Raw genomic sequence first — 72,089 nt, 5'->3', positions numbered from 1 at the left:
ACATTCGGACAAATGGAGCGAAGAAAGCCTTAGTATCCGCAAACGAGAAGCCTCGTCGATCCACCCGTGAAAAGTGTTAATTATCCGGTCACTATTTTGTTTTGTTTTTTTTTAATAACATTTATTATTATTATTATTAGATAGTAATATGAAACAAAACAAAAGTTTTGTTTCTTTAGTAATTATTACCCTTACTTTATCCTTTAAAAGGGTAAATGTAAGTTACATTTTTTAGTGAGTAAAGAAAGAAAATAATAATAGTAATAATAATAATAAAGAGTAAAACAAAACAAAACGACCGTTTTTGTTTTGAGAGAGACAAAGAGAAGGTGGAAAGAAGATATATATATATGGGAAGAGATGAGAACAAGGTATGAGAGCGTGAAGGAGAGTGAAGCATTGTGAAGCATAGAGAAGCTTAGTGAAGCTTGGTGAAGCTTGGTGAAGCTGAGCTTGGTGGAGCTTGGTGGAGCTTGGTGAAGCTTGGTGGAGCTTGGTGAAGCTTGGTGCTCGACTCATCTACTCTTAATCTTCTTTCCATCTCCGCTACTCAACGTGAGATCTACACGGCTACTACTTCGACTTGTGGACATTCTTATCCGGGTTTTCTTCTCTCTTCTTTTCTACTATATGCTTGAGAGATAGTCTTATCCCTTTGGATTATTGTACCATTTTTGTCGGTAGTATTATGCTACATATCTCTACATATTTCTAGTATATCTAGAAGTAGAACTTGTACTTTGTGTTGTATCTCTTTCTTGATAGTGGATTGGTTTTGGACTTTTGTCCCGTGGTTGTTTCCCTCATTGAGGGTTTTTCCACGTTAAATCTTGTGTAATCTTTGTTGTGCCATTGTGTGTGTTTCTTGTGTTTCTTTTTTCATTATAATCGAGCATAAAACGTGACGCGTGTTACACTCTTACGTGTCTATACCTCATCAAAAAGAACCCTGTGAGCTGATTTAGCTACATCGATTATATGGCATACCATTACGCCATTATGATGAAGGTAGCGACAATACGGGAGATGGAAACCTTTTCCAAAGCCATGAAGGACCCGCAATGGGTCAAAGCAATGAACGTGGAGATGCGGGCACTTTGCAAGAACAAAACATGGGATCTTGTTCCCCACACACAATACAAGAAGGTGATTGGTTGCAGATGGATCTACTTGGTGAAGTATAACGTCGACGGCTCCGTAAACCGCTACAAAGCTTTACTCATATCGAAAGGATACGCACAAACACATGGAGTCGACTACGAAGAGACATTTGCCCCGGTGGCAAAGATGACAATTGTGCGGACCGTAACTGCACTCGCAGCGGCGAAAGGGTGGCACCTCCATCAGATGGACGTAAAGAACGCCTTTCTTCAAGGAGAATTAGAAGAGGAAATGTACATGGTACAACCACCCGGCATCGAATCGCGTACTCATCCGAAAGTCGTGTGCCGACTCAAGAAGCCACTCTATGGCCTCAAGCAAGCACCGCGTGCTTGGCATTCGAAGATTTCGGATTTCGAATGTTGAAATCTGACAACTCCCTCTACGTACGAAACGACTCTAGAAGCTCAACTGTGATAATCCTATACGTGGATGATCTGGGCATTGGAGGTGAAAGTTTAGTCGACATCAACAAGGTGAAGTCCCTCCTCTCCAACAAATTCGAGATGACAGACATGAAGGAGCTTCATTACTTCCTAGGCATCAAAGTAATTCGGATTCTGGCCGGCATTATGATCTCTCAACAGCACTACATTCTCAACTTATTATACAAGTTCAGGATGACAGAGTGCAAATCTGTGGTAACCCCTCTCAATCAAAACCTCAAACTAGATGCCGACTCCGGCACAGACGAGTGCGAGCCGACTCAATATCGACAACTGATCGGGAGCCTCACCTATCTCACGATCACGCTGTCGTGAAGATTTTCGGCAATAGTGTGAAGATCCCATAAAACGTACGAAATCGAGTATAAATCACGTAGTACAATAATTGTGAAGATAACATTTTAAATAGATTTAATATCTAAGTACAAAATGATAGAGGTTTCGAATGCACTTTATTACACGAGAAACGGACAACTAAATGTCAAGATATGAGGGTATAAAGTTTGTAAAAGGAAAGGAGAAAATTGTAAGATATCCCACATAGGCACGACAAATACAACTCTCATCATATATAAGGTGGAGCAAAAGATATTATCTTTGTGTCTATGTGTGGAGCATTATGTGTGGAGCATAGAGAGTTCAAGGTAGCTTGAACTAAGAGTGGAGGTGGGCTAGCTACTCGTAAAGGGTTTTGGCCAACCAAAACCGGACCGGCGATGGAGCCGGTGATCCGGCGGCAAACCGGCGACGGTATCTGGCGAACCGGCGTCCGGCGACTAGATAAATAAATATATATACATATTTACATATACAAGGAGGGCAAGTAAGGATTCGAACCTTGCACCTCCAAGTTAGGAGTCAATTGGCTTACCATTAAGCCATGCTATTTAGTTGAAATTTTATTTCTATCATTGTACTTTTACATGTAAATTCTCATACATGAGAACTAAACTGAGTGACATGGTTATCATGCACCACATGTAATACATAAGCGCCAAATGGCAAACATGCAATTTATGCATGTCTTGTACCCTCACATGCATCATATGCATGAGAGCATCTATAAAAGAGGGAAGGGGGAGGAGAAAAAACACGGTTTTTTTTATGAAAATTAAGAGGAAGAAATTCGTTATCAAATTGATCGTGTAACTTGTTTCTTAAATCTAAAGTTAAAACTTCAATCAATCTCTCTCAATCGTGTGATCTCAACTTCTCTCTTTCCCAATCTATCTTAAGTACTTTCTCACTAAAGCTTACGCCAAAGCTTGTATCGACTTTGAATCCTTCCGGTCCAGAACCCCGGCGGTTCCGCCTCACGATCCACGCATAGTGACGGATTTTCACGACAACGCGACCCGACCTCAACTATCCTATCAGCGTCCTTAGCCAATTCATGCAAACTCTGCGAGATATCCATTTCGATTGCACTAAGCGAGTATTACAAAACGTGAGCGGCACAATGGATTACAACATCCTTTACGCATCGGCCATACCAATTCGACTCGAAGGGTACACGGATGCAGACTAGGCCGGCTACAAAGCCGATAAACGATCAACCTCTGGTTTTGTCTTCTCCCTTGGTAGGGAGCAATTTCGTGGAGTAGCAAGAAAGCAACCAACTGTAGCTCTTTCGAGTACGGAGGCCAAATACAAGGGCGCAGCCGTAGCTGCATGTGAAGCCGTATGGCTCAAGAGGATTTTGAAGGATCTGGGCGTCCCCATCAAGGATCTGACTCACATTTACTGCAACAACATGAGCAGTATATATCTGGCTAGGAACCCGGTGTTCCACGCACACACAAAGTGTTGACGACAGGTCCCTCCGGATGGGAAGGGAGAAGAACAGTGCCGACGAACAAACTCGGCTGAGGCCAACAGGCCAAGGCCGAAACAGTATGAACCGGATGGGGAGAACCCGACTTCGGAGAGTCGGATGGTGTAGGCCCGGTATGAACCGGATGGGGAGAACCCGACTTCGGAGAGTCGGATGGTGTAGGCCCGGTATGAACCGGATGAGGAGTACCCGACTGCGGAGAGCCGGATGGAGCCCATCGAGGCTACATTTGTAAATAGCCGAAAAGTCATATTAGTATAAATATGACTTAGGGAAAACTTTTAGTTACGGTTGTCATTCTCGTTGTTATTCTTTCTTGTTGGTGCAAGTAGAAATTAGAGCGCGTAACGAGAAAGAGAGTGTGAGAGAGAAAGACAGAGAGAGAGACGAGGTCGTTGCCTCTATTGTAACCGCCGCCTGTGGCGAAGATCTGAGAACACGAGGTCGTTGCCTCAGTGATCTCACTGTTGTATATTTCTGCATAGTGACAGTTTGCAGCTTGTGGGCTGCCGTGGTTTTTCCCCCCATTTTGGGGTTTTCCACGTATACCTCCTGTGCACCATTTCTCCTCTTTTGTGTCGCGTTTTCATTACCTGTTTTTCTGTGTATGTAAAGAATCTCAGTTGTGGCCGAGCGTCGGACATAAGGAACGTCGAGTTCTCAACACAAAGCATATCAAAGTGCACTACCACTTCATTCGGAACCGACAAGCTTCGGCAATTCATGTCAGACCTCGGATTGACGATCCCTGACTTGCCAAGCTTGAGGGGGAGTACAAGCGAGAACCGGATACCGTCCGAACCGGGTATGAGCCAAAGCGGACACCGGAGATCATCTAAACCGGATACCAGCCAAAGCGGACATCAATCAAAAGGAACCGACCCGAGTTGAGCTTGAGGGGATGTGATGAGAATCAAGCTCAACATAGTGCAACGTGTGAACACACCTTTTGAGAATCTATGTGTTGAGATTACGGTCCCTTCGGATGGGATGGTCGGATGTCAGAGATGAATGCCGACGAGCCCGGTTTCGGTTTCGGATCCGGATGACGAAGACCCCGGCTTCGGTGCCGGATGACGAATGTACCCGGAGAGCGATCCGGATGCAGGGACATATCCGTGAATATGTTCGCTATGGGCCCCTGAGGCTATAGTTGTAAATAGCCCAAAGTCATATAAGTATAAATATGACTTAGGGCAAACTGTTTAGTAGTTGCTACTCATTTTTCTGTTTTTCCACTCAAGAGGTGTGAAGAGTGAGCAGCCGTGAGAGAGAGAGAGAGAGAGATAGAGCGTGAGAGACGAGGAGGTCGAAGCCTCTGTGAAATACCGCCGCCTGTGGCGAGGAATGCGAGCTCAAGGTCGTCGCCTTGCAGCTCGCCATTGTATACTTCTCCTTGTATAGTGTTGGTTTGGAGTCTTGTACTCCCGTGGTTTTTCCCGTATAGGGTTTTCCACGTTAAATCCCTGTGCATTCGTGTGTTTCTCTCTGTGGTTCCTATTTTCTGTTGCATTGATTCGAGCTTGCTTGGTTGTGACCGAGTGGTGAAGGTGAATAGAAGCGTCTATTCTCAACAAACTGGTATCAGAGCGAACTGCTGCAGAAAATGGAAGGCGGCGGCAGCGGGCAGCCGGGGATGATGGTGCTGACTGCGCAGAACTACGCCGACTGGAAGATCAAGATGGAAGATCTTCTGATTGTTCGGGACCTGTACGAACCGATTGACAGGTCGGAAATACCGAAAGGGGTACTTGAGTCGGAATGGAGGCTTCTGAACCGGAAAGCCGTTGCAACCATTCGGCAATACGTCGACGTGAGCGTCCTACAACATGTGGCAAACGACACCAACGCATATGAAATGTGGAAGAAGCTGTCGGGCCTCTACGAGAGGAAGAATGCGTTGAATCGGACCTCCCTGATGAGGAAGATAGTGAATCTCAAGTACCGGGACGGCGAGAGTATGGTGGAACACGTAAGCACGTTCATGGGATTCGTGAATCAGCTTGCGGCGATCAAGTTCCCGTTGGAGGATGCAATGCAAGCCATCATCCTGATGTGTACATTGCCGGAAAGCTGGGAGAACTTGGTGGTGACTCTCAGCACCTCCTGCACCGAAGATAACTTGTCCCTACAAACGGTAAAGACAAGTATTTTGAACGAAGAAGCGCGTCGGAGAGATAAAGAACCGGCCTCCGACTCGAAGGCGCTGCTTACCGAATCGGATCGGGGAAGACAATGGAACCGGAGTCCGCAAAGACGGGAGAAGTCGGGGACCCAGTCGCAGTCAAGAGGAAGGCCCACATGCTTCCACTGTGGGAAGCCGGGGCACTTCCGAAAGAATTGTCGGCATTACCGAAAAGACAACGGAGCCGACGACACCGATTCGAAGAAGTCACCGGAGAGAAACGGTGCATACCGGGGAGCCACGGACCGGAGAGGTTCGGATCGGCGAGGGCAGGACCGGAAAGGAACGACGGCACTCGCGGCAAGTGAGGAAGAAATCATGCTCATCACCGAAGAAGGTGAGCTAAACATTGCCGGCGATGAGACGACCTGGGTGGTCGATTCCGGAGCATCGTTCCACCTGACCCCGGAGAGAAGATACTTCTCATCCTACACAGCCGGTGAGCATGGCTGTGTTCGGATGGGAAATGAAGGTACGTGCCGGATTGCCGGCATCGGAGACGTGTGGTTGACAACCCCGACCGGATGCAAACTGCTGCTGAAGGATGTCCGACACGTTCCGGAGGTTCGATTGAACCTGATTTCGGCCGGAAGGCTAGACGACGAAGGCTACACAGGTAGCATCCGGAACGGCGTAATGAAGTTCAGCAAGGGGAGCCTGATAGTGGCTCGGGCCCGGAAAGTCAACACACTGTACCTGATGAATGCCCGGTTATGTCCGGAAGAGCTGAATGTGGCAGCCGACACTGCCGGTGAGCTGTGGCACAAAAGACTGTGCCACATGAGTGAGAAGGGGATGAAGAGGCTTGCAGAAGACAACCTTATTCCGGTGAAGCATGTGCACCTGGAGAAGTGCACCGATTGCCTGGCCGGTAAGCAGAACCGAACCTCCTTCCACTCAAGGCCACCGACGAGACGTAGCGCACCATTGGAGTTGGTGCACACCGACGTGTGTCAGGTAGAAACGAAGTCACATGGCGGAGCCCAGTACTTCGTAACATTCATAGATGATCACAGCCGAAGACTGTGGACGGCACCGTTGAAGACAAAGGACCAAGTGTTGTGCGTCTTCAAAGAACTCCACGCGAGAGTGGAAAGGGAATCCGGCAAGAAGCTGAAAGCGATACGAGCGGATAACGGAGGGGAATACCGGGGGCAGTTCGCGGAGTACTGTCGCTCGAAGGGAATCCGGCTCGAGTTTACTGTGCCGAAGACGCCGGAACTGAACGGGCTGGCCGAGAGGATGAACCGGACCATAATGGAGAGGGTCCGGAGTATGCTGGCGCATGCGAAATTACCCAAGGGGTTTTGGGCTGAGGCAATGTCGACGGCGACATATATGATAAACCGATCACCCTCAGTACCTTTGGACGGAGACACGCCGCAGAGAGTGTGGACCGGTAGGGAAATATCTTACCGGCATCTGAAGGTGTTCAGGTGTCTCGCATACGTGCATGTGGCAAAGGACCGGAGAGGAAAGCTAGATCCGAAGACCCGGCCATGCATATTCCTCGGTTACGGCGACGACGAGTTCGGCTACCGAGTATGGGACCCGGTCGACAAGAAGATATTCCGGAGTCGTGATATCATCTTCATGGAGAACAAGACACTCGCCGACTGGGAGTCGGAGAAGAAGATGAAGAGCTCCAAGTCGACCGGTGAGGATCAACTCTACGAGGAGCAGTCCCGACCGGCAAGGGACCGGTTAGCACTCGAGGACCCGGCCGAAGACGGTGAAGAAACAGAACCGGCCGAAGAAGATGAAAATGATACCGGAACCGGCCCCGATCCCGAAATGGATTCGGATGAAGAAGAAGAATCGGAAGAACCGGTTACCGAAGCTCCCAAACGGAGATATCCTCTAAGAGAGAGGAGGGCCCCCCGGAGATTTCCGGAACCAGAGCACGTGCTGCTAACCGACGAGGGGGAACCGGAGAGCTTTGAAGAAGCAAAGCATGACACCCAGAGCCGCAGGTGGTTGAGTGCCATGCAGGACGAGATGGATTCCCTGCATGAGAACCACACATATGAACTTGTTGAGTTGCCGAAAGGAAAGCGGGCACTTCGAAACAAGTGGGTGTTCAAGCTGAAACCGGGAGATGCCGGAAACCCCCCGAGATACAAAGCCAGGATCGTGGTGAAGGGGTTTCAGCAGAAGAAGGGCGTCGACTTCGACGAGATATTTGCCCCGGTAGTGAAGATGACCTCCATCCGGACGGTGCTGAGCATAGCGGCAAGCATGGACCTCGAGGTAGAACAGATGGACGTGAAGACGGCATTCCTTCATGGTGACCTCGATGAAGAGATCTACATGCAGCAACCGGAAGGATTCGAGAAGAAAGGGAAGGAGCACCTGGTATGCCGGTTGAAGAAGAGCCTTTACGGACTGAAGCAGGCTCCCCGGCAATGGTACCGGAAGTTCGACTCTTTCATGACCGACGAAGGGTACCTAAAAACGCAGTCCGACCACTGCGTGTTTGTGAAGAAGTTCGAAGGAGGAGACTTTCTAATACTCCTCCTGTACGTGGACGACATGTTGATCGTCGGACGGGACCAGGTCAAGATACGGATGCTGAAGAAGGCTCTTCACCGAACCTTCTCAATGAAGGACTTGGGTCCGGCGAGACAAATACTAGGGATGCACATCATCCGGGACCGGAGCAAGAAGCAGTTGTGGCTGTCACAGGAGAAGTACGTGACAAAGGTGCTTCACCGGTTCAACATGTCGGAAGCAAGACCGGTCGGATCGACCCTCCCGGCAAACTGCAAGTTGTCCAGCAAGCAAAGCCCCAAGACAAAGGCTGAGAAGGAGGACATGATGAAAGTACCATATGCCTCTGCCGTCGGGAGCTTGATGTACGCAATGGTGTGTACCCGACCGGACATCGGATATGCAGTCGGAGCGGTAAGTCGGTACATGAGCAATCCCGGCAAAGAGCATTGGAACGCGGCCAAGTGGATACTCCGATACCTGAAGGGCACGGCAAACGTGTGCCTCCGATTCGGCTCCGGGAAGCCCGAACTCGACGGCTTCACCGATTCGGATATGTCGGCTGATGCAGATACCAGCCGGTCCACATCAGGGTATGTGATGACGTATGCAGGGGGGGCTGTTTCATGGCAGTCGAGGCTGCAGAAGACGGTTGCGTTGTCAACCACAGAGGCGGAGTACATGGCGGCTGTTGAAGCCGGCAAGGAAATAATATGGATGAAGGACTTCATTAGAGAGCTCGGTATCCGACAGGAGGAGTACCGACTCTACTGCGACAGTCAGAGTGCAATCCACCTTGCGAAGAACGCGGCCTATCACTCCCGGACGAAGCACATCCAGCGAAGATATCACTGGATCCGGGAAAGGATAGAAGACAAGGAGTTCGTGCTGACAAAGATCCACACGGACGAGAACGGGTCGGATATGCTGACCAAGGTCCTCACACCCGACAAGCTGGAAGCATGCCGGAAGAGGATCGGATTGGAGAGACATCCCATGCCGAAGTGAAGGGGGAGTTTGTTGAGATTACGGTCCCTTCGGATGGGATGGTCGGATGTCGGAGATGAATGCCGACGAGCCCGGTTTCGGTTTCGGATCCGGATGACGAAGACCCCGGCTTCGGTGCCGGATGACGAATGTACCCGGAGAGCGATCCGGATGCAGGGACATATCCGTGAATATGTTCGCTATGGGCCCCTGAGGCTATAGTTGTAAATAGCCCAAAGTCATATAAGTATAAATATGACTTAGGGCAAACTGTTTAGTAGTTGCTACTCATTTTTCTGTTTTTCCACTCAAGAGGTGTGAAGAGTGAGCAGCCGTGAGAGAGAGAGAGAGAGAGAGATAGAGCGTGAGAGACGAGGAGGTCGAAGCCTCTGTGAAATACCGCCGCCTGTGGCGAGGAATGCGAGCTCAAGGTCGTCGCCTTGCAGCTCGCCATTGTATACTTCTCCTTGTATAGTGTTGGTTTGGAGTCTTGTACTCCCGTGGTTTTTCCCGTATAGGGTTTTCCACGTTAAATCCCTGTGCATTCGTGTGTTTCTCTCTGTGGTTCCTATTTTCTGTTGCATTGATTCGAGCTTGCTTGGTTGTGACCGAGTGGTGAAGGTGAATAGAAGCGTCTATTCTCAACACTATGATTACTCAAAGGTCAAGAGTCACACCACTACTCTCTACACATTAACTATGTGTCATAGAATCATATTCTATGACACATAACTAATGAGTTACATATTCCCCATGACTATGAGTCTTCACATTCCCCAAGAGAGAGAGTGGTTGTTGTAGTTAGTTAATGAAGAGAGAGGGTGACTATATATAAAGCACCCTCCTCGCACTTCATACCAAGTCGGTTGTGACTCCTTGTAATGCTACATTTTTGTATCTCTTACTTTACTTGCGAATATACATCTTCTTCTTGAGTATTCCTTTTTTGAATCTATCTTGTGTTCTCTCTTCTCTCCTCTAATTCCTCTCACACATACACATAATACACATCTCTTCCACTACACAAGAATCATACCCAATTCTTTACAAGTTGTAATTTAAGCTTACAGGGGAGATAACCCCATATCATTGTATGTAGATAGAGTAGTCCTTTTAAGGGGGAGTTTGTTGGGATAAAAGTCTCACTCTGCCCACCTTGTATCTCTAGTGTGAACACACAGTTAACCTAACTATATAAGTGGGTAACTGACCTTGTAAAGGTAAACCAGTGACTAATGTAAGATAGTCTCTTTGAGCTAAAACCTCTCTCTCTCTCTCTCTCTCTCTCTAGAACCTCACGTCGACATACTACTAGAGGGTTTGGAGGGGTTGCAATACTATTTCGGAGAGAGATACATAATAGGATAGAAATACTAAAGAAAGACCTAGAAGCCTGTTTTATGTGGGTGAAAGTCCTCACTAGCAAGGATCAAGCGATATTTATCACCATTTGTTACGTCTCCCTGAAAGGATCCCGGTATAATATGGCTAGAGAGGCGAGTATAGTTGATGAAGGAGCGCCACATGGGTCTTCTCCATATGAACCTTTATCAGATGACATAATCCGATATTCTTCTCAAGGGGAAATCTTCCTTGTAGGAGATTTCAATGCGAGAACCCAATCCCGACAATGCACAATATTTCAAATGGATAGAAACCTAGAAATGGTGAATGTCAACCCTTTAGACTTAGACATAATGCGTACATCAAAGGATCAAGGTGCGGATGTCACAATCTTTGGCCATCATCTGCTTGAACTCGGAAGCCAACACCAGATGATCATATATAATGGCTTAGCCAAGTGGTCGAGCTCGGAAGCGCTCACATGTTTCCCATATGGAGGAGGGGAAAGCATAGTTGATTACCTAATAGGACGCCCTGAAGCTACCCACATGGTTAACTCCTTCCAGGTGGCCCCATGTCCCATTGGTGCAGACCATAGCTTCCTATACTTTGAGCTCAAATGGGACACCTCCCATGCCACCAACTCTAGGCAACCAAACCATCACACCATAATACATTTCACGCATGAGCTCACTGACATCTACTCCCGACATGTTCAAGCCCATCTCTCCTCTTTTCATTCTTCCTTGCCTTTAGAGAACCTCACTACAGAACTCGCACACATCCTTCACTCAGCAACAATTAGTAGCTTCCCATACACGAAACACTCCAATCATAGTAGAATAGGATCTATGCAACAGAACAAGTGGTATGACGAGGATTGTAGAGAGTTGTATAGACAACTTAATGTGTCGTGACTTAGTGGTACTATTTCCTCAATACATGCTCGAAAAGAGATGCGCAAGATGACACGTCTTAAAAGACGAGCTTGGGAAGCATCTCAATAATGGGAACTCTACCATATGCTCATGAGTAAGGATTGCGCCCTTGCATGGAAGAGACTACGGGAACCGCGACCACAAACACCCATCGAGGATCCCAATATTTGGCACACATATATTGAGAGACTCTACCATGTCCCGAACCAACCACCCATTCCAATGCCTTCCACACCTCGACCTACCATGGGGACACTTCTCACGACCTCTAGGGTCACGAAGGTCATAAAAAATTACAACATAGGAAATCCATGGACCACACAAGATTGCGAGCAGAGCACAACATATATGCTCGAGAGTGCCTAGCCCCCTTTCTCACTCTAATCTTCAACCACGCCCTCGCCGAGGGTTTTCCACCACAATGGACCATGAACACAGTGGCCCCTATACATAAAGGAGGGGACCCAATGGACCCAAATACATATAGGACCATTATGATAGGTCATACGCTCGCTAAACTATATGGTGCGGTAATGGAAACGGAACTAAGCGATTATATGGAAACATTAAATCTTTGAGCACCGGAGCAAGTTGGCTTTAGACAAGCCTTCTCCGCTATTGACCATATCTTCACACTTAGGTGCTTAATTGACCAAACGAAGGCTTGTAAGAAGAAACTATATTGTTGCTTTGTGGACTTCCGCAAAACCTTTGACACAGTTCCTAGGGAGAAGTTGTTTGATAGACATAAAAGGTTGGAGATACCAAATGACATGATCTAGGCCATTTATGCCCTATATGAGCAAGTCTCTAGGTGCATAAGATGCCCAGGTGGCCTATCTGATTGTTTCACTAGCACCATTGGTGTAAAACAGGGTTTCCCCCTATCACCAACTCTTTTTGGGATCTACATTGATGAGATCACTGATTTTATTGCTCGTAAGGGAGGCAAGGGAGTAGCTATTGGGGATACGCAAGTTAGTCTCTTACTCTACGCAGACGACATTGTCTTGCTCTCGGAGTCGGAACACGACCTACAAAAGCATCTTAATGCCCTAGATGACTTTTGTACACAACGAGGATTGGTAGTGAATCTAGCGAAAACTAAAGTCGTTATCTTTCATACATCATCCCGAGTTAGGAGTAAATGTCACCTAATCCTCTCTCATAAACTAGTTGAGTGACGGGAACTGCACGCTCCCTATATGCAACGCTCAGCCACAACCGAGCTTAGAATCATACACAGAAAACGGGAAATAATGAACGACACGAAGAGGAGACGAGTACGCAAGATGTTTACGTGGAAAACCCAAACTAAGGGAAAAAACCACGGCAGCCCACAGGCTGCAAACTATCACTATGTTAGAATGTACAACAGTGAGTTCACAGAGGCGACGACCTTGTGCTCACGATTCTCGCCACAGGCAGCAGCTACAACAGAGGCAACGACCTCTTTCTCTCTCTCTCTCTGTACACAGTTACGTGCTCTCTCTCACCTTGCACCAACAAGAATGAAAACAACATTCAAAAGTTTGCCCTAAGTCATATTTATACTATTATGACTTTTCGGCTATTTACAAATATAGCCACGATGGACTCTCAGAAACATATTTACGAATATGTCACTTCATCCGGAGAGCGCTTCTCACCGGGTCTCCACCATCCGGCTCTCCGTAGCCGGATACTCCTCATCCGGTTCTCACCGGGTCTACACCATTTGACTCTCCGTAGCCGGGTGGGTACTCCTCATCCGGTTCTCACCGGGTCTGCACCATCCGGCTCTCCGTAGCCGGGTACTCCTTATCCATCCGGAGGGACCTGTCTCCCAACAAACTCCCCCTTCACTCCGGCATGGAGTGTCTTACCAGTTTGATTCTCTTCCGGCATGCATCCAGCTTGTCGGGTATCAACCCTTTGGTTAGCATATCTGAACCGTTCTCGGCCGTGTGGATCTTCATCAGCGCGAACTCCTGGTCATCTACTCTTTCCCGGATCCAGTGATATCTTCGCTAGATATGCTTCGTCCGGGAATGGTAGGCCGCATTCTTAGCAAGATGGATGGCACTTTGACTATCGCAATAGAGCTCTCCGATGAAGTCCTTCATCCATAATATTTCCTTGCCGGCTCCCACAGCTGCCATGTACTCCGCCTCCGTGGTTGACAATGCAACCGTCTTCTGCAGCCTCGACTGCCACGAAACAACTCCCCTTGCATATGTCATTACATACCCGGATGTAGACCGGCTGGTATCCACATCAGCCGACATGTCTGAATCGGTGAAACCGTCGAGTTGAGGTTTTCCGGAGCCGAATCGGAGACACATATTTGAAGTGCCCTTCAAATACCGGAGTATCCATTTGACCGCGTTCCAGTGCTCCTTTCCGAGATTGCTCATAAACCGGCTCACCACTCCGACTGCGTATCCTATATCCGGTCGGGTACAAACCATTGTGTACATTAAGCTCCCGACGGCAGAGGCATATGGAATCTTCATCATATCCGCCTTCTCTGCTTTCGTCTTCGGGCTTTGCTTACCAGATAACCTGCAGTTTGCCGGAAGTGTCGATCCGACCGGTTTCGCATCTGACATGTTGAACCGGTGAAGCACCTTTGTCACGTACTTCTCCTATGACAGCCATAATTGCTTCACTTGTTGGAAGCGAGGTCGTCTGTGCGGAAGATCAAGGAGCAATGGATTCTTTTCTGTACCTGCGTATAACAGATTGTAGGTCGTTGATCAGAGAGAGAGAGAGAGAGAGACACACACAAAAGACTTCTTATTCATAAAGCAATAATACAACATCCAACCTTACAAAAAGGTTACAAGGTCACTATATATAGTGACCGACTTAGGGCAACTACCCTTTATGCTAATTACATAAATGGCCAAAACGGGATAATGTGAATACGTCCATTATACACATGTATTCGACACTCCCCCGTAATGGGCGTATACATGGGTTATCTAAGATTACAGGTATAGACTTAGGTTCTCGGACATATCAGCTTTGTTCGGGTCGGCAGGGTCCGAAGGCAGAAGACCGAACTGGTCGGGTCGGAACAGTTGAAGCCGATCATTAAGGAACTGATGTCGGTTGTCGGGAACCATCCTGCTCTGTGTCCGGCTCTAACCGGACTGGTTTGTCGTTACGCCCATCTGATGCCGAAGAGACCGAAAACGGTCTGCCGAAAGACATTTGGTCATTCCATCTGCGACATTGTCGGTTGTGGATATTTTCTCTAGACCGATTTTCCCTGAAATGACGCAGTCCCGAACGAAGTGATATCGAACGTCGATATGTTTGGAGGCGTTGTGGTGAACCGGATTTTTCGACAAGGCAACAGCACCTTGACTGTCGTTGTAGACAACTGGAGCCGAGTCATGGTCGACTTGTCGAAACGTGTGCGCCAGCCGACCGAGCCACAAAGCTTCTTTTGCCGCGTCGGACGCAGCTACATATTCTGCTTCGGTCGTTGAGGTCGCTGTGCACTCCTGAAGTTTCGACTTCCACGAGATTGCTCCATTGCCGAATTTGAAGCAGTATCCGGTTGTTGATTTCCGACTGTCTATACAGCCGGCGAAATCCGAGTCGGTGTAACCGACTACGCCTGAGGTTCGGTTCGGACCGAAAAGAATGCCATGGTCTTTTGTGCCAGCCAGATATCTGAACACATGCTTGACTGCGTTCCAATGCGATCGGCCAGGATTGTGCATAAATCTGCTAACGACTCCTACGGCATGAGAGATATCAGGCCGTGTCGCGACCATCAGGTACATAAGGGAGCCGACTGCCGGTGCATACGGTACCGACTTCATATATCCCCCTCCGGACCGGATGTCGGGCAGTCTCGCTGAGAGAGCCGAAGATTCATGGGGAGCGGGGTTGAAGCAGATTTGGCTGATTGCATGTTGAAGCGTTCCAAGACACGTCCGATATAGTCGGTCTGAGACAAAAAAAGATGTCGTTTATCGCGATGCCGACTAATCTTCATGCCGAGTATGTGTCGTGCCGGACCGAGGTCCTTCATGGCAAACTTCAACCGCAGTTGCCGAATGAGATCGGCAAGTTCGCCCGCATGGCGTCCAGAAATTAGCATGTCGTCCACGTAAATGATGAGGAAGATGGGTGATCCATCTTGAGCTGGTTTGGTGAAGAGACAATGGTCCTCATCGCTTTTGGAGAAGCCGATCGATTGGATGAAGTCGTCGAACTTCTTGTACCATTGTCGTGGTGCCTGTTTGAGGCCGTATAGACTCTTCCTGAGTCGGCAGACTAGATGTTCTTGGCCAGTTGCCACGAAGCCTTTTGGCTGCTCCATATAAATTTCCTCGTCAAGATCACCATGGAGGAAGGCTGTTTTGACATCTAGCTAAATCAGCTCCAAGTTGTCGGCTGCCACTACGCCGAGTAGGAAACGAAGGGTTGTCATTTTCACCACTGGTGAAAAAATCTCGTCGAAGTCGACGCCGTATTCTTGTCGGAAGCCCTTCGCAACTAGTCTGGCCTTGTACTTTGGGGTGGTCGAATCAGACGTCTCTTTTAGTCGATAGACCCACTTGCAAGGAAGAGCACGTCGGTTCCTAGGTAATTCGACCAGATCCCAAGTCTTGTTTGCCCGAATGGAGTGCATTTCCGACTCCATCGCCAGATGCCAGGTGGCTGAATCGACAGATGTCGATGCTTCTTCGTAAGACGTCGGTTCGCCGGCGTCGGTGAAGAAAATTCCAGGAGAGTACCTCTCCGGAGGTTGCGACAGTCTCTCGGATCGTCGAGGCATGATTGGACTGGTCGCATCGGGTATCGTGGTCGGATGGTCCGAAAGCGAATCATTCGGCTGTGCCGAGTCGGAGTTGTCCGAGTCGGTAGTGTAAGGTTCAGCTACCCGTGAAGCTGACCGTGTGTTGAGAGCGGGGCCTTCTTGAAGGGTCGGCACATCGGAGAATGTTACCCTTTGGACTTCGATCGGTTTTTCGACTGATGGATTCATAGCCGACTCGTTGAACACAACGTCCGAACTTCGAACGATTTGTCTGCGTTCGGGGTCCCAGAGTCGGTATCCCATTTCGCCGTCGGATCCATATCCAAGGAAAATGCATTTCCTGGACCGAGGTGCAAGTTTTCGGCGATCATCTTTCGGAATAAGGGCGTACGCCTCGCATCCGAAGATCCTCAACTTGTCGTAATTCGGCTTACTGCCGATCCATAGTTCCTGAGGAATTTGAAGTCCTAGAGGTCTACTTGGCGACATATTGATTATGTGTACTGCCGTGAGTAGAGCCTCTGCCCAGAAGCCATCCGACAGTCCGGAGTGTTGGAGCATGGAAACTATCCTTTCTTGGATTGTCCGATTCATTCGTTCTGCAATCCCGTTTTGCTCCGGACTGTGTGGTGCCGTAAATTCACGTCGGATGCCGCGTTGTCGGCAGAATTTGACGAATTCATCGGATTTGAACTCTCCCCCATTGTCGGTCCGAAAGCATTTCAGTTTTCGGTCGGTTTGATTTTCTACCATAGCGAGCCAATCTGAGAAGATCGAGAAGACCCGATCTTTGGTGCGAATCGGATAAGCCCACACCTTTCGAGTCGAATCGTCAATAAAAGTGACGAAGTAAGAGGCACCGCCTAGAGACTGATGCGGCATTGGGCCACAGACGTCCGAATGGACTAAATCGAGAGGTCTCGTTTCTCTTGGTGCTGATGTCGGGTGTGATGCGGCTGCTTGTTTGCCATACTGGCAATGCTCGCAGAATTGATGGTCCGAGAAGGAGAGTTTGGGGATGTATCCGGCTCTAGATAGGTGCGTGATGCCGGCCTTGCTGAGGTGTCCTAATCTTCTGTGCCATAGTGATGACACAGGAATATCCACCAAAAACAGGTTACCCTCTCTGAGCGTAACATGTAACGGATACAGTGAGTGTATCTTGGGTCCTCTAGCAAGCAGGAGGTTCCCCCTGTGGAGTGTCCACCCTCCCGAAGAAAAACCGGCACGAATGTCGTCTTCATCTAGTTGTCTGACTGAGATCAATGGCCTTGAGAGCTCGGGTACATGTCGGACATTGTGGAGTACAAGTGTAGAGCCACCTGCAAGGTTGAGCTCTACTGTGCCAATTCCGATGATGTCACAGTGTTGTGAGTTGCCGACCCGAACTGAGTCGGAGTGACGGATCGTATATTGCCGAAATTGGGATCGATGAGGAGTCACGTGAAATGACGCACCCGAATCTAAGAGCCATGTGCTCGATTCTTCAGTCGTGAGTAGAACTTCTGATCCGACTGGATTTTCGATTGATAGTATATTCGGGTCGTCTGGTAGCACATCAGCTGAGAAGCTGACGTAATTGATCTCCTCATGCCGGCCACTCTTCTTGTTGTTCTTGTTCTTGAGTGCGCGGCAGTCGGCTTTGATGTGTCCGGGTTTCTTGCAGTAGTTGCAGATTCGGTTATCCCGTGACTGGCTCCGTCTTCGCTGATTGTTCGGCGGCCGTGAGGAATCTCTTCCTCGTATGTTCGATCGGTCTGTCGAACCTTGTACTACGTAAGCGTCGTCTGTTGAGTCTTTGGCGAAAGACTTTCTCCGAGCTGCTTCGGTCAGGATTGCGCTCGTGACTTCGGAGTATTTAACAGCCGTGGTTGACGCGTTGCACACGGTTGTGACGAAAGTTTCCCATGATGAGGGAAGGCTGCTCATGAGTATCATTGCTCTGAGTTCATCCTCGATTGCCGTCCCCTGTGACGAGATTTGGGAGCTTATGCTTTCGTACTCATTGAGGTGTGCTTGAACCGAATCGGATTCTTTCATCCGCAAGTTGTAGAGGCGCCGGATCAGAAACATCTTTGTTGCGGCGACCTTCTTTTCGTAAGTGTCCGACAGTGTTTTCCACAGTTCGAATGCTGTCGTACACGATTGCACCGTAAAGTATACCGATTCCGATAGGTGCATCCGAATCGTGGCGCGGACGATTCTGTCCAGCTTCTGCCACTCAATTGGTTTGTATCCTTCTGGAGGTTCTTCATTTTCGATGGGATCGATTTGCCCCTTGACTATGAGATAGTCCTGCATTTGCTCCTTCCAGAAGTTAAAGTTTGATCCATCGAACTTTCGTAGACTCATTTCTGACGAGCCGGATGTTGATGCCATCAAGTTCGGTTTTGGTTGACGAAGCTCGGTTCGGAGTTGACTACGAACCTTGTTGGAGTGCAGCCGGTTGGCTCACCCGATATCGTTCTAGTCGGATTTGAACCCGAGTCGGTTCGGCTTCGGATATATGTATTGTTGAACTTGCTCGAATTGACTCCGGTAACTTGAGGGACAGAACCGACTGGTCTTCCCGAATGTCGCCGAGTCGGAGTGAGCCCGGTTCGCTTCGGATATATATGCCGAATACCGATTATTGAAACCGATTATCTGGACCGATTCGGCTTCGGGTGACTGCAGCGACGAGAGAGACGGATCCGACTGATCCTCCCGAATGTCGATCAGCCAGATGAAGCACGAATTTGGGTTGTTGTCAAAGTTGCACAAGGGGATTTCACCTCGAGCGGTTACGATCACAAGGGACAGAGTACAACCTGCTGGCTTACTCCAAGCAAGGGGATCTAACGCGATGAGGTGCAAACCTCGTTTTTGTTCTTCTTCTCTCTTTCTTCGAATGACGCGAATACTGTGCAGGCCGTGATGAAGTGAAGAACCGAATGCTGTGCAGGCGGTGATGTCGGCCGAACCTCTGCTCTGATACCAGATGTTGAAAGCGAGGTCGTCTGTGCGGAAGATCAAGGAGCAATGGATTCTTTTCTGTACCTGCGTATAACAGATTGTAGGTCGTTGATCAGAGAGAGAGAGAGAGAGAGAGACACACAAAAGACTTCTTATTCATAAAGCAATAATACAACATCCAACCTTACAAAAAGGTTACAAGGTCACTATATATAGTGACCGACTTAGGGCAACTACCCTTTATGCTAATTACATAAATGGCCAAAACGGGATAATGTGAATACGTCCATTATACACATGTATTCGACATCACTGACCGGTTCCGGATAATATGCATCCCCAGCATCTGTCTTGCCGGACCCAAGTCTTTCATTGAGAAGGTCCGGTTGAGAGCCTTCTTCAGCATCCGTATTTTGACTTGGTCTCGTCCGACGATCAACATGTCATCCACGTACAGAAGGAGTATCAGGAAGTCGCCTCCTTCGAACTTCTTCAAAAACACACAGTGATCGGCCTGCGTCTTGTGGTACCCTTGATCGGTCATGAAGGAGTCGAACTTCCGGTACCATTGTCGGGGAGCCTGCTTCAGTCCGTACGGGCTCTTCTTCAACCAGCATACCAGGTGCTCCTTCCCTTTCTCCACGAATCCTTCCGGTTGCTGCATGTAGATCTCCTCTTCGAGGTCGCCGTGAAGGAATGTCGTCTTCACGTCTAGCTGCTCTACCTCAAGGTCCATGCTTGCCGCTATACTCATCATCGTCCGGATGGAGGTCATCTTTACTACCCAGGCAAATATCTCATCGAAGTCCACGCCCTTCTTCTGTTGGAACCCCTTCACCACGATCCTGGCTTTGTATCTCGGGGGGTTGCCGGCATCTCTCGGTTTCAACTTGTACACCCACTTGTTTCGGAGTGCCCGCTTTCCTTTCGGCAACTCCACCAATTCGTACATATGGTTCTCATGCAGGGAATCCATCTCATCCTGCATGGCACTTAACCATTTGTGGCTGTGGGTGTCATCCTTCGCTTCTTCGAAGCTTTCCGGCTCCCCCTCATCGGTCAGCAGAACATGCTCTGCATCCGGAAATCTTCGGGGGGGCCTCCTATCTCTGAGAGGATATCTCCGTCTTCGAGCTTCGGTAACCGTCTCCTCCATTTGCTCTTCATCCGAATCCGATTCAGGGTCTTGGCCGGTTTCGGTTTCAGCTTCCTCTACTTCTTCTTCAGCCTGTTCGGTATCCTCACCGTAATCGGCTGGTCCCTCGAGTGCTAACCGGTCTCTTGCCGGTAGGGTCTGCTCATCGTAGAGTCGATCCTTACCGGTCGACTCGGAGTTCATTATCTTCTTCTCCGACTCCCAGTCGGCGAGCGTCTTGTCCTCCATGAAGATAATTGACGGGAACCCGACGTTCCTTATGCGCGACGCTCAGCCACAACCGAGCGTAGAAAGATACACAGAAAACGGGAAATAAAACACGACACAAAAGGAGAGGAAGATACACAGGAGGTTTACGTGGAAAAACCCCAAACTAGGGGAAAAACCACGGCAGCCCACAGGCTGCAAACTGTCACTATGTAAGAATGTACAAAACAGTGAGTTCACGGAGGCAACGACCTCGGACTCACGATCTTCGCCACAGGCGGCGGTTACAACAGAGGCATCGACCTCTTTCTCTCTCTCTCTCTCTGTACAACGTTACGTACTGTCTCTGCTTCTTGCACCAACAAGAAAATGACAACAACAGTTACTAAAAGTTTTGCCCTAAGTCATATTTATACTAATATGACTTTTCGGCTATTTACAAATGTAGCCTCAATAGGCTCTCAGAAACATATTTACGAATATGTCTCCTCATCCGGTTCATATCGGGCCTGCACCATCCGGCTCTCCGTAGCCGAGTACTCCTCATCCGGTTCACACCGGGTCTGTATCATCCGGCTCTCCGTAGCCAGGTACTCCTTATCCGGTCCACACCGGGTCTGTATCATCCGGCTCTCCGTAGCCAGGTACTCCTCATCCGGTCTTCACCGGGTCTGCATCATCCGGCTCTCCGTAGCCAGGTACTCCTCATCCGGTCTTCGGCCTCGGCTGAGTTTGTTCATCGGCACTAATCTTCTCCCTTCCCATCCGGAGGGACCTGTCTCCCAACAATAATATCTCGACTCTGGAATACCTTCTTGTCGACCAGGTCCCACACTCGGTAGCCGAATTCATCGTCACCGTAACCGAGGAATATGCATGGACGGGTCTTTGGATCTAACTTTCCTCTCCGGTCCTTAGCTACATGCACGTACGCGAGACACCCGAACACCTTCAGATGCCGGTAGGATACTTCCTTGCCGGTCCACACTCTCTGTGGCGTGTCTCCGTCCAAGGGTACTGAGGGTGATCTATTTATCACATATGTCGCCGTCGACAGTGCCTCAGCCCAAAACTTCTTGGGTAGTTTTGCATGCGCTAGCATACTCCGGACCCTCTCCATTATGGTCTGGTTCATCCTCTCGGCCAGTCCGTTTAGTTCCGGTGTCTTCGGCACGGTAAATTCGAGCCGAATTCCCTTCGAGCGGCAGTACTCCTCGAACTGCCCCCGGTATTCTCCTCTGTTATCTGCTCGAACCGCATTCAGCTTCCAGCCGGTTTCTCTTTCCACTCTCGCGTGGAGCTCTTTGAAGACGGATAGCACCTGATCCTTCGTCTTCAACGGTGTGGCCCACAGCTTCCGGCTGTGGTCATCTATGAAACTCACGAAGTACTGCGCTCCGACATGTGACTTCGTGTCTACTTGACACACATCTGTATGCACCAACTCCAGTGGTGCATTACGTCTCATCGGTGGCCTTGGTCGGAAGGAGGTCCGGTTTTGCTTGCCGGCCAGACAATCAATGCACTTCTCCAAGTGCACGTTCTTCACTGGAATGAGGTTGTCGTCTACAAGCCTCTTCATCCCCTTCTCGCTCATATGACACAGCCTCTTGTGCCACAGCTCACCGGCAGTATCGGATGCCATGTTCACTTCTTCCGGACATAACCGGGCATTCATCAGGTACAGTGTGTTGACCTTCCGGGCCCGAGCCACAATCAGGCTCCCTTTGCTGAACTTCATGACACCGTTCCGGATGCTACCCGTGTAGCCTTCATCATCTAGCCGACCGGCTGATATCAGGTTCAGACGAACCTTCGGAACGTGTCGGACATCCTTCAGCAGCAACTTGCATCCGGTTGGTGTTGTCAGCCACACGTCTCCTATGCCGACAATTCGGCATGTACCTTCATTCCCCATCCGGACAAAGCCGTGATCACCGGCTGCGTAAAATGAGAAGCATTTCCGGTCCGGGGTAAGATGGAACGATGCTCCGGAGTCTACCACCTAGGTCATCTCGTCGCCGGCAAGGTTTATCTCACTCTCCTCGGTAATGAGCATCAACTCCTCTTCACTTGCCGCGATTGCCGCCGTTCCCTTCCGGTCCGGCCCCCTCCGGTCTTTACCGTTCCGGTCCGGGGTCCGCTTCGAATCGGTACCGTCGGTCTCCTTATCTTTTCGGAAATGCCGACAGTTCTTTTGGAAGTGTCCCGGCTTGCCGCAATAGAAGCAAGTAGGCCTCCCTCTTGACTTTGACCGTGTCCCCGACTTTTCCCGGTTCTGGGGACTACGGTTTCTGTGTCTTCCGCATTCCGATTCGGTAAGGAGCGCTTTGGAGTCGGAGCTTGTATCTTTATCTTTCCGATGTGCCTCCTCAACTAGCAAGCTCAACTTTACTCTTGCTAGGGATAATCGTTTCCCTTCCGGCCCGGCATTGCCCAAGGTGACAACCAACGTCTCCCAGCTATTTGGGAGGGAATCGAGCAGGAGTAGTGCTAGTACCTCATCGGCGAGAGGTACCTCCAATGATGTTGCCTGGTGGATCAACCCCTAGAAGGCATTCATGTGCTCCGCCATGCTGGAGCCATCTTGGTACCGAAGTCTTACTAGCTTCCGGAATACTGAAACCTGATTAATAGCATTTTTGCTTTGAAACATTATGCCGATCTTCTCCCAGAGCTCATGAGCCTTGCTCTCTTCATTGAAGTTGTTGTATAAGCTCATGTCGATGAAGCACCGTATGTACGCCGTTGTCTTCATGTGCATCACCTCCCATATCGTGGCGTCGATTTTGTCCGGTCTCTTGTCCCCAAACTGAACCGGCAGCCAAAGATCTTTAACCACGAGCATGTCCCTCATCTTCGACTTCCATACCGAATAGTTGGAGCCGGTGAGCTTGAACATGCCTCCCAACGAATCGTCCATTTTTTGTGTCGTTTCACTCTGATACCACTTGACGGGAACTGCACGCTCCCTATACGCAACGCTCGGCCACAACCGAGCTTAGAATCATACACAGAAAACGGGAAATAATGAACGACACGAAGAGGAGACGAGTACGCAGGATGTTTACGTGGAAAACCCAAACTAAGGGAAAAAACCACAGCAGCCCACAGGCTGCAAACTATCACTATGTTAGAATGTACAACAGTGAGTTCACGGAGGCGACGACCTCGTGCTCACGATTCTCGCCACAGGCAGCGGTTACAACAGAGGCAACGACCTCTTTCTCTCTCTCTCTCTCTCTGTACACAGTTACACGCTCTCTCTCACCTTGCACCAACAAGAATGACAACAACATTCAAAAGTTTGCCCTAAGTCATATTTATACTAATATGACTTTTTGGCTATTTACAAATATAGCCACGATGGACTCTCAGAAACATATTTACGAATATGTCTCTTCATCCGGAGAGCGCTTCTCACCGGGTCTCCACCATCCGGCTCTCCGTAGCCGGATACTCCTCATCCGATTCTCACCGGGTCTGCACCATTCGGCTCTCCGTAGCCGGGTACTCCTCATCCGGTTCTCACCGGGTCTGCACCATCTGGCTCTCCGTAGCCGGGTACTCCTCATCCGGTTCTCACCGGGTCTGCACCATCCGGCTCTCCGTAGCCGGGTACTCCTCATCCGATTTCTACCGAGTATGCACCATCCGGCTCTCCATAGCCGGGTACTCCTTATCCATCCAGAGGGACCTGTCTCCCAATATTGAGGTAGTTGGATGATATGTATACTTGGGAGTCACTTTTAGTGCTCGCTCAGGTAAATTCTCGATGACCCATGAAGGCAAATATAGGCTAACAAGAGGGTATGCATCCCTCTCACTCTTTGAGAGACAATGCCACCAGGCATACTTTCAAGAGCCACAGACTAAGGGATGCCTCTTCGACTCATTAGTGACCCCTTCCCTCATGTATGCATTAGTAGAATGGGCTCCAAGTCTACCATCTTTCATGTGGACGCAATTAGAGAGACCTTTGGAGACAATGTTATCACATCAACTCCGAAGCAAATCGGCAATACCACGAGACATTATTAGAGCAGAGTTCAGTCTGCCCCCAATGTGGTAGTTTTTATTCATCGGATACATAGCCAACCACAAGATAGGATATCCCATCGAGCCTTTGAGGCATCCCGATCCCTACATGCGTCTGGAGACACTAGCTCTTGGTATAGCACTGTGGTGAGTTGGTTACTTGCAAACGACATAGATATTAATAACCTACCTCCCCTTAAGTACAACCATGGGACTGATCAAACTCTAATAGCTCATGAAGACCGTAATAAAGTGATACGCCAAGAAATATGGCAAATTTACACTCGATATAAATGGATCACCCCACGAGAGCCACTCCCATCTAAAATGTTGTACTATAAGGAACACTTCTTGCACTTCTCTCAGTTAGGTTTTATTACACGACCAATATATCTAGATACATTCTTATCAAATGCACTAAGGGTGGCCATTGGACAACTTAGGATATTATCTCACCAACTTGAGGTTGAGAATGGTCGGGCTAATAGAGTTCCTAGAGAGGAAAGGCTATGTAGGTTGTGTCACATAGAGATAGAGGATGAGTATCACTTCACATGCAAGTGCCCAACTTATGCCGAGATACAGGCAGAATACCAAGACATATTAGGACCCTCTCCGACCCTCTCCAAACTATTAGACACCCCAGATGTAAAGAGACTAGGTAGGTATATCTTAGAGCTAAAACAACATAAGGAGAATAAATTACAAAGTTTTAACCATAATCCTTTTACTGTTCATCAACTTGTAACTAGTGTAATTTTTCAGGAACAAGGAGAGACGATGAATGTGGATACACTTACGGCACTCGGCCTCTCTCTTGAGGAAGCCGAAATGTAAAGCAAACGCCCTCGGATGTTGGGCTTCAAAACAAGTCGACACGGAGTAGAAAAGATTAAGAAGATAAGGGAATGTGAGCTACGTCGACTAGAAGCTATGGTTGGGGTACCTTTTACATTGGGACCTTGGACCACATCCACATCGAAACCCTTTGACCTCCTACTTCTCTTCGAGAAACTTGGATGGAAATGAAATTAGGCCTAGTATAACATCATTTTCATTGTAGAACATGTTTTTTATATAGAACATGTTTGTTATTTTATTAGAACTATTTAGTTTAAAACTCTATTTTTATTTTTATTTTTTACTTTCGATGAATGGGTAAATATCCCATTTTTTGTTGTAAACCATTTGTCTCATGGGCCAATTTTGGCCTTAGAAGACGTTAATATATCCCGACAATGCATAGTATTTCAAATGGATAGAAACCTAGAAATGGTAAATGTAGATCCTTTAGACATAGGCACCACACGTAGATCAAAGGACCAAGGTGCGGATGCCACGAATTTTGGCCATCATTTGCTTGAACTTGGCAGTAGGCACCAGATGGTCATATATAATGGTTTAGCCAGGTGGCCAGGCTCGGAAGAGCTCACATGTTTCCCACATCGAGGAGGGGAAAGCACAGTTGATTATCTAATAGGACGCCCTGAAGCTACCCATATGATTAACTCCTTCCAAGTGGCCCCATGCCCTATTGGCACGGACCATAGTTTCTTATACTTCGAGGTAAAATGCGATATCTCTAACGTCACCAACTCTAGTCAACCACGACATCACACCACAATACATTTCACACATGAGCTCTCTCACATATACGTTCGACATGTTCAAGCCCATCTCTCCTGCCTTGATCCCTCCCTACCTTTACAGAGCCTTAGTACGAAACTCACACACATCCTTCACTCCGTAGCAGTTAATAGTTTCCCATAACGAAACACTCCAATCAAGGTAGATTAGGATCTATGCCACAAAATAGATGGTATGATGAGGACTATAGGTACTTACATAGACAACTTACAATATCGCAACTCAGTGGTAGCATTACCTCAATACAAGCTCGCAAAGAAATGCGCAAGATGACACGTCGTAAGAGACGAGCATGGGAGGCATCCCAATATTGGGAACTCTACCATATGCTCATGAGTAGCGATTGTGCCATTGCATGGAAGAGATTACGGTGTCGTGACGATTTTCGACTACGGTGTGAAACCGAGTGTGACGAATAAACCAAGGATGTGCAACATTGCACATGCACTTAGCAAATAAGCCTAAGGCCTAGTAGCACTTGAGTTCATACAGAGGGGTGCAAGCAAGGTTTGAACCTTGCACCTCTAAGATACAAGATGGTTGCCTTACCACTAGGACAACCATCATATAGTGTAGATTTTATGTATTTCCTTTTCATATACGAATTATAGACGAAACAACCATAGAAAACTATGTGCACAAAACCATGGTTCTAAACCCATGGATTGTGCATGTCATAAGCAAAACCGTGTCCCCAAAACCATGGTTCTAAACCCATGGTTTTGTGCATGAAGAGAGCTATAAAAACCCTACTGAAGCTTGTGTAAAGGGGAGCTCAATATGTGATATCACCAACACCACTATCATCAATATAATTATATTCGTCTTTATCTTCTTCATCTTTTTTCTACTTCTCAAGTGTACAATCTTTCTTCTTCTCAAGTGAACAAACTTCATCCAATCTTACATTGATCGTTATCTCTTCGATAATTCCGCGAACGTCCTCCCCAGTCCAAGACCCCGGTGGTCGCTCGAGTAGCACACGTACGAGCGAATCTTCGCGACAACGGGAACCAAGACATATGTCTATCTTGAAGTCACTTTCAGTGCCCACTCAGGTAAATTTTCGATGACACAAGTAGCGAAGGATAGACGTACGAGAGGACATGCATCCCTCTCACTCCTCAAGAGACAATGCCATCAAGCATACTTCCAAGAGCCACGGACTAAAGGGTGGCTCTTTGACTCATTAGTGACTCCCTCCCTCATGTATGCATTAGCGGTTTGGGCTCTAGGACCACCATCTTTCATGTGGACGCAATTAGAGAGACCATTGGTGATGATGTTATCACGCCAACTCCGAAGCAAATCGACAGTCTCACATGACATTATTAGGGTTGAGTTCACTCTACCCCCGATGTTAGTAGAAGCACTTTTTCAACTTGTAGTCTTTATCCACAAGATACATAGCCAACCACATGATAGAATATCCCATCAAGCCTTTAAGGCCTCTCGATCACTGTATGAGTCCGGCTATACTAGCTCATGGTATGGCATGATGGTGAGTTGGTTTCTTGCAAATGTTCTAGACATTAATAACCTCCCCCCCCTTAAGTACGACCACACGATTAATAAAACTTTAATCTCTCATGAGGACCGAAATAAAGTAATACGCCAAGAAATATGGCAAATTTACACTTGGTATAAATGGATCACCCCACTAGAGCCACTCCCATCTAAAATGTTGTACTATAAGGAACACTTCATGCACTTCTCTAAGTTAGGTTTTATTACACGTCCAAAATACCTAGATGTATTCTTACCACATGCACTAAGGGGTTGCCATTGGTCAACTTAGAATATCATCTCACCAACTTGAGATTGAGCATGGACGTATTAATGGAGTCCCTAGGGAGGAAAGGATATGTAGGTTATGCCATGTAGAGATAGAGGATGAGTACCACTTTGCATGCAAATGTCCCACCTATGCCGAGATAAGGGCCAAATACCAAGACATACTTGGTTCCTCTCCCACCCTCCCTAAACTTTTAGATACACTAGATATAAAGAAATTAGGTAGATACATCCTAGAATTAAAACAACACAGAGAGAATAACTTACAAAATGTTGACAATAAGGTTGTTAATGTTCACCAACATGTAACAAATGAAGTCTTTCAGGAATAGGGGGAGACAACGAATGTCGACACACCTGCACCACTCGGGCTTTTCCTTGATGAAGCAGAAAATCAAAGAAGAACCAAATGCCCTCGGATGTCGGGTTTCAAAGCAACTCAACGTGATGTAGAAGCAATAAAGAAAATAAGGGAATGTGAGCTACACAGCCTAGAAGCCATGGTTGGGGCACTCTATACACCGGGACCATGGGTCACACCCACACCAAAACCCTTTGACCTCCCACTTCTTTTCGAGAGGCTTGGGTGGAAATGAAATTAGTCTTAGTGCAAAGTCACTTCTTTTTTATCAAATATACTATGTTTTGTATACGACTAGAACTCTTTTAGCTTAAGCTATTTTTACTTTACTTTTATTTTAGTTTTGATGATTGGATAAATACCCATTCTTGTTGTAAACCAACTGTCTCATGGGCCAATTTTGGCCTTAGAAGACGTTAATATAACTTTCTTTCTTTCTCTCTCTATCTCTCTCTCTTTGCAATTGTCTGTCTTTCATCTTCGTGAATCTTGTCACAGTGCATAACTCCATCTTGTTTGCTAATTGTATTGTTTGCCAGACTCACTAATAGGTCCTCAATCTTCCGCAAAATCAACTTTAATATCCAGCAAGCACATCGACATTCAATATCACTTCATTTGGGATGGCGTAACTATAGGTAAGCTCGGTCTCGAGAATATCTCTACGACTGACAACGTAGCAGATGGAATGATCAAGTGTCTTTCGGGTGACCGATTCCAGTCATTAAGGCACCATATGGGCTTAAGGAGAAATCAATCTAATTGAGTCGGACACAGAGATGGCCTCAAACAATCGGCTCTGAACACTTTGGACAATTGTCCTCAATCTGGCTTCAGTCTTTTAGACTAGCCGATTCGGCGTTCATTATTTAGCCTTTGCCAATTCGGCAACCAGCCGAATTGTCTCAAATATCTCTTTGTAAAAATCTTTAATTTGTTTAATATTCTTTTATTATAGATTTTTGTTGTATATGCCCATTATTGGGGAGTGTTGAATACGGGTGTATAATAGCCATATTCAAATTGTCCCATTTGGACACACTAGGTTATGACATATTTACAATAAAACCAAAGGGCAGTTGCCCTAGTTCAATTCTTATATAACTAACCTTGTTCATAGTGCCGCTATTCTTTGTATTGTAGCTTTGAATAATACAATAACAACAGTTTGTGCCTCTACATCTCTCTCTCTCACTCTATCTTGAGCTTATAGTCTAGGTAAGTTGTCTTCTAACTCTTGGCTTTAATTTGTTCATCTTGTTAATCTATCATCAACATCTTGTTCTTCAACACCTAAGTGTAGTTTCTATTTCCGCACTGACAGCCTCACCTCCAACAAATTGTTTTGGCTAACTAGCTCCAATGTTTTCACAACTCCAAAATGTCCAACTAATGGTGAATCATGGCAATGCTTCAAGACTTCGAGTCAAGAAGGTCCATTGGGAATATAAATACGGTTGTTTCCATACAGCATGGTGTTTACCTTAGTTGTATGAAGGATAAACATGTGACCTTCTCTTCTTGCATCAACAATAAGTTGGCCCTTATACTCAATGAATCAATCCTTCTCTTGAAGTTACTCGCATGCATGTAAAATGTGAGCAAGTCCACAAGAGCCATGAACCAAGGAAGATGGGTTTGGTTGTCGAGTTCATGACTTTAGAACCCTTGTAATTGCTAGTTATAGTGGCTCCTTGCTTCCTTCGGATGTTTTGGACCTATCTTCCCAAAGTACCTCTGTGTGTGTGTGTGTGTGTGTGTGTGTGTGTGTGTGTGTGTGTGTGTGCATTTTTTTATGTTCCAAATCTTGTATCTATATGCTTAATTATGTAACGTATGAGTATATTTAAAAAGTACTATGTACATATAGATTTGTCTGAGTATGTTAATTTTAATGTGCAAAAATATGTATATTGGCTATTCATGTACACATGATTAAGTTTAACTATATATTCATGTAAGTGTAAATGGTATGTGTATTGTATGTAAAAGTTTAAATATGTATATATATAAAGAGTTTGCAAGTTTGTGAATGTCATGTACGTGTAATGTATGTATGTATGTACATATGTAGGTATATTTGTTTATTGTTTGTATGTACATATGTAGGTTTGTTTGTTTATTTTCTATATTAATATATATGATGGAGTGGAGCATATGTGTGTTGTATGTGATGATCAACAACACAAAGGTATTATAAGTGTTCTTCATTTAACCCTTTGATAACAAAACCCAGCTTTCCCATTATTTTCTGAGAGGTTCATCGATTAATTACCATGCATCTGAATAATTGCATATATATTTAACTTTTGTATTTGAGGAGTAATATACTAATTGTATCATCTAAACATCCAAACATTTGAAGACATCTCAAGACATCATATACGAGTGAGTCCTAGATGAGTCACACAAAAAAATGTCATGCAACATTAATTGAATTGTCTCAATACATTCATCTACGTTTATTCACACACTTTTGGCAAATCTAATTTGAAACTACAAAGCTCCCTAAAATGTTACGGACATGACCATATAATATCCCGTGGTGAGAATTTACCGTAGTATTCTATACACGTGGATAAGTGTGAATACTACGTAAATTCTCACCACGGGATATTATATGGTCATGCCCGTAACATAAAACCTCTACCTTTATGCCCCAAGTGAGAGCAAGCAAATTGGATGACTTTAGTCTTAAATGGGCTCCATTGAGTTTTGTAGTGGTTTGAGATTATTTAAGGTGTGACCTTTTGCTCTTAAATGTCTATTACGATGATGTTTTATTTTGTCATTTCCTCATGCAATCACAATGCCACAAGAGTCCACATCAACATGGTCCTTTTTTTATGTTTATTGTAACTAGAAGTAATCGTTTCATAACACAATTTTATTATTGGAAAAGACAATAATTTATTTCTAAATGCTTCTCATAGGTGATCAAAATCTGAGCACATCCCAATTCTAAGTAACCATTTCATAACAAAAAATATTTATTAGGAAATGACAACCTTACATTTCAAAATACTTTTTGTCGGTGATCAATCTCTTAATACATAAAAAAATCAAGAAATGAAAGAGAACTTAAAAAGAAAACGCATCATAAATTAAAGTGGTCATTCTGTCATTATGGGCTCATTCATCATGCCTTACGTAAACAATTATCATTGTGAATAAAGAAGTTTGTTATTAAATGCTTATTGAAACTGGTATCAAAAGGCATAACCTTGTATTGATGCTCATGGCTTGCTTGTCTTTGCTATTGGGTTGAATGGCGAGAATAAGTTGTACACATAGGGTTAGAACTTCTTGCTAATGTCCGCAAAAAGAAAAAGTAAAGCTTTACGATTCCTTATAATAGAGATCAAGATCCAATTGCAAGCCATTAGTAGGGTGAAGTTAACTTGTTATGAGTTATGTCTAGGTCATTCCTAATATAGTGGGTTTGATAGGGATTCTAAATGAGGATCTCGTGTTGTGGAACTTTGTCTAAAGAGGTATAGGGATGCACTCATGCCAAGGTCAAAATGGAGCCTTAATTCATTGACAAAGACATGTTGAAGATTTTATTTGTGATCAATCTCATAATACCTTCAAAATGTATTTTCGTATACGAATTGAAAAGCATCTTGAAACATTCTTAAAAACCATCGAAAATATCAATATTGAAGGCCAACGTGTCACTCTATCGTTAGATAAAAGCGTTATGTCATTTCATTGTTATATAAAACGTTGACAAAATCATTATACATATACATACATATATATATCGTGTCAAATCCAAAGTAGCCATGTCATTAAGAATATATAAAGTGTTAACGAGTATTTTATTGATTGTGAACAAAAATACATTGAAATGAGAGGTGTTCCCTAAAAGGATGTAACATTATGGGTGACTCTTGAGATCTAGATGTACAAACAATTTCCATGATTACATAGAATGTGAGCTCATTGCTCAATTTAAGGTATTTACTACACGAAGGATCCATGTCCTTCAAGTTTCTACACCCGTTTTCCTTAGTTAATCCCGAAACATTAAACTCGTGCCAAAAACAATTCTACTTCCTGTTATTCAATTGTGATAATTTTGTTTTCATTAACCAAAATCATAAGATATTTTTTAATGGGGATTTGCAAAATAATTGTTTCATTGTGATACCGCTTTAAAGATAATGATATGACTAAAGGCTATACATAGGTCATTCTTGTATGCTAGTGAGTGAAACATGAGCAAAAGAATTACACAAAAACCAAGATGTATTGAAGTGCTTGGTTTACTTTGGAAAATCAATATAGAGTTCACACTATCTTTTCAAAGTAGCCTTCTCAAAACTATAAACAACATGTTAAAACAAATTGCAAGTTGCAAGCATCTAAATTAAACAAACTATTATGTGAGATCAAATTCATCACCTATCTATTTTTGGGGGTAGCATCAATGAATGCATCATTGGACTTTTATTTAAAAGGTACATACTACAATTAAAGAAAATAAAGGAATAAAAAAGGACAAACTAAAGTACAAGAATGAAATCCTTAAATTGGGGAACATCTCATGACTTCAAGAATATTGTTATATTAAGGGAATTCAATTTGACAGAACAAACATAAACCAATTAGGTTGACAATATGAACAACTACGATTGGTATAGGATGGGTGATGGGTATAGGAGGGGTTGTTAGTGCACTGCATGGTCTTTTCATTTCTTGCTTTGCAATATATTAAAAAATGTACTTTTCTCCCATGAAACAACTCATTAACTAGAGTTCCATGTGACAACCTTATTTTTCCAAGTAGAAGTTGAATACATCTCTAAAGATCAAACTCACCATCCATCCGCAAACACTTTGGTTAGTCCCATGTAAAAGAGTTTTATTGGACTTCACGAACATGTAATTGTTGATCGGACAAGCGCATCATATAAATATGTCCTCGTCTATATTATATTTTAATATTATATTTTGAATAAAAATCATATCGCTCAAACATATAAAGATGTCCTCATGTATTATTAATAATACTATACTTAGATAAAAATGATATTAGAAGCCCTACTCAAGTCCCTATCTTGTGTAGCGATCGTCATCAAAAAGAGGACTAGATGGCATCATTTAGCATAAGACACATACATGTATGGGTATAGGAGGGGTTGTTGGTGCACTACATGGCCTTTTCATCTTTTTCTTTGCAATATATTAAAAAATGTGCTCTTCTCCCATGAAACAACTCATTTAGTAGAGTTCCATGTGCCAACCTTATTTTGCTAAGTAGAAGTTGAATACACCTCTAAAGATCAAACTCTTTGCAAAAAACGAGCAATATCACAACCATCCATCCATAAACATTTTGGTTTGTCCCATGCAGAAGCGTTTTATTGGACTTCACGAACATGTAATTGTTGATCGGACAAGCGCATCATATAAATATGTCCTCATCTATATTAATATTATATTTTGAATAAAACAATATCGCTCAAACATATAAATATGTCCTCGTCTATTATTAATACTATTCTCATATAAAAATGATATTAGAAGCCCTCGTCAAGTTCCTATCTTATGTAGCGATCATCAACAGAAAGAGGACTAGAGGGCATCATTTAGCATAAGACACATGTATGTAGTGCGTGCTTGTGGCCAATGTGCCAATAAGAAGGCACAACAAGCTACTTTTCCAACATGTAAGGCTTGAACCTAGCCGCGTCGAGCAAAGAGCTATTATTTATGCATTCTAGGTTCTCCTTACTTTATGTGTGAACACGAATTTCAGTGTTCTTTGGGTGTAGATTGGATGCTATCAAAACCCCACTCTCTTTTGCCAAAACTTCATCACACTTCTCCAACTTGCTTTTATCAATAGCCAAACTCTTACATGATGATGACCCTTCTTTCAAACCCTTTTGTTTTCTTTTGTCATGCCTCCTAGCTGCTATGGCTATGGCCAAATCATTTGGAAATAATTTCCCCCTTATAGCCTGGACGACTGTTATCACAAACAAGGTAGAAACCACCGCACTTGAAATGAAGGAAAATATTACTGCCATAATTTGTGTTATTGAATGCTGCACTTCCATTGAATAGTGGATTGTCGCATTTGCTAATGCAGTCATTGGAAATGTATATGCCCACCATGTAAGAGAAAACCTGCAAAAGACACATATCACCGATGTTAACTTATCACCAAGTTCATCACCATAGAAACAGTAAATCTACAAAATTAGAAATGCAATGTCAATCTTTACAAAGTTTATTTGTGGTTCCACTATAATTTGTTCCCAATTTTAGTCACAAAATTTTCAATAGTTTGATTTCTGTAGGGTTTTAATTCACTTTCTCCTTTCCCTTATGTGTCGAGAGGAAATTAACAATCATACCTATTTCAAAGTGATGGTTGTACAATGTTTTCCTCTGCTTAATGATCTTAAACATGTGAGCTTCAGTGCCTTGATTAGCTAAGAGTTCCTTTTATATTATCCAAAAGAGGGGCCTTACAACTGATGTCAGATAAGGAAATCATCCTCATTTTACACGATAATACTCAAGCATGTAAGTATATTTTCCATCTTTACCATGATGAGCTCAGGGAAAAAAAAACGTCTCAAAGCTTTGCGGAGGTGTGAATCATGATACATGTCACTCACACATCAATCTTGATTATAACACCTTCAATTGATTTCACTATTTAGGACAGTTTGATGGATATTGCACTTTCTAGTTTCATTTTCCTTTTGGCATAATATGGTTAATTGCCACTGCATTAAAGTCATGGCATTGCAATTTGCTATTGAGAAACAATACCAGCACAAAAGAAATCATTTCGAGTCACTTACTTGAACCCGTAAAAGAAGTTAAGTCGTACTACCTGCAATGGCACGCCCCAGAAAGTAAGATGTAAGCAAAATGGAAAAAAAATAATTCAAAATAATGTTAAAGAAAAGGACTCATCAATGGTGACTATAGTAGTGTAGTGCATGTTCTAGTGCAATAATTAAGGAAACGAACTCGCTAATGATGAATATAGTGCATGTTCCAGTCCAGTTGCAATAATTAAGGAAACAAACTCACTAGTGACGAATAGAGGAAGAGTGCGAGAAAGTATGCCATTCGAGAAACACAGTTGAAGCTACCATTAATACTCTTCCAAGCAACACTAGCAGCACTCGGGGCAGCTACAAAGAGGAAAAATATAGGATGAAGCTCTTTAGTGACAACCTCAGAGATGGGCAAACGTTGATATAGTGTTACAAAGAGAACTAGATAATGTGCGAATCCAACTGCCCAGAAGAATATAGCTGGTTCTTTCAAACCAACTGTTGATGCCAACAAGGCACTAATGAAATTTCCCACTAAAGACAAGTGAGTTGAAGGATTAGCCACTCTGGATAACCTTCTTGCTCCCCCTGAAAGCCATTGTCCATATATCTTTAGCTCTAACAGCAGAATTGGAGTAGTAAATATACCCCAGAGTGCTGGATGAATAGAAGTAGCAATACTGGGGGGAATACCCAATGTTAAAAACATGCAAGCTATCCATGGAGCGAAGAAGAAGTTTACTCGCACAGGATGGTGATATTCTCTCCGAACTGCTTCAAAATAGAAGAGGCACTTCAAACCATATACTACTGAAATGCCAGCAAGTGCAAGTGCAGCCAAGTACCATAAGATGAGGTTAATAAAGAGGGGTGCTCTTAAAAAGCTAATCGATTGATTCATAGCCAGAGTTTTCCAAAGGATTGATTGGCTGCCTAAACCAAGGCATATGCCAAAGCAGCCTATTGGAAATCGAAGGAGAAATGGCCATTGTTGATCAAGTGGAAGTAAAGGTTCCTCACAGTCCTAGCCAAAAGACATGTTCATGAAGACTCTGATATTAGAGGAAATCGTGCAAGAGTTGTATATACCTTACAAACAACAACAACATTTATCACATGAACGCTCTGATGTTTAATTCGGATGTTAAAGGAAATCATGCAGGCGTTCTTTAACTATTAATATATATACACAATCATTAGTTTTCAACATGCTAAACATAACTTGTGTAGCTGAAAGTGAATTTCATACTGACCTTCAATATCTCAAGCTCAGGCCCCTTCAATGCATCAAAGTATCGTCCGGCAGGCATGGCTTTTCCTGTTTGAAAGCTATCTTGGCCTGCTAATTTGCTTTCATTCTGTGCCAATCTCTGTGAAACCAATTGGGAGAACTGTTTCTTCGACTTTGTTTCAAACAAGAGATAGTTTTCTTTCTTGACTGCATTCAAATTATCCTTTGATTTACATCCATTTACTGGTCCAGAATAAACTCTATTTATGCCATTCATTTTGTCTGAAAGCTTCGTAATGCTTGGATTGGGCTGTGAGAAGAACTTCTTTTCTTTAAATTTCCCAGTTTTATGCATAGAGTTTCGCGCTGTTGGAAGCATCAAATTACTAGCCGTATCATCTTTAGGACCTTCCAAAGGATCGCTACTAATGGAGCTTCTAGACCTAGAAGATATCTTCCTCGTTATTTCAACTTGAGAACTTCTTCTTGACTGTGCAGACTTGGGAGGTGGATTAGCAACATTAGTTGTACATTTTGCTGTGCTAATTTCATGTTTAGAAGAAGCATTTTGTTGCTTCTCTGCTACAATGAGTTTGGATATGTCCACTGTTGTATCTTCAGGCGAGGACTTATGGAAGGATTCTTCCATCCGATGTGAATTCTGAGAAACTAACTCAGCATGATTAACAATTTCATTTGCAGAGTGATCTTCGGACTCGAAGAAATCTTTAGTGAAAGATCCGGTTCTAAATCCTGTGAACATGTCATTGCTTGCGGTATTATTCTCTTGGATGAAGTGATGATTATTGTCTGTGTCGAAGTAATCGTGAGATAAAGAACAGCTTCCATTAATCATTCTGAGCAAGTGTGGTAAGTCTTCTTCATTGTCATTTGCTGTAGGATTAGCTTGCATTTTCCTTTCACCGAGCAAGTGATCCTCTCTGGTTTTCCATGCGTTTTCCACATCCTGAGGATATAGTTGATCACGTTGAATATCGGCAGACATAATTACCAGTGTTGTTGATACTGTTAAAAATGTGAATGGAAACGTTTTCTGATCTGTGATTTGTATCTAAATGAGCAAGAGAAAAAGAAGCTTAATACGGTGCAAAGATTTGAGTAACTGAAGTTTATAGTCTTCAAATTTCAGGTATGGAGCGCCAGAAACGTGACGATTGAATGAGAACGAAAAACGTCCTAAGAACGGTAGTCAAACTTGTTAATGTATGTAGATGTAACTAGGATTATGAAGGCGCAGGAAGGGAGAGAAATCCTCAGAAAGAAAGGTACAAGATCTCTCTGTGCCAGCAATGCAATTCTTTAAACCTGGTTCGTTTTGAAGTTGCAGAAACAGCAAGAAATTGTCAGGTTCAAGAGAACATTTCGAGCATTCGTTGAAGATTCAGAAGCAAAAAGAAATGCTGAGATCAGAAAGAAGATCCTGCCGCCTTTCTTAATTCGGCCAGGATTTGAAGACACAGGAAATATTTAGACCAGTAAGAAGCTCTCTCTCTCTCTCTCTCTCTCTCTCTCTAGCTGCTATGGTTTGGAAGGTGCAGATCAAACAGCAAGAAACATATATATGTGTGTCTCCTGTTTCTTTCTTTCTTTTCTTTTTTCTTCCTATCAATCTCGCTTTTGCAGGCACGTTGAAGATTCTGCAGAGACACAGCAAGGCACGTTGAAGAGGCCACTGATGTGCCAAACTCTTCTGGTTCTTTTTAACGTTCCTGCAAGCGCACTAGGTCTGAGAAAGGGAAAGGGAAAAGGAAAGGGAGGTCCTAAGCTCAGGAAGTCGAAGAACACGCAGTCCATGTCCATATATATATATATATATATATATACAGATATACAGATATACCTATACACAAATACAAATCAGGATTCCTTGTCTGTAGTAGTAACAGTAGTAGAAGTAGTAGCTGCTTTTCAAAGCATTCTGCGAAGAAGAAGAAGAAGGAGGAAGAGGAGGAAAGTCATCGACAATGACAGCAATGGCAAAGAAGAAGAAGAAGAAGAAGAAGAAGATATATATATATATATATATATATATATATATACATGTGTGTGTGGCTATGGCTGTCTCAGAGCTGGGAGCTTCGCCATGTGCTGCGTACAGCCATGATCACCGCCCCCACACATCCACATATGAACAAATTAGGGTTTCTTGTCTGTAGTAGTAGTAGCAGTAGTAGGAGCAGCACCATCACCAGCAGCAGCAGCAGCTTTTCAAAGCATTCCTTCTGCAGAAGAAGACGAAGAAGAAGAAGAAGAAGAAGAAGGAAAGTCGTCGACAGAGACAGCAGAAGAAGAAGAGACGAAGAAGAAGAAGAAGAAGAAGAAGAAGACGAAGACGAAAAACTGTCAAAACGCCTCCCGGCCTCCACGTGGCGATGCCAAATCATTCGCCACGTGGAAGGCGACCGTCCTCGTCAGCAGCCACGTGTTCGGTGCCCTTTCGTTGCCAGCGCAGCCAACAAAAAGAAAGAACACCCCCAAAAAAGAAGAAGAAGGAAGCAGCACTTTTGTCTTTTTTGTTTTTTTTTCTTTTCTGTCTTTTGCTTATTATGATTACACGTGGAACTGCAAGATTTTCTCGGTGCGCCGCAGAAAACACATAAAGAAGAGAAAGACTATGTATGTACATATTTGACACAAAAGTACACCCTGGAGAGAGACACTATAAGGTTATATGATACAAATGGGAGCTCATATCTATCTATATTGTAATTTGTCATTATCATGAGAACCGATTGACAATAGGATACGAATGGGACTTCGTATGTGCCCCTAACTTTACCACATTTAATGCATGACATGAGAGCTACCTTCATAAATCCCCGTTTGCCGCTTTGATTCTATTTCTACTCCCATCTTATACATATATGGAGAACTATCACATTATACACAGTTCTGCTTCATTCGTATTTCGCATGGCGCTCCATCGAATCCCGCGTGTCGAATGAGTACCAACTTCGTACTGGTCGTCGCATTGTAAAGCTTTTGTGGGCCTTGAAATCGCAAGTTGTGTCCATCGATCGAGACGCATGTTGTCCTCTTCGCATCCAACTTTGTCCTATGTTTGTCAAGCATTTGTGCATAGCATATGCGAATGTGTGGTTAAAGGTTTCGTAATTGAATATGCTTCCAAGGTGTCGTTCTCTCTTAAGCTTTTGTGAAACTTTGGTTTAAGTATATAGATTGCATTGTTAATTACATCTTCGCAAAGAAAAAATTGTACAATCATGGTCCCTTGTGTATATATTGAACCATTTTCGATAATGGTGTGATTCTAATGTTCTATCTATTACTCCATTTTGTTGAGGAGGATACCGAGTTGCCAATGGCTTTTGATAAAACACAATTCTAAAATTTACTTGAAAAAAAATCTCCTCAATCAGATTGAAGAAGAAATTTCACCTTTAGTTCCAATTCCTTCTAGGTCATATTGTGTCACTTTATAAAACTCCCAAGAGCCTTACCCTCATATTCGAGGAAATTCCCTCACATCATCACATTATGGACATCTACGATCAAGAAAAGAAAAGGATGATCTTCTTAATTCCTTTTCCATCTTCGCCCTCACAACCTTATGTGAGAAGGACGTTATGCTCTACTTACACTCCCTAGTGTTGTATGAATAGCACAAATATGTGCACGCTGAGGTGAAACGATCAACATTTTGAGCAACTAGATGTATAATTATGAAGAAGGAACCTTGTAGGAATTAGAAAAAGGTTAAATCAACAGGTTGAAAGCTCATCATCGTGAAAATATTGAGTGTTCATAAACTTTGAATCTACATAAACCTTATCAAAGTTTTATTGGAGCTTAAACAAACAATTCAATTACAAGATGATTGCAGATAAGTGATTAAAACTATAGGTAGCTTAAACACGTTGTAGCATTTAATGACGAAATCTCACATATCATCATCCACAAGAGAGCTAATTATATGTAAGGACCTCATACCTTGGGTCAAGTGTGAGAAACATCACAAGGCAACATCATAAGAGAGCTAAGTGTTCCATTAGACTCTATTAATCTTTACTTGATGATAGATGTTTTGCCTACACCCAATTAGTTGTTATGATTATTTGAAAATATCCAATCGAACCCAAATATATGCATGCATTAGAAAAATGCCAAATTTCTCATAAGAAAATCATACTAAGATGGTATGGTGATTTTAGTGGCATCTTTACTAGATTCAGCTCTCATTCAATATCTTTTGAAGAAACTACTATCAAGGTATTTCTCTTGAAGCTGATAAAAAATATCATATTTTAATATAATTAAGCCAAGAGTGGATTCGAGTTCTTAGGAGATACTTCTTAGAAATTTAGGAGGTATAGTCATCATATTTACATTGAGCGATTATAAATCTCATGTCGGAGTCGGTATAGCCTTCGACTTCTGTTGGATTTGCTGATCCGAAAGTGAGTTGTACATCTTTGGTTCCTCTTAGATACTTGAAGAAGTGTTTGACGGCCTCCCAATGCTTCCATCTGTACCATTTGTACCGGCTGACAACCCCTACAGCATAGGCAAGGTCGGGTCGGGTCGCCACCATTGCGTACATGGTACTTCCTTATGTGTAGGGTATCTTTCCATTGAGCTCTCTCTCCTTATTGGTCGAAGGACAGTCTCTGTCCAATAGTCTTATCGACATCGGTAGCGGAGTCACTATTGGCTTCGGGTTTTCCATGTTGAAGCATTTTAGCACCTTTCGGTCATAGTCAGACTGGGAGAGCCAGAGGGTCTTCAATATTCGATTTCTCTCTATATGCATGCCCAGTATGTGTCAGGCTTGTCCGAGTTCCTTAATCGCGAATTTGTCGTGAAAGCTCTACTTTAGTTTTCCGATATCTACTTGATTGCTCCTTGCAATGAGCATGTCGTCGACGTATAGGATCAAATAGATCTGAGACTCATCAGCCAATTGCCAAATATACAAACATGGTTCGGAGTGTTGGGAGACAGGTCCCTCCGGATGGGAAGAGAAAAGAACAGTGCTGATGAACAAACTCGGTCGAGGCCGAAACCGTATGAGGAGTACCCGGCTACGGAGAGCCGGATGAGGAGTACCCGGCTACGGAGAGCCGGATGATGCAGACCCGGTGAGGACCGGATGAGGAGTACCCGGCTACAAAGAGCCGGATGATGCAGACCCGGTGAAGACCGGATGAGGAGTACCCGACTACAGAGAGTCGGATGGTGCAGACCCGGTGAGGACTGGATGAGGAGTACTTGACTACGGAGAGCCGGATGGCGCAGACCCGGTGAGGAATGCTCTTCGGATGAAGAGACATATTCGTAAATATGTTTCTGAAGAGCCCATCGTGGCTATATTTGTAAATAGCCAAAAAGTCATATTAGTATAAATATGACTTAGGGCAAACTTTTAGATACTGTTGTTGTTGTCATTCTTGTTGGTGCAAGGGAGAGAGACAATGCGTAACTGTGTACAGAGAGAGAGAGAGAGAAAGAGAAAGAGGTCGTTGCCTCTATTGTAACCGCCGCATGTGGCGAAGATCGTGAGCATGAGGTCGTTGCCTCCGTGAACTCACTACTGTACATACTAACCTAGTGATAGTTTTCCACGTTAAACATTCTGCGTACTCTTCTCTTCCATTGTGTCGTTCTTTATTTCCCGTTCTCTGTGTATGATTCTAAGCTCGGTTGTGGCCGAGCGTTGCGTATAAGGAGCCTTGATTCCCGTCAAGTGGTATCAGAGCGAAACGACACAGAAAATGGACGAATCGTTTGGCGGCATGTTCAAGCTCACCGGCTCCAACTATTCAGTGTGGAAGTTGAAGATGAGGGACATGCTCGTGGTTAAAGACCTCTGGCTGCCGGTTCAGTTCGGGGACAAGAGACCGGACAAAATCGACGTCGCGATATGGGAGGTGATGCACATGAAGACAACGGCGTACATATGGTGCTTCATCGACATGAGCCTGTACAACAACTTCAATGAAGAGAGCAAGGCTCATGAGCTTTGGGAGAAGATCAGCATTATGTTCCAGAACAAAAATGTTGTTAATCAGGTTTCGGTATTCCGGAAGCTAGTAAGACTCCGGTACCAAGATGGCTCCAACATGGCGGAGCACATGAATGCCTTCCAAGGGCTGATCCACCAGGCAACATCACTGGAAGTACCTCTCGCCGATGAGGTACTAGTGCTACTCCTGCTCGGTTCCCTCCCCGATAGCTGGGCGACGTTGGTTGTCACTTTGGGCAACGCCAGGCCGAAAGGGAAACGGTTATCCCTAGCAAGAGTAAAGGCGAGCTTGCTAGATGAGGAGGCGCGTCGGAAAGATAAAGATACGAGCTCTGACTCCAAAGCGCTCCTTACCGAATCGGAACGTGGAAGACATAGAAACCGTAGTCCCCAGAACTGGGAGAAGTCGGGGACACGGTCAAAGTCAAGGGGAAGGCCTACTTGCTTCTATTGTGGCAAGCTGGGACACTTCCAAAAGAACTGTCGGCATTTCCGAAAAGACAAGGAAACCGACGGTACCGATTCGAAGCGGACCCTGGACCGGAACGGTAAAGATCGGAGGGGGCCGGATCGGAAGGGAACAACGGCAATCGCGGCAAGTGAAGAGGAGTTGATGCTCATCACCGAGGAGAGTGAGATAAACCTTTTCGGCGACGAGATGACCTGGGTGGTAGACTCCGGAGCGTCGTTCCACCTTACCCCGGACCGGAAATGCTTCTCATCCTACTCAGCCGGTGATCACGGCTGTGTCCGAATGGGGAATGAAGGTACATGCCAAATTGTCGGCATAGGAGACGTGTGGTTGTCGACACCAACTGGATGCAAGTTGCTGCTGAAGGATGTCTGACACGTTCCGGAGGTTCGACTGAACCTGATATCAGTCGGTCGGCTAGATGATGAAGGCTACACGGGTAGGATCCGGAACGGTGTCATGAAGTTCAGCAAGGGGAGCCTGATTGTGGCACGGGCCCGGAAGGTAAACACATTGTACCTGATGAATGCCCGGAAAAAGTGAACGTGGCATCCGACACTGCCGGTGAGCTGTGGCACAAGAGGTTGTGTCATATGAGCGAGAAGGGGATGAAGAGGCTTGCAGACGACAACCTCATTCCAGTGAAGAACGTGCACTTAAAGAAGTGCACTGATTGTCTAGCCGGTAAGCAGAACCGGACCTCCTTCCGACCAAGGCCACCGATGAGACGTAATGCACCACTGGAGTTGGTGCATACGAATGTGTGTCAAGTAGACACAAAGTCACATGCCGGAGCGCAGTACTTCGTGACGTTCATAGATGACCACAACCGGAAGCTGTGGGCCACACCGTTGAAGACGAAGGATCAGGTGTTATCCGTCTTCAAAGAGCTCCACGCGAGAGTGGAAAGAGAAACCGGCCGAAAGCTGAAGGCGGTTCGAGCAGATAACGGAGGACAATACCGGGGGCAGTTCGAGGAGTACTGCCGCTCGAAGGGAATCCGGCTCGAATTTACCGTGTCGAAGAGGCCGGAACTAAACGCGGACTGGCCGAGAGGATGAACCAGACTATAATGGAGAGGGTTTGGAGTATGCTAGCCCATGCAAAACTACCCAAGAAGTTTTGGGCTGAGGCATTGTCGACGGCAACATACGTGATAAACAGATCACCCTCAGTACCCTTGGACGGAGACACGCCACAGAGAGTGTGGACCGGTAAGGAAGTATCCTATCGGCATCTGAAGGTGTTCGGGTGTCTCGCGTACGTGCATGTAGCTAAGGACTGGAGAGGAAAGTTAGATCCAAAGACCCGGCCATGCATATTCCTCGGTTACGGCGACGATGAGTTCGGCTACCGAGTGTGGGACCCGGTCGACAAGAAGGTATGCCGGAGTCTAGATATTATCTTCATGGAGGACAAGACGCTCGCCGACTGGGAGTCGGAGAAGAAGATAATGAACTCCGAGTCGACCGGTAAGGATAGACTCTACAATGAACAGACCCAACCGGCAAGAGACCGGTTAGCACTCGAGGAGCCAGCCGGTTACGGTGAGGATATCGAACCGGCAGAAGAAGAAGTAGAGGAAGTTGAAACCGGAACCGGCCAAGACCCCGAATCGGATTCGGTTGAAGAGCAGATGGATGAGCCGGTCACTGAAGCCCAGAGACGGAGATATCCTCTCAGAGAGAGAAGGCCCCCCCGGAGATTTCCGGATGCAGATCATGTTCTGCTGACTGATGAGGGGGAGCCGGAAAGCTTCGAAGAAGCGAAGGATGACACCCACAACCGAAAATGGTTAAGTGCCATGCAGGATGAGATGGATTCCCTGCATGAGAACCATACGTACGAATTGGTGGAGTTGTTGAAAGGAAAGCGGGCACTCCGAAACAAGTGGGTGTACAAGTTGAAACCGGGAGATGTCGGCAACCCCCCGAGATACAAAGCCAAGATCGTGGTGAAGGGGTTCCACTAGAAGAAGGGCGTGGACTTCGACGAGATATTTGCCCCGTTAGTAAAGATGACCTCCATCCAGACGGTGCTGAGTATAGTGGCAAGCATGGACCTCGAGGTAGAGCAGCTAGACGTGAAGACGGCATTCCTTCACGGTGACCTCGAAGAAGAGATCTACATGCAGCAACCGGTGTCGTGAAGATCTGTCACTACGCGCGGATCGTGAGGCGGAACCGCGGGGGTTCTGGACCAGAAGGATTTAGAGTCGATACAAGCTTTGGCGAGAAAGTACTTAAGATAGATTGGGAAAGAGAGAAGTTGAGATTACACGATCAATTTGATAACGAATTTCTTCCTCTTAATTTTCATAAAAAAAACCGTGTTTTTTCTCCTCCCCCTTCCCTCTTTTATAGATGCTCTCATGCATATGATGCATGTGAGGGTACAAGACATGCATAAATTGCATGTTTGCCATTTGGCGCTTATGTATTACATGTGGTGCATGATAACCATGTCACTCATTTTAGTTCTCATGTATGAGAATTTACATGTAAAAGTACAATGATAGAAATATAATTTCAACTGAATAGCATGGCTTAATGGTAAGCCAATTGACTCCTAACTTGGAGGTGCAAGGTTCAAATCCTTACTTGCCCTCCTTGTATATGTAAATATGTATATATATTTATATATTTATTTATCTAGTCGCCGGACGCCGGTTCGCCGGATTGTCACCTTGTTGACGGGTTGAAGATCTTGGATGAATCACAATGATCCATTCTTCTTCGGCACCGTGAACCACCTATTGGAATAAGGAGCATTCGACGGTTCTAGAATTCCCATACTCACCTTCTCCTTTAAGAGCTCGATCAGCTTCGGAAGGTGTGCTCTCGGAACCGGTATCGGTTTCAAATTCCAAGGCACATGAGGCACTGTGAAGATCACCATCAGCTCTATAACCTTTGGGTCGGCGCATCCGATTTCTCGTGGGAAGAATGCGAAAGCCTTCCCATGTCTCTCAAGCATATCGCGAAACATTCGGTCCTCTTCAGGGAGAAGGAAATTCTCCTTTCCAACTCGTAGCTTCCCCTTCGTCTCTTTGGTGAAGACATGACCTATCTTCTTCGGATCTCTTAAGCTTGGATCGTTAGCGACTTCCTTCATCTTTTGCCAGCTATCTTCTAGTAGCGGAACCGCAACTGGCTTGATCTTCTTATCCACCGTTTTATATTTCGTGTTGATGTCAGCTTCCTTCATCGAGATGCCACGACGGTATTCATCGATGATAGAGTACATGTTGACGGAGTTAACCGAAATCACGCATTGGTTGTGAAGATAGCTCAAGTCCACGACGTCCTCGATTTCGCCGATGGTGTTGTTAAATGAGGCTTCTTCCATAATATGAGTCACGAACTCCCCTTCTTCTATTATGTTCTCTTCTTTCAGCATCTTCTCGAATTCTTGTATCCGGTGCTTGTGCTTCTTGTCGGGTAGTACTAGTTTTCATGCGCCACTAGGTGTGACACATGTTGCTTCTCCTTGCAATCCACGCACTCTTCTTTCTTGTGGGGTCTTGTGATTGCTCGGACTATTTGTGCCCCATGCTTCAATAGTCCGCGCAAAAAATCTGAGGATTCGCCTCCGAGACTATCTCGATTCCTTTCATGATTGGCTCGCACCGTTAGGAATTGGACCGATCTTTGGTTGTCAAGACTCTTTATTCGTGCGAAGGCTGCTCCATTATCGAACACTTTGGTCTCCATCCGAGATGATGTGATATAAGGTTGCCCTAGGATGACAGGATGCGACGCCGATTCTTGTACGAAGAAGTGTTGATCCATCTCCACATCCCCGATCGTGAATTTGACATTGGGACAAGCTCCGTACAAGTCCTCCGTAGACTTTGTTGCCACGCGAATCTTCCATCCGTGGTTTGTATTGATTGGCCATATTCCCTTTTTGTAGAAGTCGGTTGACATGAGGTTGATCTCCGAGCCATGGTCGATCAAGGCTACGACGGTCTCTTTCTTCTCCCCGATCTTCACCGGCGTCTCCGTTGTCGCTCATGCCCAATGAGGTCGAGTGTAGTGGTTGTCCACCATATCTTCATCGATTTCGTCTCTTGCCATCGTTATGGCATTCGTTTTTGCTTTTTGCGGCTTCTCTTCTTCCTCGTCCGATTGTTGTCTCTTTCTCTTTACAAGGTCCACGATCGTGTCATGGAACTCCTTCTTCGTAATGCCAAGCAATTCCCTCAAGGACAAAGTTACGTGGCTATCAAGAACTCGTTCTTCGAGAATCTTCTTTAGGTCCGTCATCTGCTCTATGTCCGACCTTAGCTTATAGGTAGGTATGGTCCTTGTCCTCCGAGCGGGGTCTTCGACACCAACCTTCACGGGCCGAACCGTTTCTTCAACTCGTATGCTTGGCTCCCCTTTTCGGCTTGATTCTCGTTCCTCCGTTTGTAAAGGTCGACTCGTCTCCGTATCGTCCTTCTTTTTCGCGTTCCTTGTTTCATGTCTTTTTGATGGGCCTTGCTCTTCTATTCTCTTTCTCTTTTCTTCGACGAACACCTCGTGGTTGTCGCACATCACCTCTGCGAGTATGGTGTTGTCGTCCACCGGATCCGACCACCCGGTTATGCTTTGCACGTTTCGGTCCGCAAGCTCTACCTCGTTCGATGTGACTTTTCCCTTCTTCTCATATTCGAGAACGAAAGTCCAAAACTTTGCTCCCGCTCTAGCAGCTTCAGTCTTGTCTTTCCCGACTCTTATTCCGGCTGACGCAGCATAGTGCATCGCATCCACATGAGTCGCATCGGCATCCTCCATAGATTTCTTCATTCCTCCTCTTCCGAAATTCACCCGTAGGGGTCTTCTAGTCTCGCTTGAGCAGATCATGTTGTCCTCTATGTATACAATATTTTGTCGAATCGCCTCTCGAAGGCTCGCACAATCCCTTCTCATGTGGTCCATGCTATCGCACCACACGCATCTAAAGGGTTCTTTTCCTTTAGGGCCCCGACGATTCATGTTGGCTAGCGTGACCTTCTCGAACTTCTTCGCTAGCTCTTCAATGATGTCGTCATCAATCTTCTTTTCTTCCACGTTACTTTGTCTCAGCGGCTCAGCTACTTTCGGCGGTCTTGCTTTCTCCGTGGTAGTCGGTCCCGTCAAGTCAGTGTCATCAACCCATTGGCGACGCTTGTCGAGCCTATTGCATGCCCGCTTCACCGCGATCCAGTCCACTATGAGCCCATTTGCTTGGGTATCATCTTCGAGAAGAGTCCCCAACTCCCGTCTATCCTTTATGTCCACGGCCTTCAAGAAGTACAAAGTCTTGTCCTCTTCAAGCAACACTTGGTCCGTATTGGGGAGACGACTAAACATCTGGTCGAATTTGTCGTACACCCTCGAGACGCTCATCTTCTTATTCTTCTTCTCTATCCACTTCATCAGGGCATGTCGAGTCATCCTCGTTGAGTCTTCAGTCACGAACTCCGCTAGTATCATTTTCTCGAACTTGGACCATGTTGTCTTACCTTCTTGAAGCTCGATGACGCGTCTTTGGATGTTGTTGGCGACAACTCTCTTGAAGCTTGCGATTTGACGTGCCTCAGACACGTCCCTCTGATTCATCTCCCTTCTATATGCATCAAGGAACTTCATAACGTTCCTTCCATCGAATTGGCCCTCGAGCTCTACGACACGATCGACAGCCTTCTCCACGCTCGCGTCGTTGTCCCGAGATCTCATCATTTGCTCAACGATTAGCATCATCCTTTCGAGCTCTCCCGCTTGGTTACTTGAGGACGCCATCTCCAAGTATTAATCTCGACTTGATCCTTCCTACCGCCTCGTTCACGTCGGGTTCACCACTTAATTATGTTGTGAAGATCCGTCACTACTCGCGGATCGTGAGGCGGAACCGCCGGGGTTCTGGACCAGAAGGATTTAGAGTCGATACAAGCTTTGGCGAGAAAGTACTTAAGATAGATTGGGAAAGAGAGAAGTTGAGATTACACGATCAATTTGATAACGAATTTCTTCCTCTTAATTTTCATAAAAAAAACCGTGTTTTTTTCTCCTCCCCTTTCCCTCTTTTATAGATGCTCTCATGCATATGATGCATGTGAGGGTACAAGACATGCATAAATTGTATGTTTGCCATTTGGCGCTTATGTATTACATGTGGTGCATGATAACCATGTCACTCATTTTAGTTCTCATGTATGAGAATTTACATGTAAAAGTACAATGATAGAAATATAATTTTAACTAAATAGCATGGCTTAATGGTAAGCCAATTGACTCCTAACTTGGAGGTGCAAGGTTCGAATCCTTACTTGCCCTCCTTGTATATGTAAATATGTATATATATTTATATATTTATTTATCTAGTCGTCGGACGCCGGTTCGTCGGATACCGTCGCCGGATGCCGTCGGTTATCGGTGCCTCGTCGGATGCCGTCGGATCATCGGTGCCTCGCCAGATGCTGTCGGATCACCGTCGTCGGATTGCCGCCGGAGATCACCGGCTCCGGATTGCCGCCGGATCACCGGCTCCATCGCCGGTCCGGTTTTGGTTGGCCAAAACCCTTTACGAGTAGCTAGCCCACCTCCACTCTTAGTTCAAGTTACCTTGAACTCTCTATGCTCCACACATAGACACAAAGATAATATCTTTTGCTCCACCTTATATATGATGAGAGCTGTATTTGTCGTGCCTATGTGGGATATCTCACAATTTTTTCCTTTCCTTTTACAAACTTTATACCCTCATATCTTGACATTTAGTTGTCCGTTTCTCGTGTAATAAAGTGCATTCGAAACCTCCATCATTTTGTACTTAGATATTAAATCTATTTAAAATGTTATCTTCACAATTATTGTACTACGTGATTCATACTCGATTTCGTACGTTTTATAAGATTTTCACACTATTGCCGAAAATCTTCACGACACCGGAAAGATTCGTGGAGAAAGGGAAGGAGCACCTGGTTTGCCGGTTGAAGAAGAGCCTCTACGGGTTAAAGCAGGCCCCCCAGCAATGGTACCGGAAGTTTGACTCCTTCATGACCGATCAAGGGTACCACAAGACACAGGCCGATCACTGCGTGTTTGTGAAGAAGTTTGAAGGAGGCGACTTCCTCATACTCCTTCTATACGTGGATGACATGTTGATTGTCGGACAGGACCAAGTCAAAATACGGATTCTGAAGAAGGCTCTCAATCGGACCTTCTCAATGAAAGACTTGGGTCCGGCAAGACAGATGTTGGGGATGCACATCATTCGGGACCAGTCAGCGAAGCAATTATGGCTGTCACATGAGAAGTACGTGACAAAGGTGCTTCACCGGTTCAACATGTCAAATGCGAAACCGGTCGGATCGACACTTCCGGCAAATTGCAAGCTATCCAGTAAGCAAAGCCCGAAGACGAAAGCAGAGAAGGCGGATATGATGAAGATTCCATATGCCTCTGCCGTCGGGAGCCTGATGTACGCAATGGTTTGTACCCGACCGAACATTGGATACGCAGTCGGAGTGGTGAGCCGGTTTATGAGCAATCCCGGCAAGGAGCCTTGGAACGCGGTCAAATGGATACTCCGGTATTTGAAGGGCACTTCAAATATGTGTCTCCGATTCGGCTCCGGAAAATCTCAACTTGACGGTTTCACCGATTCGAACATGTCGGCTGATGTGGATACCAACCGGTCTACATCCGGGTATGTAATGACATATACAGGGGGAGCTGTTTCGTGGCAGTCGAGACTGCAGAAGACGGTTGCATTGTCAACCACGGAGGCGGAGTACATGGCAGTTGTGGAAGCCGGCAAGGAAATCCTATGGATGAAGGACTTCATCGGAGAGCTCGGTATCCGGCAAGATGAATACCGGCTCTATTGCGACAGTCAAAGCGCCATCCATCTTGCTAAGAATGTGGCCTACCATTCCCGAACGAAGCATATCTAGCGAAGATATCACTGGATCCGGGAAAGAGTAGATGACCAGGAGTTCGCACTGACGAAGATCCACACGACCGAGAACGGGTCAGATATGCTGACCAAAGTTCTGATACCCGACAAGCTGGATGCATGCCGGAAGCGGATCGAACTGGTAAGACACCCCATGCCGAAGTGAAGGGGGAGTTTGTTGGGAGACAGGTCCCTCCGGATGGGAAGAGAAAAGAACAGTGTTGATGAACAAACTCGGCCGAGGCCGAAACCGTATGAGGAGTACCCGGCTACGGAGAGCCGGATGATGTAGACCCGGTGAAGACCGGATGAGGAGTACTCGGCTATGGAGAGCCGGATGGTGCAGACCCGGTGAGGACCGGATGAGGAGTACCCGGCTACGGAGAGCCGGATGATGCAGACCCGGTGAAGACCGGATGAGGAGTACCCGGCTACGGAGAGCCGGATGGTGCAGACCCGATGAGGACCGGATGAGGAGTACCCGACTACGGAGAGCCGGATGGCGCAGACCCGGTGAGGAATGCTCTTCGGATGAAGAGACATATTCGTAAATATGTTTCTGAAGAGCCCATCGTGGCTATATTTGTAAATAGCCAAAAAGTCATATTAGTATAAATATGACTTAGGGCAAACTTTTAGATATTGTTGTTGTTGTCATTCTTGTTGGTGCAAGGGAGGGAGACAGTGCGTAATTGTGTATAGAGAGAGAGAGAGAGAAAGAGGTCGTTGCCTCTATTGTAACCGCCGCCTGTGGCGAAGATCGTGAGCACGAGGTCGTTGCCTCCGTGAACTCACTACTGTACATACTAACCTAGTGATAGTTTGCAGCCTGTGGGCTGCCGTGGTTTTTCCCTAGTTTGGGGTTTTCCACGTTAAACATTCTGCGTACTCTTCTCTTCTATTGTGTCGTTCTTTATTTCCCGTTCTCTGTGTATGATTCTAACCTCGGTTGTGGCCGAGCGTTGCGTATAAGGAGCCTTGAGTTCCCGTCACGGAGTTGGACCGGCAGTAGCCAAGCTATCGGATGTAGGTATCAAACTTTTGATACCACATTCTCAGCGCTTGTTTTAAGCCATAAAGGCTTTTCTTTAGTCGACATACGAGGTGACCTTCTCCCCCATCTCCGTGAAGCCTGTCGGTTGAGACATATATGTGTCTTCTTCCAAGTCTCCATGCAAGAATGTTGTTCTGACGACAAGATGCCCAAGCTCTAGGTCTTCAGTCGCCACGACCCCAAGTAGGAGTCGAAGGGTAGTCATCTTGACTACTAATGAGAATATCTCATCGTAATCAACCCCATGTTCTTGTTTGAATCCCTTTGTGACGAGCCGAGCTTTGTATTTGGGCTTTTCTCAGTATCATATACATACTTGGCTTCCTTCCAACCGGCAATTCCACCAGCTTCCATGTTTGATTCTGATGAATCAAGTCAATTTCGGATTTCATGGCTTGTGGCCATGTCTCAGCATCCGACGTTGCTATAACTTCCTTGTAAGAGCTTGGTTCGCATGCATCCGTGTAATTGACGTAGTTGAGGCCCAATTGATAGAACTCTGTTAGCCTTTGGACTCGTTCGGATCTCTTGGGTGCCAAGTTTGAATGGTTCAGATCCTTTGATTGACATTAGTTGAACCGTACTTAAGAGTCCTTCTAGATGACTCGCCCCTGCAATAGGATTTTGGCGATGTCAAACCATCCTCCACATCTTCGGGATCAACTGACAGAGAGGTTGGTGCCTTGGCCGGTTTGATTCAGCCTTTTGGTACCTTAGCTTGTCTTGGCAAGTTGCTTGATTCAAATTTGTCCTTTTAGACTCTTGTCAATCTTGACTAGTGGAGTTCTTGCCGATGTCATAGACATATGCCACACCACGGTGGAAGGTAGGGATTGAACCCCTAAGACCTCCTGGTCTCCATTTGGCAACCCTACCAACTAAGTTACATCCATCTATGCATCCTTGTATTAAAATCCAACTTCATGTATGGTAGATTGAACATTGGAAGTTCCTAGCTTGCACGCATTCTCTATTCCTAGCTTGCTTACATGCATTCTCTATTCCTAGCTTGCTTACATGCATTCTCTTTTCCTAGCTTGCATACAAGCATTCTCTATTCCTAGCTTGCATGGATCTTCATGCATTCTCTATTCCTAGCTAACATACATATCTCTACCTTCTTGTATAAATACTCAGGTGCACCTTGATTCTAATCAAGGTGAACAACACCAGTTACGGAATCATAGGTCAAGTTCTTGTTCTTTTTGTCTCTCCTAGTTCTTAGTCTCGTCTCGGTTCTACTCTATTATACTCGTCCTTCACAGTTTGTTCATCTTCCTCTTCTTGCTACCATGTCCGACTCCGTCGACAACCTAAACCAAGTAATGGCAGCCTTGCAACAACTTCAACTCGAAAATGAAATCCTTAGGGAATCATTACGGGAGCTTCAATCCATCACATCAAGAAACCCACCACACATTGAGCCACAACCACCATCGGCACCTAGCCCAACCACTTCCTCTTCCCATCCATATGTCCTCGAACCAACCGTTAGCCTACCCGACAAATTCAACGGCACGAGGGCGTATTTTGCAACTTCATCAATCAAATTCGGCTTATCATCCATTTACAAACCCGAACAGTATGCTAACGACTTTTCTCGGGTCGGCCTCGTCGACACCCTCAAGTTAAATTCAGAAGAGACTCTCACCCTCAAGTTTGTTATAAAATTCCACCTGCATAGCATTATCTCATGCGCGTAAACTTCTTTACCATTTGTTTTTGCATTCCATTTATGTGAACTTTTCCTCAAATTCATTTTTAACATTCTTGTATTTTGTTAAACTGATAACTCTATGATGTGTTTAGGATCGGGATTGATCACACAGACAATAACCAAACAAAACAGAATATAAACGGAAAACCCCTAAAACAGGGAAAACCATGGGACCCTCAGGGTGCCAAAACTTCACAATGGCAGAGTATACAGATGTTTACAACCTTCCTAGATCACTAGGGGAATACCCAAAATACTTCATTATGACAGAGTGTATAGATGTTTACAACCTCCCTAAATTACTAGGGGAATACCCAAAATACTTCAAGTGACAGAGTGTACAGATGTTCACAACTTCCCTAGATCACTAAGGGAATATCCAAAATACTTCAAGGCCCCAGCCTTGGAAATCGGTCTTCGTCTCTTTTTATCTTATATACTTTTATATTTACGGAGTATTGTTTACTTCTTCTTCTTCTTTTTTTGTTCTCAAAGACGAGAGAACACTTAAGATGTAATCTCTTGTTTGGCCTTATAGGCCATTTTGGCCTCTTAAAAGACGTTAATATTTCTTTCTTTCTTTCTCAGTGGATGGAACAGAAATAGTAAGAACCACAAATACAGAGAAATAAATCACAGAACAGTAGAACCTGACCTGCTGCAAGCCATCAATCCAGACTAATCGGTCTCGGGTGTAACTACACCAACAAGGTCTTCTTGCACAACATTGTTCTCTGTAGCATCGTTTTCTTCTATCTTCGCTCTCACTCACAACACACAGTATTCTTGCCCTCGTGTCTTTTTCTCTCGGCTAGATGACTTCTCTTGTTAGCTTTTATGGTATTCGTCGTCACTGGACAACAAGGTCACTCTGATACCACTTGTAGATATGATATGTTAGATGAATGTGGAAGAGTGTATGAGGACCTGCAAGTTAAAATGTGTACAACAAACAACACAGATATGCAACAACAACAAACAAGAAAGATAAACGATAGACACAGATTAAGCTTCAATGGAAGTTCTCTAACATTCTCTTGTCTGTAACCCTTTTCTCTTTTCACTCCAAGAGTTCTTTAGAATGTTAGGTTTGAGCTTATATACTCAAGCCCTAACTAGAGATTGTGTTCACACTAAGGATACAAAGTGGAACGAGTCAGCCTTTTATGCCAACAAAGAGTTTGCATAAATCATATTATTTGTGTGTGAGTAGTGTAAAAGTTTTGAATAATCAATCTTGCTTGTTTCGCCCCAACACACTACCTCATCAAGGGCATAGAACTCTGACCGAAAGAAAGATGTGGACTCAATGCAACACACCTAGAAGCGCCATATAAAATATGGTGTCGTTGGTAGGGATATCAAATCCCCACCCGCAACAACCTCCCTCATCCTCTTTTCGCCCTCCCATTAATCCCTCCAACAACAATGCCTTCCATACATTCCACTCCATCCCCACCTTTAATGACATCCACCTCTCAACTAGGGTCCACCCTTAATTTGACCTAGCATACTAGAGCCTACAAAGTAGCATTTTACATAGTGCACCCATGATTGTGCAATCACTAGGTTAGGGGGAATGTTATGTACCTATCATATTTTTCATGGCTCGACAATGATATGGGCATTTGTACCAAGGGTGCAAGTCTAGGTGCAAGAAAAGAAGGCATGAGACGAAAAACTAGTAGAAACTAAAGCCTTGGGGCTACACTACTTTGAAAAGGGTGAATACATTTTAAAAGACTATTCGGGTCATTTTTGTGTTTTTTTATAGTCTCTTCCTTATTCTTGAGATTTAAGCCAAAAGGACAACATTAGAACATTACATTGCAAAAATCAATCATGAATGTTGGGTTCTATACAAGGCAAGAAGGTCTATTAATTGTTTTTAACCTTATTTCGTTACTAACATGAGCATTAACTGGTCAATACATTTTAAAAAACTATTCAGGTCTTTATTTATTTATTTTTAGCCTCTTCATTATTCTTGAGATTTAGGCTAAAAGGACAACATTAGAACACGACATTGCAAAAATCAATCATGAATGTTGGGTTCTATACAAGGCAAGAAGGTCTATTGATTGTTTTTAACCTTATTTCATTATTAACATGAGCATTAACTCTCGTATATCCTTAACACTCTTTCACGCTCGATCACACAACCTAGGTAACGAAGTTGTATTCTAACATCAAAATCAACCAAATATAAAGGCATGTAAGGTTTAAAAGGAAGAGCTAGCAGAGGATGAGAATCGCTTGCTTTTTACATGCTTTCTATATAGTGTGATCCATGAAAGCTATGATGACATATTAAGAGGGGGTGAAGACTTTGAGTGTCACACTAAAGAGAACATCTAGAAGGTTGAGGTCGTATGTGTATGCCTTATTCACACATTGAGACTTTGTACTATAAGCCTTATATTAATCCTCTTTGTATGTGGTTTGTGGTTTGCTTTAATAAATTCAGACATGTATTCCTTTCATGCTTGCATTTTGCATTATATTTTTCCTTGAAAGATTTTCTTCAGTAGTATTAAAAATGCCCAAAGGCTACAACTTTAAGTTATGGGTAGACAACATGATTACTCTTGTTTTGGCGGATTATCCACGGGCCTCACAAGACTTACATGTTGAAGCACTATAATATAAAGGAGTTTGGATGTCCCCAACCTATACATTCATGAAGTCATCTTATCAAAACATTATCAAATATATGATGAGGATGTAGCTGTAAGTTTTGTGTGATTTGCAACACTTGGGTCCATGTCAATACATGATAAGGGTGCCTTATCATTTTCTCTAAGATAATACATGTACACAACATGCTTCTAAATGAATGACTCGATAACATTAAAACATCACATGCTGAAAAATATGCATGCATGACACAATGAGTGAAAACGAAAGCAACCTTTGAAAGGAATGACTCAACAACATTAAATATACCATATAGTAAAATATTAATATTTGCTCATGAAACAATGAGTGAAAACGACATCATGCGAATTGCAAATAAATTCAAGGCAAATGTCACAACACAACCATATGTGGTAAAGTAATGAAAGCAACCTCATTGACTTTTGAATGGAAAAGATGATAAACATTAAGAGAGGGAGGGGAGGGCACGTCTTGGAAACACTTAAAATAACAAAGCTTGATAAATAATGTTTTTTAGGAAAGATTATGTATTTCGCATATTCGTACGTTAATTGCGACGAAGAAGGTCCAAAAGCCCACAACCACCCACTTACACATGCACACACGAATGCACACCCACCCACATCTCTTGTTGTTGTTTGGAACTCTCACCGAAAAAAAATACATGTATGGAGGACAAGAAGAAGAAGAAGCAAGCATTCAATGAATGTCGACAATGAGAGCTAGGGATAGAAGGAGCACATCGAAGCATAGGTTTGTTTACTTTGTGATTACTGCATCGAGGGTTTAAAGTAACGGGTTTTCGAGAAAAACGAAGTAAACATATATCCATTATTGGTTTTCTTCAACCGGGGGGGAGCCACAAGCATCGTAGACAGACCAGATGTTCTTTCTGGTGAGAGGTTGTATGGAGGAGTAGGGCGTGGCCCAATTGTGTACATAACGATTCCAAACAGTTTGCAAAGAGATGGAATCAACTACCATTTGGGAAGCAAAAACCCAAAGATGCAACCCCACCCAAGTTGGGTGCGTGCCCTCCTTTCCTTTGGTGCACATAGCGATATATATCATATACAGAAGGTTCTGGAAAGTGGCATTCTATCCCTGTCGATTTCTTCCCGGCAGGACATGCTGCGCTCGAAGCTTCGGGTGGCGGGATTCTCTTGTTCTCGAAGAGCAATCTTATTAGCGGGCGCGTCAAAGCTTTCTTTGTATGTAATCCCATCACCAAGCAATGGTGTGAAATCAAGTAAACAACAGAAGAAGAAGAAGAAGAAGAAGAAGAAGAAGAAGAAGAAGAAGAAGAAGAAGAAGAAGAAGAAGAAGAAGAGAGGAGTCATTGATTGGGTGGGGGAGGCCCGGGGAGGAGAAAGGGACACATTTAGAAATATGTGGAAATGTGTGTGTATATATATATATATGTACATTTCAGGACCCGGGGAGGTGGGGCTATATATGTAAATAATGGGAAAATCTCTGCAGTCTTTGACAAATTCCATTCTGCTGCTTCTTCTTCCTTCTTCTTCTCATTTCTTCGTCTTCTTCTTCCTTCGAGATCGTCTCTGTCTTTCTCTGTCTGCAATGCAGCTGCGTTCTCCTCCTTCATCTGCGATCCTTCGCCGGAAACGTGAGACTTTCCTTCTTTCCCCTGCGCATCTACGATTTGCAGAGACTCACCATAGCTTCTTCTTCAGCTCGTCTGGCTTCTTCTTCTTCTTCTTCTTCTTCTTCGCGATCTGTCCATATCTGTTATCCCCTTCCCACAGAGGTTTCTTATCCCTTCCCTCGCTGCTCGCTTCTTCTCCTTTCTACGCATTCCTTTTCCTTCTCCACGCATTTCTTCTTCTCCACAGCTAGGGCCTGCAGAGCCTAGGGCCTGCAGAGCCCTCGAGACTGCAGCGTCCCACAGAATCTCGTGATCAAAGTAAACCTATATGAGATAGGTATTCTTTCGGAGTGATTCCTCCTCTTACGCAGTTTTTTTGCGTCACAGATATTACAAAGGTTGCTTCTTTTCTTTTACTTACGTGTTTCTGTTCCACAGATACTTCCTTGCTTTCCAACACACATGCTTAATTTCTTTTTTCTTTTTCCACAGAGTACTTTGTTTTTGTCCACCGGTTGCTGTGTCTTTTGCACATCCCTGGTTTGCAGAAGGTTTGAGCTCATCCTGCAGATATGGTCGTCTTTAGTTGTCTGGAAATTTTCAGAATGCGAGGTCGAGTGATTACCAAACGACTTTCACAGGAACGTTTGCTTGTCTGTAAGATAGAAGAGAATGGAAGTTCGGATTCACCAATTCACTGCTTCAGTTCCACCTGTTTGGGAAAGGATAAATCTAATGCACGCTTCAGAGGTAGTAACCAGGAAAACATTCATAGCAACATGAATGAAACAAAGAAGACACATGAGGATGAAATTCAAGTGGCCAAGATCCATGTGAAAACGACCCTTCGTGCCATTAGATCAGAGGTGAAAACTATGGTTCACATTTTTGAATCTGCTTACATATGTACATAAAGGAGTCTAACTTCATTGGTGAAGAAAAAAGTTAACAACAACGTTCTATGAGATCTAGATGGATGTGATTTGGTCTTTTGAAGACGTCAATATGCCATTTTTGTTTCTTTTGGTTTCTTGCCTACTTCATCATTGTGAGAATTCCCTTTTATAATCTCTAATCCTCACTTGCTGGGGAGGGCTTTGATAAAGAAAATTGTTTTAGTTCTCTTACACGAACTCATGAGCTTAAAGCGAGGTCGAAATGAGAGACCCACGTACAAATGAAAGCAATACTTGAACAAGAGACTCATATTCATCCTTTTTAAGGGGAACTGTATGCTTACTTGAACTCTCTAAGTTCGCTTCTTGAATTTTGTCAATACCTTCTTTATCCCTTAAAACACATTTATGGGAATCTCAATTTATGATTTTCCAAAAATCCAATAAGAAGACCAATGCCTACTTTTGTGCTATGAAAAAAATTGTTTTTTCTCCAAGAAAACTGGCCATTTCAGGCATTTTCAAAAGATATTTTCAGGATGTTATCATTATCTATCTTTCCATGGCAGCAGTGTCTCCCTTGCTGCTCACCCATATCCTGTGATATTCCTGGATAGTGAGCCATAAACGTTCCTTTGGTATTTGTGGGATAATATTCTCCCTCTGCACAGATGACCCTAGAGTTATCCCTTCATGTAAAGTGTGTTTACTTCATATGCACGTCCACCAGTCTAGTATTTGTGATAGTAATTTACGTGCTCAATAGTTTGGGACAGTCTGGGACCTAATCAATGGTGTATATGCATGTGTTACGTATTGTTTTTCTATGTTTGTAGGTGTGTTTGTGGTCTATTGTCCTTCACTCTGAATTCTAAAATCTTCTAGTGTTCAATTTCTTCCAAGAAAGGGATTGTACAGTACAGAATTCTCATGTTGCTCAAAGTGTGCTTGCGAAGCCCAAATACGAGTCATGGTTTCAAGTTAGTATCCAAGATTAGACATGAAGCACTTCTTACCGAGAAGTTACAAGGTATTTTAATATCGTAGATTTTTTTTACAAATGTCCTTGCATCCACTTGCCACCATGTGGCATGAATATACACACACACACACATATACATACATACATACATACATACATACATACATACATACATACATACATACATACATACATACATACATATATACATATGTGTATGTATGTATGTATGTATATGTGTATGTATGTATCTGCACAAATACGAGTCATGGTTTTAAGTTAGGTATCCAAGATTAGACATGAAGCATTTCTTGACAAGAAGTTACAAGGTATTTTAATATCATAGAAAAATTGTACAAATGTCCTTGCATCCACTTGTCACCATGTGGCATGAATATCTATCTATCTATCTATCTATCTATCTATCTATCTATATATATATATATATATATATATATAACTACTGTGGATCCAAACAACCTTAATCACAGATTTCCTGATATCTATCCAAGATAGATCATGCTGTAATCAAAAGGGTTTGAGATAGAGACTAACATTGAGAAACCATAAGACGTTATGCCCAAAAATGCTGCCCTACCCATTCTCTTGGGAATAGAAATATGAGCCCATCAAATCCAAATCTAGCAAATCTACCCTGAGTGAAATGACAAGAATATGGTGCCATACCAATTGTGGTAGCTTATGTATTTAATACTTTAGGGGACACAAGGTATCACAATTGTTGTGGTCTTGCATTTTCTTGCAATGACCATAACTTGAGATTTGATGTTGAACTTAACATGAGTTTCTTGGTAAAACTAGTGAGTAAGATGGGGTAATGAACATCAGATTCCTATCTCTAAGATAGCCCAAAATGGTGAACAACTCAATAAGTCCAACCAAAGAATTCTAGACGATACGTCTGCTCATTGTATCATAGTGTAGTTTTGCTATGTATTCCAAACAGAATACTTCTTGTTTGTAAGGGGGTTGCAATGATTGCATTTTGCTTTAAAAATATGCAGTTAGTTTTTAGAACGTTTTTTTTCTTAAAGTTGGGTTTGGAAAAGTGTTTCCTTGTGTTCCTCTGCCCACACCCTGCATATGGTGGTCCTCAGATCTCTCTCTCGTCATATATATTTCTTTGATAATGCAATTATGATCTGTTGCCTTAAAAGTTAATATACATGGCGTATATTTAATTTGAGATTCATATATTTCTCATTCAGCATGTATGAATGATGGTCTGTTTGCAATGTGATCTACTCTTATCACATAAAATAGAACTGGCAAGATCTAAATATATGGGAAGAGCAGATACGAGGAGGCCATGGATACGTAGATTCAAATGATGTTTCAATTGAGACTAGTTATAAACCCATATAACTTTTATTTATTCAATTTTTGACACTTAGTCAATTCGTAAGAAAGTGGCAATTCCCACATTTATAGCTATGTGTGAATATGGCCTTTGATCAAAGCCCTGAATTTTACTGAGCTGACATATTAGTAGCTACATTGTCATGGCTTTTTGTGACTTTTTGTACAGGATGCGGATGGATATAAGATGATCAATGAATATGTGAGAGAGGACGTAATTGGAACTGGTAGCTACAGCAAAGTGGTCAGACTCAAGTTTCTCTGCAAGTATTCTGTATTGACCTGCTGATTTCAACTTTTAATTTTTTTTGTCTTTTTTCCAGGTAAGATATCGTAGTAAGCTGGATGGAAAACGTTATGCTTTGAAGGTAAGCCTATTGAAGGAATGACTTCATCTCAGTTACCTCAAGGGCTCATTTGAACTGTAGCCTATTAGAGTTCAGGTAGAAAATAGAGTACAGAGACCTGGGCATTAAAATGTCATGGGAAATCTAGTTACTGACATTGTAATGAAGGGATACATATGTCAGAAGAGCATATTGGTTTCTCATGAGTAAGTGAAGTAGACCTGCCACCCCTGCCTAACTGTTTGATCTCTCAATACATCTTGATTTTAGCATCATTATAAATTGTAATCAAAGATTACCCTTATCTAGTAGATCACATAGTGCATTGTAATAAATTGAACAGCTTACATACAAAACCTGCAACTTTTGTTTGGTGGCATGAAATAGTCCAAATTAAAATGAAGGGAATTCAGTAGCTTTCATCCTCTTTTACGCATGTCCATTCTTCTTCTGAGGATTGAGAAGTAAACTTGAAAGTTTGTTCATTGGAAAGAGGACCGATGAGCTGAATCCCAGGCTTATACAACCCCTTACACTGCAGAAACCAGAAACTGATTTCTCTTGCAACCTTAGCTATTTAAGAGTAAAAACAGAATTATAATCCCTTATCTCGCCTTAACCCTCCCAGATGCTCAGTGCATTCTCAAATCTGTGGAGAATACATACTAAACTTATTTCTTCCACCAAATTTAATAGCGTGCTTCAGGTTTAGCTACATACCATACTTGAGGTTTATGTCTACTTAATGGTGCTTTTCTATCCGAACTCTAGCTGGATGTATAATGTACATCATGGATCAAGAATATAAGAATGCAGTTTCAGTTTGAAGGCTATTGCATGTCAGCATTATTTGATTTTGGTAGTGAACATCAGTTTCAATCTAATTACATGAATTGGTAATGGAATTCCGTTGACTTGTAGATATTTCGAAGATCACGACTCCAAAAACTCCAAGTTGGACCATCCCAAACAGCTCTTAATGATGTGCTGAGAGAGGTATTTGCTTCTCCTATGTCTATGGTTAAGAGTAGTAGCTTTGGTAGTGATTTTAATATCTTAACAAGGTAATAACTTTTGGCAGAGCAGGTCAATATCATGAAACGATTGAGACATCGCAACATTGTGAGCCTTTTTGAGGTCATTGATGACCCAGATAGTGATTATTTGTATATGGGTATGAAAGGAATAAACTTTGATACCTCTCCACATGTAGAAAGATTTCTCATGCTTTATTTCATGCATCTATGATCATTTTTTGCATTTTGATGTTTTTTCTTCCTTCTCTGAGCAGTTCTTGAGTATGTTGAAGGAAACAGGATCTTTAAAGGGTGTGGTCCACCTGGTGGAATTGGCGAGGCGAATGCTCGTCAATATTTGAGAGATATCGTTGAAGGACTTATATACCTACACAAGCAAGTGAGATGGTTTTAGACAGCCATTCTATTTATATATGAATTCTGTGATGAAGGTGTGACTTGGGATAAATGCTGCAGAATATCGTTCATGGGGATATAAAACCAGAGAATCTTCTTTTAACCAATGAAGGCTGTATCAAAATTGGAGACTTTGGCATCAGCCATATTGTCGTGGTAGGTCTAGAATAAGCTAAAAACTCAATGAGCTTCCTAAAATATTAACTATAATATAATGTTGCAGATTTTTTAAATGTTGACTGTACCTTTGTTCTCTGCCATGTGGTTTTTATAGGATGACAATGCTAGCATAAGAAGATCCCCAGGAACTCCTGTATTTTCAGCTCCTGAATGTTGCTCAGGTGGAAATAAAATAAAGGCAATAGTGCTCTTGAATTTCCAAGCATATTGGTTGAGATGTTCATGTTCTCCAAACTGACTATTAGGTTTATCATACAACGGGAAGATGGCTGATATTTGGGCTCTTGGTGTCACTCTATTCTGTATGCTGTTTGGTAAATATCCATTTAGAGGGGATACTCTACAAGAAGTATATGAGGAGGTGAGATATCACATCTTAAATTGTTTAAACTATCACGAATCTTCAATCTACACTCAGTATCAAAGACTCAGGGTTTAATAAAGAATGGTCTATTGCATTGTATCATATATCAATGTTTGAGGGTCACCATTCTATCAACATTTCCACCATTCCAATGTAGTGAACACAAATCCTTAATCTTAAAGTGAAAGTTAGAAGGCCAGTAATGAAGAGTTTAGTTCAGCCTCTAGGTCCCTTGGGTCAGGAAAAGAACATTAGGGATGCTGGATGTAGGACTAAAGCTTGTACACTGTTTAGCAGCTAGTTTCCCATGAAACACTTGAATGATTTTTATAGAGTTGCCATTGCAAGGTTAACAGTGTGGATTAATGGTCGTGTTTTACTGACGGTAACATGAAAGTAACACACTCCTACTATATTTATTTTGAATTGCAGATAGTTTATAAGCCTATTTGTATACCTGAGGACTCAAGTCCTGATCTAATTGATCTCCTTGAAGGCCTTCTTTGTAAAGGTATGGCAGTACATTCTTATTTAGAAATGAATATTGAGCTATAAAATGACATGCCTTATATGTACACATGCGTGGACGAACAAAATGGATTCTGATTGTTGAGAACTATCCTGCATAATATCTGCATGGCCATGTCTATAAACCTGTTTCAGGTTAAATTCACACAATGCAGAAGAGACTCTCACCCTCAAGTTTGTTATAAAATTCCACCTGCGTAGCATTATCTCATGTGTGTAAACTTCTTTACCATTTGTTTCTGCATTCCATTTATGTGAACTTTGCCTCAAATTCATTTTTAACATTCTTGTATTTTGTTAAACTGATAACTCTATGATGTGTTTAGCATCGGGATTGATCACACAGACAATAACCAAACAAAACAGAATATAAACGGAAAAACCCTAAAACAGGGAAAAACCACGGGACCCTCAGGGTGCCAAAACTTCACTATGACAGAGTGTACAGATGTTTACAACCTCCCTAGATCACTAGGGGAATACCCAAAATACTTCAAGGCCCCAGCCTTGGAAATCGGTCTTCGTCTCTTTTTATCTTATATACTTTTATATTTACGGAGTATTATTTACTTATTTTTTTGATTTGTTATTCTCAAAGACGAGACAACACTTAGACGTAATCTCTTGTTTGGTCTTATAGGCCATTTTGGCCTCTTAAAAGACGTTAATATATCTTTCTTTCTTTCTCAGTGGATGGAACAGAAATAGTAAGAACCACAAATACAGAGAAATAACACAGAACAGTAGAACCTGACCTGCTGCAAGCCATCAATCCAGACTGATTGGTCTCGGGTGTAACTACACCTGCAAGGTCTTCTTGCACAGCACTGTTCTCTGTAGCAGTGTTTTCTTCTGTCTTCGTTCTCACTCACAACACAGTATTCTTGCCCTTGTGCATATATATACATATACACATGCTTATGTATAAATATATATTTTACACTTTTGGCCCTTAGCCAATCTTTGAACGGCTCTGAGCCGGCTTTCGGCTCTGAGCTGATCCTTAGCCGGCTTCTGGCCCTTCCTTCTACAATGAGGGAAACCAACATAACAAATTCCCCCTTCATTCCTTATATGGGAGAGTCAACCAGACCTGCCCTCATCTGGCAAGCAATAAGCTTTTCCATAAGTAAAGACCTTGTTAGCATATCTGATCCATTTTCATCAGTATGGATCTTCACTAGAGCAAAATCATTATCATCCACTATCTCTCGTAACCAGTGATACCTTCTCTATATGTGCTTGGTACAAGAGTGATAGGTAGCATTCTTGGCAAGGTGGATGACACTCTGATTGTCACAATGAAGTAGGAATTTGTCTTGCTTCATTCCTAGCTCACTCAGAAAATCTCTCATCAAATTAATTCCTTGCCGGCCTCAACTGCAGCCATATATTCAGCCTCTGTGGTTGACAAAGCCATAACCTTTTGCAATCTTGATTGCCAAGACACAACTCCCCATGCATAAGTCATCACATAACCTGATGTAGATCGGTTGGAATCAACATCAACCGACATGTCAGAATCTATGAAACGTTCAAGCATAGGTTTTAAGGAACCATACCTAAGGCATACACTCGAGGTGTCTTTCAGGTATCTTAGTATCCACTTGACTGCAACCCAATGCTCCTTACCAAGATTACTCATGAATCGGCTGACTGTCCCAACAGCAAAGGCAATGTCCGGCGTAGTCCTTTCAGGTATCTGAGTGTCCACTTGACTGCATCCCAATGCTCCTTGCCAGGATTACTCATGAATCGACTGATTGTCCCAACAGCAAAGGCAATGTCCGGCGTAGTCCTTTCAGGTATCTGAGTGTCCACTTGACTGCAGCCCAATGCTCCTTGCGAAGATTACTCATGAATCGGCTGATTGTCCCAACAGCAAAGGCAATGTCCGGCCTAGTTCTTTCAGGTATCTGAGTATCCACTTGACTGCAGCCCAATGCTCCTTACCAGGATTACTCATGAATTGGTTGATTGTCTCAACAACAAAGGCAATGTTTGGCCTAGTACTAACCATGGCATACATAAGGCTCCCCACAGCTGAGGCATATGACAACTTTTTCATCTCAAGTTTGTCCTTTTCACTTTTCGGACTCTGACCAGAATTTCAACTTGAAGTTTACTAGTAGTGTGGAGCCAAGGGGTTTAGCCTTATCCATATTAAACCATTGCTGCACTCTTGGCACATACTTTCTTCTGACAGCCATAGCATATTTTTAGTCCTATCCCAGACTATGTGCATTGCCAGAATTTGTTTTGCTAGGCCTTCATAGCAAAGGACTTACTCAGAGCCTTTTTCAAACTTGTAATCTTATTGGCATCTTGACCAACAACTAGCATATCATCGACATAAAGCAACAAGATAAGGAAATCACCTTCATTATACTTCTTCACAAACATACAATGATCGGCTTGTGTTTTGTGGAATCTATGTTTTGTCATGAAGAATTCAAATTTTTTATACCATTATAGAGGAGATTGCTTCAAACTACATAAGCTCTTCCTCAACCTGCATACAATTTGGATAAGATATTGACCTGCCAAGCCCTTATTGACTAATGAAGATGCACTATATGAATCAATATCAAGAAAAGTGTGTTCCTAATGGGTTGTTAGATGCTTAATTATAGTGAAACACTCACTCCGTTTGGCCTTTATGTCGATAAGGATTCTAATTGGATAGAGATATTGGGTGATTCAGGAACATGGTTGGTGGGGATAATCATAATGAATGTATTTGCCGATGATTTTGTGTTGATCTCTTACTCTTTGGAGGGACTACAAAGACATCTAAATGCTTCTAAGTCATTTTTGCATAGACGCGTATGTGTTGATGAACCTTGGTAAAATTAAAGTGATGGCATTTAATAAGCTTGAGCAATGAGACCAGAACCTACACATACCTAGGATTAGTATTCATAGGGTCTCAGTTCTCACTACGAAAGCCTCTTGTACCCAACTTTCTTGTGGATATGTGGCCCTTGATGCTCTGTACCACAAACTAAATTTTGGTGGGTTGATTCCCTTGTCATATCAACACCCCTATAGGGTAGAAACTTGGGAACTGTGCCTATGTAATGGACAAATTTGGACAGATTCAGGCAGGCGTTTTTTTCAAGGATTGCGCATATGATCAGGAGCAAAGCATCGGTGCCCCATGATACTATCCAGGAAAACATGGGAACAGACCCAATAATGACTGATGCAATATTCCAATCAATGATTGGTATCCAGTGGGGATCCCAAAGCAAGGTATTGAAGAATTGCACTCATATCATCAAAACAGTAGGCTGAATATGGAGCTGGTAATTGTGGGTATGCCAAAAATTCTAGAATGATTCCAATCACATGTCATAAGTATGAAAAACCAGAATTGTCCTCAAAGTGTCTCTTGGTAAAAAGATGGCCCACCATAAAGCCCTCTTTTTACACATGTCACAAGATGGAGTTATCATCAGGCCTTATTTTTTAGATAAGCATCTATTTCATGTACTCGGTAGTGTGATAGGACAGATTAAGACCTCTTCCTATCAGTTGCAAATCAAATTATGAAGATATGCACACAAATCTATGGAATAATAGATCAATCATTTTACCATTGAGGGTTAGACATATATCTATTGCATGTGCTGTGTCATGTGATAGGACAGTTGTGGACCTTGTACATTAGTTAGTCATTGAGGTAGGTATATATGCATACACATGCCTAAAAGAAAGACTCTTCCGGGGAGTGGAATTTGAGGGACACTATATTTGCCACTGTACTATTTGTTATAAATAAGAGGGAGAAATTATTGCATTTAAAACCAAGGCTTCGGCCCACTATGCAATGTAATGGAATATGAGGACCAATTGTGTTTGGGGCTGTTCTTCTTAGAACTTAAGAGACATAGGGAAAAATTGTTGAAGGAAAGTTGTGGACTTACTAGTTAGTTATTGAGGTAGGTAAATATGCATGCACACGTTATGAAAGACTCTTACAGTGAGTGGAATTTGAAGAACACTATATTTGCCACTGAACTATTTCTTATAAATAACAGGGGGAAATCATTGCATTTAAAACCATGCCTTTTTCCCACTATGCAAGGTAATGGAATGTGAGGACCAATTGTGCTTGGAACTCATGAGACATATGAAAAAGTTGAAGGACAACAATGTAACCACAGAAAGAACAATTCACAAGTGAATCAAGGGCTACGCAACCCGGCTCCTGTCCACAACATTGCAGAGGGGTTACAACATCAGGCAATAGTAGTTATTTGTACACTTAGGCCTCTGCCTTGTGGACCACGACATCACCACTCTTGGGATAAATGGATAAAGGCCATTATCTCCCACCATTGTAGGTGCTTCCCTCCTTAGATCTCTCTATTTTGGATCAACCTATGGTAGTGATCGTTCGAAGACATAAATTACAGTCAATAAATCTAACTTGAGAATCTTACACGGATAGATTCTTTAGTCACTTTCTGTTAGTTACATTTTTGCTGGTTTGTTCTCAAAGGAGAGAACATTTTGAGATGTTCTCTTTTTGGTCATATATGTCGTTTTTGCCTCCTAAAATACTTTAATATAACTATTTCTTTCTTTCCATGATGGTTGAAGGATTCTTCCGAATAGTTATGCCCATCACTAAGGACACACAAATGCACTTTGTGAACTTCATTGTAGCCTTGCTTCATAGGCTCAACCAGCCTTGTGAACTTTATCAGATTGGACTATTGTTCCACTTGAGGAAATGTGACTGACTTCTTTATCAAGCCACTTCCTAAGAACACTGCTGATCACCTCCGTAACATAGGATCAGTGTTGTGAAACTGAATCGTGAAGCTGAATTGGGGTATTGGAGAGTGACAATCTCAGAGCCAACCTCTCCCTTCACTGAGAGACGAAAGCTAAGGGAGCGTGATGCAAGCGAGAAGAGAAACAAAAAGTTTCCTTCATCTATTTTCTTTCATCCTGGCATCGAGCTAACTACACTCTCTACATGTTTTTCTCTCCCTAGATTTACTTTATTCCAGCATTTACTTCATTTGATTTTCTGAACCTGCCACTACATACACCATTCACTGCCTTGTTTTTTTATCTCCTACTTTAACTCATCTTGCTCCTAGACATATAAAAGCATCTACTATTAGACACACTCTTTTTATTGTATTTAAAGGCGTTGTACCTCACTAAGATATATAGTTCTTGTTTAATTTATTTTTCTATTGCCGCTAGAGTCTTTGACAACTTGATACTGCTCGTAACAGTTTTGTCACATATTTTTATACTAAATTGATGTCTAATTATTCGACACTAATTTTATTATCTTGCAACAGATCCAAACCTGCGGCTAACTTTAGAAGGTGCGTCCTATCATCCGTGGGTTCTGAAAGGTTTGGACCCTCCATTGTAAATTGTATAGTAAATTTGAAGTGTCAACTTCATCTTGTTTGTGTTCTTGTAGGATATGAATGGTAGTTCTAATCTATTTTGTATACATTATATCTTGTATACCTGAAACAATATATTCCGTGAATATGTTTGTGAATAGATATTTATCTTGTACTTAAATATTAGATTGAAGACATTATATGATGGCAATCATTCTTTTGGTGGTTTTGTTTTAAATCAGATGCTTTTGTCCTTTTGATAGAAGAGCTGGGTTGTATGAACAATGAGAAGTCTGTTAGGCTTCGATATACTCACACATTAGTGCTTTTGAGCTGCATCCTTCATAAGTCATGCTTCAAACTGATCTGTTTGTGTTTAATGAAAACCTCGTGCGATTATATGCATCTCTCACTAAAAATGTTTTACAATCTGTATTATTACTTCTCAATCGTTATTGGACCAAACAATAGTGATTCACCAAATGATGTGTTTGAATTATTGCTCCAAATAATGAATGGTTGAAACTGCTTAATTTCATGCTGACTTAACCAAGACGAATAAAAGAAACAGAAAATTCTTATATTGCAGAGCTATGAGTGTCATTACAGGATACAATGTGCTCTTATGGGCAGACACACACACAACGAAGGTTGAACTACTACTTTGCTCAACTGAGTAAGGCTGTCTTTAAATTCATGTCCTGCATTAATTGGTGACCTCATCTCCCATTTAAAACGGTCTAGGGATCTTTTGGTTGTGTTTACACTCTCAAGCATTCATCAGGTTGCTGGGTGTTATTTGCTTCATTAGGGGTCTGCTGAATTGCCCTAGTCTTGTTACATTTAGGCATATTTGCCTCATGATACTCCATCGTTCCCTACTTCCTCTTTTGCTCCCTAGTACTCTCCCATCTGGATATTCTGAGGTATCCAATTAGGTTCGAGGGCCTTCTTAAAGGGATCCACACACTTACCCATTGATAGACATTTCTGGAACTTCGTGTCATTGGCAAGGAATTGACATATGAAGTGGCATTGGATGTTTTTGCAAAAGCAATGCAAATCCCCTTTAAGCAACATTCTAATTCTGTTTAAGATCTTCTGCAGTCACACTCAAGGAATATATCCTCCTGATATCCACAGCGAAAAGAGGATGTATCTGGTACACGGGTAGTTCTGCTTTGTGGAGACTAGTAGCATTGACCTTTCAAGACATACAGCAGGGTAATTTCATCCCCTTCCTTCGCTATAGGTTTAATTTTCAGCCATCAACGTCACTGGCTGCAAAAGTTGCATTCTAGCTAATACTTCCTAGCTGTAGCATCCCCGACATATAGAATCAGTCCTTCATTGCGTCCTCCCCTAAACTTGAAATAATCGGCTCCTAAAGGTCAACAAGGATATTAGTGCAAGTTCCGACTCATCCTCCATTTCCATTTTGGTTTGGCAGTTAGCGTGATCCCTTCCATTCCAATATCTCAAATTTTCTTCTAAGATACCTAGACCTTAATCAACTTTCACATTCCCGACTGAATCAAATTCCACAATTGATTGGAATTCTTTTGCTGTGTGGAGCATAAAGTTTTCTCCTACAGCAGGTTTCTAATGGAACCTTCTCCATGTTTGACGTGAAACTCCATGACTGCAGTATGAAGGGACATAGACTACCAATGTCTGCTCCTTTGAGCTTGCATGAGGCCATCTCGATAAACTATCATCTGTTTCTTCACATGCGTATCCTTCAAGCCTCAATCATTGCGGGCACTTAGCTAGTCCTAACCAATATGAGGCGATACAATTAATGCAGACAAACTAGGCAGATTACCACCTTTTCATGTGGATATCACTTTTATCTTATGATGGGTAGGTTTTGTAGGTTTTGAGAAACTCGCAGCGCATCTGCTAAGCACTTATTTCTATCCTCTTGGGTCTTCACGTACAGTGATCTATTCCCCTTTTCGGAACATCGAAGCTCTCTGATGGCTGTCAGAACATGATTGCCTCTCATGTTCTAGAACTATCTTCCTCACCCATCACCGACAACCCTCTATCTAGAGGCAAGGAATCTCCCTATAAAACCTGACACTAAGGTGCAATTCGCACAATATTTATTAACTGAACCGTCCAGAAGTCTGCTTGGCTCAGCCAGAACCAGAATGTTTGGATTCTTCATTGCTAACCAGAATGTCCTTGGCCATATGCCAATGTATACCACATTTGTGGCACTTCCTCCCTTCAAAGACTTCCTTGGCTTTTCATCTGTGCAGTCACCCATCTTGATGGAGAATGTGGAATTCACTTTCAATTGAATTCGAAACTCCATTGCAGCACTTATCTCTTGAATTCAACCAAACCTAGCCTGATCATCTGGGCCTGGGGATGCTTTACCTGTGGGATAAATATTTGATAAACTAGCAAACAGAGCCACAAATGGGAAGGTAATAAGTTTATACTGCGTAGTGTGCAACTGTGTTATTATACTAGAAACATGATACGAGGGGGACTGGATGGTCATTTTCACAAATACAGAAACAACAGTGGTTTGTTCATTGAATTACAGTTGTCTTTTTAATACATATGCTTAGTCTAATGGCTGCATCCACCTACAGCATCAACTCCAAGCTTTTTCACATACTCTATTTGCTACATTGATGGGGATAGTTGGTGCTCTGTTCACATATTTAACGCTCCATGCAGTGTGAAAATAGGTCATGACCATTAATGATATTCTGCCATTTAGAACACAATTGTTACTAAACTAGAAGTATGGAACTTGCATTGGTTTTGATTTTGAATTTTTGAATGGAAATACTGGT

The 72,089-nt window shown here is 43.6% G+C and overlaps 2 protein-coding genes across 5 annotated transcripts; one reads left to right on the top strand and one right to left on the bottom strand.

The window, feature by feature from the left end:
- Nucleotides 1-33,247: 33,247 nt before the first annotated feature.
- On the bottom strand, nucleotides 33,248-37,404 carry LOC147855537 (S-type anion channel SLAH2-like). 2 transcript variants are annotated; one of them, XR_015530822.1, is made up of 5 exons: nucleotides 36,368-37,404; nucleotides 35,368-36,138; nucleotides 35,133-35,164; nucleotides 33,813-34,446; nucleotides 33,248-33,328 (listed from the first exon to the last, which is right to left on the bottom strand). XR_015530822.1 is itself a non-coding variant. In XM_087330419.1 (4 exons), exons 1-4 carry the CDS (start codon nucleotides 37,349-37,351, stop codon nucleotides 34,050-34,052), a joined length of 2,184 nt encoding a protein of 727 aa, XP_087186545.1. In that variant the 5' UTR covers nucleotides 37,352-37,404; the 3' UTR covers nucleotides 33,719-34,049. The 2 variants fall into 2 exon arrangements, 1 of the variants encoding a protein (XP_087186545.1); XM_087330419.1 differs by lacking the exon at nucleotides 33,248-33,328 and having other exon boundaries at nucleotides 33,719-34,446.
- Nucleotides 37,405-57,742: 20,338 nt separating this feature from the next.
- LOC147855536 (serine/threonine-protein kinase GRIK1-like) lies at nucleotides 57,743-70,991 on the top strand. 3 transcript variants are annotated; one of them, XM_087330183.1, is made up of 14 exons: nucleotides 57,743-57,944; nucleotides 58,275-58,333; nucleotides 58,424-58,648; nucleotides 61,210-61,284; nucleotides 61,364-61,408; nucleotides 62,309-62,383; nucleotides 62,474-62,561; nucleotides 62,679-62,803; nucleotides 62,881-62,976; nucleotides 63,095-63,161; nucleotides 63,246-63,361; nucleotides 63,797-63,875; nucleotides 69,220-69,276; nucleotides 70,724-70,991. In XM_087330183.1, exons 1-14 carry the CDS (start codon nucleotides 57,758-57,760, stop codon nucleotides 70,765-70,767), a joined length of 1,338 nt encoding a protein of 445 aa, XP_087186309.1. In that variant the 5' UTR covers nucleotides 57,743-57,757; the 3' UTR covers nucleotides 70,768-70,991. The 3 variants fall into 3 exon arrangements, with proteins under 3 accessions (XP_087186309.1, XP_087186308.1, XP_087186307.1); XM_087330182.1 differs by lacking the exon at nucleotides 70,724-70,991 and adding an exon at nucleotides 69,540-69,809; XM_087330181.1 differs by lacking the exon at nucleotides 70,724-70,991 and adding an exon at nucleotides 69,537-69,809.
- The last annotated feature ends 1,098 nt before the right edge of the window (nucleotides 70,992-72,089 follow it).

The sequence above is a fragment of the Azolla caroliniana genome, unplaced genomic scaffold, assembly GCF_043228905.1.
Source record: "Azolla caroliniana isolate FFs.n. ecotype wild unplaced genomic scaffold, voAzoCaro1.0.p SCAF_14, whole genome shotgun sequence".
NCBI lineage: Eukaryota > Viridiplantae > Streptophyta > Polypodiopsida > Salviniales > Salviniaceae > Azolla > Azolla caroliniana.
The sequence above is the reverse complement of the archived record's forward strand: the minus strand, read 5'-3'. Positions and strand labels throughout refer to the sequence as shown.

Coding starts and splice junctions, on each gene's coding strand:
- LOC147855537 (XM_087330419.1), bottom strand. CDS start 37,351: ATGTCTGCCGATATTCAACGTGATCAACTATATCCTCAGGATGTGGAA. Junction 35,165..35,367: donor TCTTCCTCTATTCGTCACTA/GTGAGTTTGTTT, acceptor GTGCCATTGCAG/GTAGTACGACTTAACTTCTT. Junction 34,447..35,132: donor AACTTCTTTTACGGGTTCAA/GTAAGTGACTCG, acceptor TGTCTTTTGCAG/GTTTTCTCTTACATGGTGGG.
- LOC147855536 (XM_087330181.1), top strand. CDS start 57,758: ATGCAGCTGCGTTCTCCTCCTTCATCTGCGATCCTTCGCCGGAAACGT. Junction 62,384..62,473: donor TTAATGATGTGCTGAGAGAG/GTATTTGCTTCT, acceptor TTGGCAGAGCAG/GTCAATATCATGAAACGATT. Junction 62,562..62,678: donor TAGTGATTATTTGTATATGG/GTATGAAAGGAA, acceptor TTCTCTGAGCAG/TTCTTGAGTATGTTGAAGGA.